Source organism: Poecilia mexicana, unplaced genomic scaffold (genome assembly GCF_051168715.1).
Source record: "Poecilia mexicana isolate PSO_F unplaced genomic scaffold, ASM5116871v1 scaffold_4, whole genome shotgun sequence".
NCBI lineage: Eukaryota > Metazoa > Chordata > Actinopteri > Cyprinodontiformes > Poeciliidae > Poecilia > Poecilia mexicana.
The window spans coordinates 19342312-19409289 of NW_028263373.1; the positions used below are offsets into that span (position 1 = coordinate 19342312).

The 66978-nt window shown below is 38.9% G+C and overlaps 2 protein-coding genes across 2 annotated transcripts; one reads left to right on the forward strand and one right to left on the reverse strand.

Moving 5' to 3' along the window:
• The first annotated feature begins 24009 nt into the window (after positions 1-24009).
• Positions 24010-49803, forward strand: LOC106914435 (insulin-like growth factor-binding protein 3). Its single transcript, XM_014981222.2, has 4 exons — positions 24010-24457; positions 27326-27573; positions 29514-29633; positions 46056-49803. Exons 1-4 carry the CDS (start codon positions 24097-24099, stop codon positions 46176-46178), a joined length of 852 nt encoding a protein of 283 aa, XP_014836708.1. The 5' UTR covers positions 24010-24096; the 3' UTR covers positions 46179-49803.
• Positions 49804-51495: 1692 nt separating this feature from the next.
• LOC106914434 (insulin-like growth factor-binding protein 1) lies at positions 51496-54964 on the reverse strand. The gene is made up of 4 exons (XM_014981221.2): positions 54440-54964; positions 54125-54276; positions 53744-53872; positions 51496-52621 (listed from the first exon to the last, which is right to left on the reverse strand). Exons 1-4 carry the CDS (start codon positions 54816-54818, stop codon positions 52514-52516), a joined length of 768 nt encoding a protein of 255 aa, XP_014836707.1. The 5' UTR covers positions 54819-54964; the 3' UTR covers positions 51496-52513.
• Between the last annotated feature and the right edge of the window lie 12014 nt (positions 54965-66978).

Here is a 66978-nt window from a genome sequence, read left to right on the forward strand (position 1 = left end):
AACGCTGTACTTACAGTTTGTGTGTTGTCTGATACTAAAGCGACTGTCAGCTCAGAGTAATTTCTGATTGAGGTCCTCACATTGTGAAAGTTGCGTTTGATCCTCCACTTGTGGGAAAATAGGGGATTTCTGATGACTGGAGTTAAGATTAGAGAGCCAAAAGAAGCTGAGTCATTTTTACCCAGATGACAAGTTCTTTCTCATAAACAAGAAACTCCTATTGCATGTAGACCACAAAGGTTTTTTATCATTTTAACCTCTCTCCTTCCTTACATTGTTTTGTGTTCCTTTGTGTAACTAAAAGTCACTGTTGAAAGCTGTACTGAAAATGTCTAGCATGTTTCATTGGAAAGTAGAATTGTCGTTAAGCAAAATTCCTCCAAGTTGTCCAATTTGGACTCCACAAGATAACAGAAGATGAGATTCTATTGGCTGTTCTTGTTGAAGACGTTTCTATGGCTTTCCACTGATTAGATTGAAAGTAGAAGAACAACAGTCTGAACCTACACTGACCAGAAGGCAAGAAAATGGTGTAATCTGGAGTTGAGTAAACTAAGAAACTACATTTGCTTGAACTCCCAGAGGTTTTGACAAAGCTTGAAATTTGGTGAGTTTTCTCATATGGAATGAAGGATCAAAAGTTATCATAATCCTGATACTACAAGCATGTTAAAGATGTATTCACATGCTGCAAAACTTCACCAAAACTGTGCATTTCTTTTTGAGGTCCCACCACAGCATTTCAAACAAGTCTGAGTTTTGACTTGGTGATTATAATATACTTTTCTTCTTTTTCAACCATTCTGCTTTAGATGTGTTGCTTTTCCAGAATGTAGTCTAATCCTCAAAGTGAAAGCAATTGCCCAACAGAAATGAACAAATATGTAACCTTTTTGTGGTAAGCTATGTTAAGAACAATATTGGAAATGTCTAAAAAGTCTATCATGTGAAAAAAAAAATTAAAGGATGGAAGTGTCTGTGCTCAAATGATCCAATCAAATGAATGTCTAGTTAACCCTTTAACTGAGCTGCTTGGGGGGGGGGGAAGATCCTTACGTCTGCATTGGCACAAGCGATTGGTTGAGAGAAGATGACTGACAGGGCCGGCTGCCGGATGAGATAGGCTGCTGAAACCTCCTGATCTGTCTCCACCAGTCCTTGCCAATCAGGTGACATGGCTTTGTAAAATCAATGCGATCAATCTGTCCCCACAATCAGCAGGAGCAGCTCTAACAAAAAAAACTGTAATTTATCAATTCACCTCTTTTTATTTTTCCTTCAGGAACAAACATAATTTTGTCTGCTTTGGGTGGTTTCTTGTTTAAAGTAAATATATTGTACTATGTACATAAAACCAGAAATTTCTGTACACAGTATAATACAACACATAACAGCTTTTTCTTGCTGTCAGAACAGTTTTTGGTTTGTTTTAAAGTGTAATCCCATTTATTTATTTCTTGCTGAATGCCAAATTAATAGAATGGTTTTTTCCCCCATCTTTTTTTTAAAATTATAAGTTTGCCTATATGTTAGTTGTATTTGGTGATAAGAAAACTACAGGGGGCCCTGATTTAAGCTTGTTTGCTTACTGAGGGGGCCAACAGGAGTCTCTCCATGCAGGTATGCATCCATGAATTCATGTAGGGTCAAGGTCAGTTTTCATACTCATGTCTCCTAGTTTTTCTATGATTATGGATTGACGTAAAAATTGGAGTATTTTCTACAACTGCATAGTTTGCATCAACGCTGACATGGACATTTACTTTTTCTGTTTTAACACAAAAATTCAATCCTTCTTGCAAAAAGGAGGACAGAAACAAAAAAAACGACATCCTACTCATTTTTGGTTCCAGAATCAAGACATTTTGAGACAAAAACCCCCTTTTTTGGTTAATTATTTGGCTATAAAAAGTTCCCTAAATTTGATGGATGGGTAAGTGGATGAATACATATTCAGATCTGAAAATTACATAAATTACATTATTTATAAGTAGTATTACAAGGTGTAAAATTGGATCTTTAGTAACTACCTCCTATTTTTAATTTTCTTTTTTTTTTGCAGTCTTTAATGCTGCCATCAGCAGGTACAAAAACTTAACTGTACATTCAGAAAGCAATGGGGATGCCAAAGGACAAGTCCCATAAAACATTCAAAAACTTTTAGAACTTTAAAATAAATCAAGAGAGAGACCTGTGAAGGAAAGTTTTTTTTTTCCTTTTTCTTGCTTAGCTATCTTTCAGTTCTTCAAAGGACCACAAATGAAGTGTGAACCAGTTTAATTTGTCAGCCCCAGCGTACAACTTGCATGATAAAACAGTTACAACACGGCTACGGAGCAAAGAGCAGTTCGCTTAGTTTAGCTTTGTCTTGTTGTTTATGGAAAAATAAATGGTGATGTGATGAAAAAAACTAAAACCACACAAAACACGCAAACCCTCTGCAACATCATCAGTCATTCGGTGGTGAGCACCAAGTAGACCAAGAAGCTTCAGAGACACCACAAAAAAAAACGTTTATTGTCTTTGGCAGGACAACATGAAACAACAGCTCTCCCAACTACTTAAGGGCTGCAATTCTTGTTTTGAGGGAAATATTTCCATACACAAAACAACTGCGGGGGAATGTAAGCATGCTTCACACATGTGTAGTAGTAAACAAACAGGCAAGTAGTGTGTGCTGTGTGTTTGAAATATAGCCAGCAGCATAATGAAAGTTGTGTGGAGACTGGACAGAGAGACCAGTGAACATCTGTTATTCAAAAGCTGTAAAACAGATAAGCAGAGTGAATTGAAGTGTTTCCTGAGGTAATTTTATTGTCTGCAAAACACAATCTTGGGATTTTAGGTGTTTCATGTGTAAAAACATTGATTACTATGACTATCAAGCAATTAGGAGGGTGAGCATCCAAAGAAATTGGAGAAGTGCAAGCTTATTGTTGTCATGGTTTGTGGGTTTTGTTGTGTTTTGGATTTAATTTTTGTTCCTTGTTTTTTTTTTTTAACATAATGGGTGTTCCAGCTATAGTCAGTTGGTTTCCATCTATTATTTCTTGGAAGGTCACATTTAGTTTGTAGAGTTCATTTCACAATTCCGTCTTTTCTAGAATGTTTCTTGATTATCTGCTGTATTAACTTTTTTTTTTTTTGCATTATTTTTTAAATAATGCAATAATGTGCATATTGAGTTGCAGGAATTGATCTCTGCAACCTGTTACATGTGAAGGGCTATTTTCATGTTAAAATGTATGCCTAAGTAGATTATTGTGAAAGCTACAGATATATTTAAATGGGCATTAACATTAGATCAGTTTTGTTTTTTCATACATTTCAATATTCAGGGTCAAATAATCTTCATTTTGAATTAAAATAAAGAAACATCACTTTTTAGTATCTGGTTTAATAAACGTTTCCAAGTTATAGTTATATTTTGACAGTTGTGTTCTGCGTTTTTAACAAAAACAAATGTTTCTTAATCTTTTGGAGGGTTTTTTATGTTTCTTAACACTTTGAAGAAGTGGCCCTTTTAAAGACATCAGCAGTTGTACATCAGGTTAAAGCAAAAAAATAAAAAATAAAAAATCTGTACGTATATCATTTACTCGTCTTCATGACTTGTAGTTCTCTCTGACAAGCAGGAAACCAACCCATGGTCTGGTCCAGATTCTCACTGATGGAGACACTTAATTGTTTTAATGGTGCTTGGAGTCGATCACAGATTCTTGGCTTCTGTTTCTCCACCCTCTTTCTGAGAACTGACCACAAGATCTCAATGGGTTTAAGGTCTGTGGATTTTCTTGACCAAAATGTTCTATGTTCTCAACTTTGACTCACTTCATTGTCACTTTTGCCTTATGACAGTGCTTCATCACGCTACAATATACAGAGGTCACCAAACCGCCTATGATTTGTTTGAAGCAGTTGACTGTAGTGAATGCTTCAAATTCTTCATTCATTGCCAGAGTTTTTGAACATGAAAACGTTGAAGTCTACTTGCTTGGATAAAAAGCAGCTCACACAATAATTTTATCACAATATCACAATACGCAGAAGCCATGGTCTCCCTCTTTCTTGGTGGTTTTCTATGACAAAATTTGCTACTATGCTGTATGTCTCAAAACTTCTTCATGCACTCATACCAAGTTGCTACCAGAAGTGATATTTTGTAGTTTATGAGTTTTCTTTCTTTTTTTTTTCTAGTAATTGAGTTTTACTAGCTTAGTAAATTTATTGAATTCTCTAAAAGTTAAAGTATTTTCTTTCGAAATATAAATGCTTACATTTAGAAGAGAAGTTATCTGTTTTTTTAATTTTTATTTTTATTTTTGTCTGTGTTGCTGTTTGAGAAAGCCAGTGTACAAATTTACTCATCAATTATTGTTTTGCAAAAATTGGGGCTGAAAATATTTTGATTATTATTCCCTTTGTCCCAACTTGATAATTTGAATGTAAATTAATATTGGTGATCAGACGATAGTTACATGTAAAGTCAGTCTTATCCACCGATATTTTCTACCTCAGCAAAGGTCTAAAAAATACCACCCACTGTCGTTTTCTGCTCGCCTGTGAGGGAGGTTTGACTGACAGACCAGCCCGCCTGGTCATGTCTGCACATTTGCAGTTAACAATAACATCGCCTCTCTATTGACTTTCTTCCTATATTTAGCAACATTTCAGACAAAAAAAATGGTGTCGGCCAAAATCAGAATAGGTAATCAACAATCGGCCAGAAGACTGCAATAGGTGCACCCCTAGTACTGTATGTTGTCATGATGGGAAGCTGCATTGTTAGGGTTCCTACATACTCTGGCTTACTGTGTGTATTTTGTGAGCCACCCAGACTCTGCACGTACCAACAGCGGATGATCATTCCATAGTCAAGCGTACCGATTTTCTACATTTCTCATGACAAATTCCTTCATTTCTGACAATTCCACTCACCATGCCTCACCCCTACGAAAGGTCTGAGCTATTGAACTTCCACCTATTCTTGTTCTCTGAAAGTCCTTATATTCCCTCATTAACTGCTTTTTGCCAAACATGCTAACTTCAGCTGTGAAAACTAAAGAATTAGCAATGTTCTGTTTGTCCAACTGCACTCTCAGTTCTATTCTAAGGCAATTTGACCTGCAGTTCAGACAGAGAATTGATTGCAGGCCAGTGGAACAAAGCACATTATTGGACCTGTAGGCAAAAATGTGAAATATTCTTCATATGATCTTTCATGCTGATTAGCAGTGAAGCACAGTTTTTTTTAAGCCCCCTACTTCAACCCCACTGAATGCATGCAGACGATTCCCACCGCTCTGATTTGATGCTGGACTTGCAGCTCTGCCTCTCACTGAAGCAACATGTACTTTTGTGGCAAAGAACGGCACTTTTAACTTAATGAGGCCATGTACCGCCTGATTCATTTACTCCAAAATACATGTTGTGTGGACAAGAGCAGTATGTCATTAGAAATCACTTGACGGAGACCCAAAACAGAAACAGAGGAGGGAAAGAGATGGCAAACAAAGGCAAAAGAATCGGGAACAAGGGGAGTTAGGAGGAGGACCATGAATGGGTGTGAGGAAAAGTGTGAACTCCTGCTCCTTTGTGACCTGTTAAAATGACTCGATGAGCATTAAGGGTCATTCAGGACGGAGAAGGGAGGCAAATCCTCTCTTTCTCTGCTCCGCAGGGAACAGCTCATGCTTGACTAAATCTTTGGATCCCCATCAAACCAATCTATATCCGCTTTCTTCTTCCCTTGTATCTGATTCTGAAAGTGTGTCAATGCCAATCACTGTGTTTGTTTCAGATATCACTGACCTCTGTGTTTGGAAGGGAACCCTCGAGGCATTTTCTCATGCACTAACTGTTCAGCATCACAGCCAAACCACACAACAGAGGCTCTCTGGTAAGGACTGCGACTCTGTCAAATCCGTTTTGCGATGCATGCTGCTCCAGAGGTCTAATTATGCTTGGTTTGAAAGTACAGACACCCCCATGTCAAAGACAGACTCTATAAATTACACACAGTCATTAGTGGGTGAAATATGCCTTAAACTCTATTCTTTTGAGTGCTTGGCAATACTACATAAAGCCTTCACAAATAAAAGCAATAAACTATTTATTGTTTCGGGGTTAGAATTGGTTACATCTCTCCACACAGTCAGGAATGGCATTTACGTAAACGAATTGGCTGTAAACGCTTTTTATTTGAAACCCAGGATATAATTAGAAACTTGTGGCTGGAATACGTATGGATGTGCATGTGTGTGTATGACTTGGTGGTTGCGTGTGTTTTTCTTTTTCCCACATTAACATTCTCCTTTTCATTATGTCAAGTAGCTCTCAAATATTTTGTGTCAGAAACAAAGTTTGTATGAGGAATTTCACAGTCAGCTGTTGCAAAAATACATTAGACTATATGGCCAGAAAATATTAAACTGACAAGCGTGGTTGGACTGAAGACAAACTCAATATTGGGAAAATAAACATACCTTGTGTTGCAGTTTTCATGGAAAGATTTACTTTTGGTCTTTAAAAAAGCTTTAACGTTTCTTGAAGCAGTTTATATATTTCAAGGTCATGTTAATTTCCATTTTACTTACAATTATGGCAGCAAAATCTGAGCCAGTGCATTTGACTTTCAGAAGACAATGTTCTGTTGTACAGTGATTTTTTTCACTGTACAAACCCAAAGCTGTCAGAATGAAGTCTACATATAACGACCATGGAGTTAATTAGAATGGACAGGACTGTATCTGACTCCCCCCGGCATTTAGTGGGGGATGCTGCAGGAATATGGGGCTCTGGGGTAAACTTCCACAGTCGACCGGGTCCCTGTATCACCAAAGCGAGAGTTGTGTCCAAATTGTGGGCATAAACTCGACGTTTTGCCAAGTGCAGGTTGGGCTACACAAGAAGTGTTTCATGTTTTTCGCATTCATGAACAGGATCTTTTGTCAAATTTACTGGGTTTCATTTTTCCTTTTGTGATTGCAATAATTCTACTCAAGACTGGAATTAAAGTCATGTTCTCTAAGTCTCATGCCATGGTTAAACCTTGGTTAAACTCTGCAGGTCACAGAAAGTCTTTGTCTCAAGCTTAGAAATTAACTAGGTGTTGGAGATGGATACATTGAAATCTTACCTACAGTAATGAGAGTACTGCACTATTTTGCTATGTTGAAAATAGTAAATAAGCAAATCTGTAAATTAACCTCTCCATCTGTCTTTAATCTTGTGTTGATGACTGTTGTATTTTAACTGATATCTAGTTTTTTATTAACTAGATTTTATGCATAGAAGTCTCCTCTAGAGTTATTAAACTTCTCTAAAAGATCCCACCACTCATTTGCTGTTTTTCCTCCTATGACAAAACCCACCAGTACTGCACATGTAGGTCAAAAAAACAAGCCTTAAGCATGACAAAAGATGGGGTAAGGAATATGAGTATCTAGTGGAGCTCAGAGTAGAGTTACTCTTTCTCTCTAACAAAGAGAATAACTTCAGTTTGTTCACATAGTCAATCAGAATAACTCCTGGATGTGTCCGTTGGGAATATTTCAGGCATAACTTCATGTAAGATAACTGAAAAAAACAGTTTGGATGTGGGACATTTATTTATGGTAAAATAAGGATTTTACATTCAAATTTAAACTTTACAACCTGACTAAAAGTAGGTTATTTATGTTGTATTACCCTAAAACTGAGAGTCAACTTGCTTTTCATACTGGCTATATTCCTAGACCAATTCCCGCTCCTATCTTTCATGCTACAGTCTTTATTATGGGTCTAAATGCAGCCAACATATTTGTCTCATTACCGCTTGGAGTTGGTCCCAGTCTATTGGCTTCTGTTTTTCTTTCGTGCCTTTTGAAAACTGACCACAGGATCTTAAAGCAGTTAAGGTCTTGGAGGTTTTTCTTACCACAAGTTCAGCATGTCAGTGTTCTGACCTTTGAGTTTATTCATTGTCTCTGTTGCCTTGTGAGACAATTCTCCATTTTGCAGGAATACCCTTAGACCATCACAAAATTGTTCCTAAATTACTTGAAGAATTTCCTGTTGTGTAAGCTGTGATCCCACTCTTTGTTCATTGCTAATGTTCTTGGACAGCATTGGGAGGAAGACTACTCGCCTGGGAAAAAGCAAATCAACACATGGATTATAGAAAGACTCTTTAATGTTGCCACTCGGCACCACAACAGAGTCTCTTCTCCAATTGTCCTACACAATCAGAAGGTGAATGCCACAGACTTTGGAACCTCACCTCTTCTGTATACTGTATGCTACTTTCTGCAGAACCACAGTCGGTCTTTGGTTTTCTTGGAGAGACTTGGCTTTTTTGCTTTTCTTCTTGTCCACAAATCTTAATTTCTTTGTGCATACTGATGGAAACAAAACTAATGCTTCCAGGTGGCAGGGTGTTCATTTTGCTCACTTCTTCTCTCCATCAACTGGGAGATCCAGTTATTCACACCCCTAGCAGATTTAGACCTAAAGTTATACTGTTTGAATGAAACCAATAGGTTTTTCTAGTTTTTATATGAATGGCACAAATATAACTGACCTTCTATTTTTTCATGTTCTAGGAACCACCACTAAACCTGCAATCTGAGAGTGACTCTAAGTCTGAGAGCTTAGATCAAACTTCATTACAAAATCCATAACAGACTTGTAAACTATGGATTGGATCATGACATGAAGACCTAAGCAACAGTTTCAGTTTCAGAACCACATATATAATACTCATCCACAAGGGTCTGGATGACATCATCCATTCATTCATCCATTATCTAACATATTTATCCTTGTGAGGTTGCAGGGGGGACTGGTGCCTGTCTCCAGCGGTCAACAGACAAAAGACAGGTCCACTCTGGTCAGGTCGCAAGTCCATCACACGGCAACACAGACAGACAACCTTGTACACAAGCACACTTACACCTAAGGAGAATTTAGAGAGACCACATAAACAGAGTAAACTTACTAGAGAAACTGCTTTTAGACATGCCGGTCTAAAAGATCAGATCATCTTGCTTCTTTCAGCAAAAAGTCTCAATAACAATTTAACACAAACTCAGCAAGCTGTTGAATTTATGTTTTATCAAGTTATTGTCATTTGTCAGTAAGAATAAATATGGTCTATAATGACAGTAGTGTTTAGACAGCCCTGTCAGAAGCTCTGCAGTCTTTTAATACCACATATGTGGCATGAAAGCTCCAGAAGGCTGCTGACAGCGATACTATTTTCACTCCTAGCATCGTTGTTGTTGCTCGCCCCCCATGGAAATCAGATGATATGATGCACACATCAAGTCTGTTCTGACTCCCAGCACAAGGAGCATAGTGAGCAGCATGTGACCATGCATGGGTTGCACAAGATTTAACCATGGTTTGATGGGGAGCATACTCAATGTCTCCCAAAGAAGACAGATTTAGAAGGCAACAGTGGGATTACATTTTCATTCTTTTCTGTTTCTCCACTGCTGACATAGCAGTATAGTCTATTTACTTAACCAGCCTTTTACTGCCACTCTGCCTCCCCACCTCAGTCCCACTCCACACAACTGCCTCACCATGCATGTATGCTAAGCGATAAGCTGAGGGCAGTCATTAATTTCTGCCCCCAGCACACTCAGTCTTTCCATTCACTTAAGCAATCTGAGAGCTCAACATCTTTACAAAGTCACTGAAGTGAGGAGCACAGTTTTGTGTCTGACAGTTTGTTACCATAGAAATCACACAAACAAACACAAAAACGTTCTGTAAACTTGTGTTCGCTGTGATGTATGGCAATGAAAAAGCTTCTTCAGAACAGAAGAAGCCAAATGATATAGAAAGCAACAGTAGTTGTCAGCATTACTAAGATCTGTCTTTGTCTTTACATTTGGGGAAAGTCTGTTGGATGATTTACATCTGGAAAGATGAGAAACTATATGAAATGTTTCCCACTTGTCAAGTCAATAATCTTTCCCAACATAGACTAAAGGAATTCAGACACTTTGAAAATGCCCATATATCCTTTCCCTGTTTGAGAGGCAGCAATTGTGGCTTCTTTGATGTTATTGATAATTTACTTAATCCACAACTACTTTTTATTCAGATGATTCAACTTCTTGATGAAAGTAAACAAGCATTAATTTCATTTGATAGGTACCAATAGGTTTTCACCAAACTTTTTCCACATTTTTTTTTTTTTTACATAAATATGTTCACCAGGATAATTCTGAAAACTGTTTTAGAACTTTATTGTGACATTAAAACGTACTCCTTCTCAGCAGGATTTTGAAAGCTGCACATACATAATTATGCCACGTAGATCCCTGTAAAGCTTCTCTTGGCTTAGATCATTTTCTTTTACTGCTTACATCAAATAATAAGCTTAAGCCTTCAGCTATGCAAGGTCTTGCTAATGGTATGTTTACTTAAAGAGTTTTTTTTCTCCCCCTTTCAAAGCTCAGCTCAGTGCACTGTTTTTTGCTTTAATCTCAGTTGAGTGTTATGTATTAAAAGTCACTTAAATCTAAAGCTTAGATCTTTGTTATTATGTCTAGAGTTATGGCTAAGATTTTACCACTAATGCATTTTGTGACTACCTGGCAAGTATCATGTCCAACATTTTCTCTCATTTAAGCTTTGTTTTTATTGACTGTTCAGTAATATACTTGCAGGAAATGTTTGGTCTTTCAGCTAATAATCTGTGTTAACTAGTGCTTCATTGTGTTTGTGGGCGCTTGAGACAATGTGGTATAATGATACTTTATTATGAGCCATTTTGCTGAAACAATTGCTTGCTTTAGTGTTAAAACAACAGGGACAGAGCATTGCAAACAGTGAACCACTAAATATGCCTAAATATTTGAGAGTGTGAAATAAATCACGCACAAATTAGACATGTAACATTATTACAAAATACAGAAAATATGTTTCTAAAACTTAAACATTTATGTTTGAAAGGAGGAAGCTATTGTTTGGAACGTACAAGTTATCATGTGGAGCATAAATGTTGCTTTCTGGTGGAAACACTTATTTTACAAGACACACATATAAAAGTGCATCTAAAGTCAGTGTTGCGTGATGTGGCCGCGACTCTGAACTGAACAAATTAAGAGTGTTGTTTGTTTGTGGGAAGTAACATGACATTTGTAAATGTTACTGTGAATGATGTCTATGGGTGTAGTTATTGTGAAATCCTGACTTCTAAACAGGAACGCTGTTACCTCGGGTCTGACCTTAAACCCAGCTCCCAGTTCTGAGGCAACTTGAACAGAGCATTATAGTATATTGTTCCTTAACTTACAGGTTATTTTTTTTATTTAGAGGTGAGTAAAGGTAAGACAAAAAAGTACCCTGTATGCTAAGGAACGCATTATTTATGTTCCAGAAATATATAGAAATCACCTGATTTCACACACACACAAAAAAATCACCTCTGAGTTCTAGAATATGTTCAGTGTAAATATCTTAAATAAACCTGAACATTTCTGAAAGTAACCTCTATAAAAACGTACTCATGTAAATGTAACTGAATAAATGTAACTAGTCACCACCCACCTCAGGTCTGAGGAAAACTTCAACTATCTCTGTGTGTTTGCCTGCTGTTCTTTCTTTAGTCCAATCACAAAAGATCTACAGAGAATTCTATTCAGCTTGTCAGTAACCTGTTTGAATCATCCCATGAGTAAGTTGTACGTGCTTCCATGCAGGTCTTTACCTCCATGCAACTGGTCACGGTTTCACTCCAAGAGTTAAAGTTAAGATCAAAATCCTCTTAGTGACGACTTTGTATTTCCAGTGTCACATGGTGTGATCCCATTTCTGCTGCAGGAAAGCCTTTTTTCACAAAGTGAGAAAGTGTATTTTAGGTTATAAGCAGTGGGACTAAAGACAACTGAGTGGGTCTAGCTGGGTAACTGTGTCAGGCAGGAAAGGGAAACTGATCCTCTTAGAAGGCTAGAATTGGCCTACTCTCAGAAAAGACCCGTTTGACTTGGTCAGTCTGGAAATACCAGGAGTCTCCTTCTTTCATTTTCTTCTCATCTTAAGTCTGGTTTGCTGCACATATAGAATATTTCAGCGCCTTACCTGTAGTTTAAGTTATTGTAACTCCTTGTAGTCTGAAGAAGGGTTCCCTTGTTCTATTGAAAACGATTAAAAAATGTTGGAGTCAATTTCCTTGTTTAATAGGCAGCTTAATATTCAATCTACCTGGTGGCAAAGTGGTTAGTGCTGTTGTCTTGCAGCAAGAAGATCCTGGGTTTGAAAACCAGATTGGGGTTTATCTGCATGGAGTTTGCATATTGTTCCAGTCAATATGCTGGTCCTCTCCAGGAACACCATCATCCTCCCAGGTCCATATAAGGGACTGCTAATCTCTCCAGGGTGGACCTGGCTTCTCACCCAGTGACCACTGGAGCTTAAACATTCATGAGTCCAACAGTTTACTTAACCAAATGTGCCTCACTGGCCCCGCTGCTCAGATCGTCACGCCTTCCTGACATTATCATCAGCTACTCTGTAATCCCCTTTTACTCAATTACACCACAAGTCCAATACAACATTTGCTGGCAAACCTGAGAAGGGATGTACAAGTAAGACCTGATGCAGTCACACCAGTTTGTCTGAGGGAATGGATCAGGATTCTGGCATATTATGAGAGGCTTGTGCAAAGATACCCCAAATGTTTGAGGTATCAGACATTTTAAAAGATAACAATCCAGAAACATATAAGAACTTCTGATTTTCAAAAAAGTATAATGAAATTATTATATTTGTTTTGCATTGGTGAAAAAAAAAAGGAAATCCTGAAACACCATTACAGGGAAATGTTTAGAAGATGTTGTGCCTTATGTAACAGTGTATAAGAACATCTGGTTTTAACTGTATGTCTGAACCCTAATGTCTGTCTTTGCTCCCACATGCAGTTACCTTTATTAGCATACCCTAACCCTACAAACTTGTTGGTGTGTATTCAGTCCCATATTCACCTCTGTAGTTGTGCACATTCCTCAGCTCGTCTTTCTTCTCTTGTCTCCAGATGTTTCTCTAACCACGTCATGCAGACAGTGTTGGAGTGCAACGAGACCATTCCATTAACTTATTGAAAACAGATACAAGAGGAACAGTTTATTCCCGAGCAGCAACACCCCTATTACAACAATCAATAAAAATTGCCTTGTTTTAAAAACATGTGTGGCATTTATTACATTTCAATAAACTCTCCAAGCATTGTCCCTGGAAAAAGAGGGGTATTGTTTTACAGCAGTAAAACCTGCGTCATAAAACTCAAAAAGTTAATGTCTGTTAAAATAAAATCTGTTCCTTGCTTTAAGGACTAGACAAAATATAAAGAAGACATAACTATGTAGCATTGAGGTCAACATATAAATGCATTGTTGCAAATACAAGAAACTCATGCTGACTTAGACTCCATCGCACAACCTACGGTCTCTAACTTTCTGTAAAACCATTCAACTGTTGCTCCTAACCTCAGAACAGCCAAATTAATAGGGTCTGAGGATGGTGGTTAACAAAGGCAGATGTCTGCCACCCAAGTTGGCATCCTACTATGAAAATATCCCTTCTTTTTTGCTCTCCTGAAATTAAAAGAGGGTTAAACACACTAAGTGGTGATGTTAGATGTCGAGTCTGATTATGATCAAAATTACAAGTCCCATGTATTTGGTGCTTTAATCCTCACTTCTTTTTTTTTTTTTTTTTTTTTAGGTTTATCAAACTTTCTGTATCCTGTAGAGTATTTTGTTACTTAAGGGCCCAAAAGACAAGCTAGACACCACTATCTCCCTGTAAAAAGTCTTTATTATGCGATCTTATTTCCTCCTTGATGTATGAGGCCTGTCTTTGCTGTCAGCATGCCGACTGAGTTAAAGAGCACCATCTGATTTTCCTCTGTGGGATGCTGGCAATGCATATTATTTATGTTTTTTTGCTTGCAAGCCACAGTCAACATCATTCAGCAAAATTATGTGTTAATCGTTTTGCTGATGGGAAAGCAAAGAAAAAATTTGGGACCGAAGGCAGTTGAGCTGCACAGTGTAAGCCAGCATCCTTAAAATATTTGGGCTGCCCCATGTGGTTGTTTATGAGTTTGGAAGAGATTCCCATTTGATAAGAAAGATTTCCTGAAGGAATAATCGATCTCAGTCCAGATATCCCCATTGGAATTTGCTGAATGCTATCAAAAATGTTGGGAACTAATTTGCCTGTGATGAAGAGTCTATTGCAAAAAAAAGGGTTTGGTTGGATTTTTGTGGCTTGTAATGTTTTTCTCTGAGAATAAGATGATTTAACAAAGTCAAACATTTTTGGGATGTCGATTTCATTTCTGGTTTGTTGCAGTTTTCATCGTTTTTTCAGTATTAATCAATTCAGTTAGTAAGGTGAAAATTACATCAGTTTTGGCAAAATTGAAGCACATTTTTGCACTCACTCATTTCTATAATGAAATTGGGGAGTTGTTTGAAAGTTCCTGTTTATAGTACGATGAATTATGTTATACAATTTTAGATTGCTTTTTGTCTTGACCAGAGCTGATGACATGGTGGAGCAGGGGACAGACAAATTGTGGTTTTGTCTGCAAAAATGTGGCTTTTTTCCTTCTTGAATAAGTTCCAGAGCCTTTCATGAAATAAAAAAGGATGAAATCTTGAATCCAGGCTACTAAAATAAACTCACTGTCATAGAAGAACTGGGCTGTGTCTAGTTCAGTATGGTTAGGCACTATGTCACTGTCATTAGAACACTGTGGTTAAAACCTAGTACAAACCCATTGAACTTACATGAGAGTACTAGATCATTCTCCTACAAAAATACCCTTTTTTAAGTTTTCGGACAGACTCCATGATGTCATTAGTTGAGGGTGCCCAAGTCCAGGATAGACTACAACTTTTAAATTTCTCTCTCTTCCAACACACCTGAATCAAATGGCTGAATTCCTTCATTGGGATGCTACTCATTTTTGAAGAGGCTTGGTAAGAAGCCATTAATTTGATTCAGGTGTGTTGGAAAAGGGACATATCTAAGGTCTTAAGTACTGTATCTGGGCAGCCCGGCTTAAAGGATAGTAATGTCCACAGGGTCTTAGTTATGCCATGTCAAGTTTATTTGAATAGCCCTATAACCAATTATGAAACAAGCAACAAACATTACATAATCCAGTGCCATCATCAACATAATTAAAAATAATTATCAACTATGCATCAAATATATGAATCAGTGTTCCAGTTATTATTAATGCAATGCAGCTCTAAACAAGAAGATTTCTAACCTTGATTTAAAGGAACTCAATGTTTCAGCTGTTTTGTAATATTGTGGAGGTTTGCTTCATATTTGTGGTGCATAAACACTGCTGTTTCTCCATGTTTGGTTCTGACTCTGGGGATGCAGAGTAGACTTAGACCTGAGAGGTCTGGAAAGTTCATACGACAGCAAATCTTTAGTGTATTTTGGTGCAAAGCTAGTGAGTGATTTATAAGATAAAAGAAGTATTTTACAGTCTATTCTCAGCGTTACAGTGAGCTAGGCATCCAGATTTTGGGCCTTCTTACTAGTTTCTAGTTATAACAACTGAACCTGCATGATGACTCTTGATCGTAAAAAGATGCATTCAGTTTTATTTCTGTTCAGCTGGAGACGGATTTGACATATCCACACATTGATTTGCTCTAAGCATCTGTTCAGTGCATGTATGGGTTTGGAATCACCTGGTGACGTTGTAATGTAGAGCTATGTATCATCTGCGTAGTGGGTGCCCCATGGTTAAATCTTGGCATACTTATGCTCACCCCCATGAAAAGTTACCTACTGACACAAAAAAGTCCCTGTCCTTTAGGTAAGATTTGAACCAGTCATGTACTGGACCAGAGAGTCCAATCCAGCTCTCCAGTTTCTTTAATAATATGTCATGGTCAACAGTGTCAAATGCTGCACTGTGGTCCAACAGAACCAGCACTGTGGTTCTTTCATAGTCTGTATTTATGTGGATGTCATTGAACACTTTGACAAGAGTAGTCTCAGTACTGTGGTGAGCTCGGAAACCGGACAGAAAGATGTCTAAGTACTTGGTCATTGTCAAGAAGCCTTTGAAGTGTTGAAAGACGGCATTTGGACTCCACAGATTGACATGTAATTCTGCAGTAGTGACTTGTCCAGACTGTTCAGCAGTTTGAGAACTTGACAGTTCCAGTCATTCATTGGTACAATGATTCTGCCAGCTTTTATAGGGCCTGCCCTCATTAGCTACGGCAGCCTGTGAGGTACATACAAAAAAAAAAAAAAACATTACAAAGTGCAAATATTAAATAAAACAAAATGTAAACCACCAACAGTGCTAATCAAAACAGACAAACAGCGATAAACAATCTGCAACATGCTTTATTTAGAAAATTCACTTTGAATTATTTACTTTAAATACTCTACAAATTTTAATAATTCAGACAATTTGTTTTAAATAGTTCACTATTCCTTTACAAAAACCTTGAATTTTATGTGTAACAAAGTTGGCAAATTCATTGCAGGCCCTAGAATTTAATTTTGATGTTACAACCTCAGAAACGTTTCTCAATCTGTCAACTGTGGCAAACATGACACAAGGGCTGTTGGTCTTTTGTCAATGAAAGAATGTTTCCCTTGCATGTTTGTTGCTAAAGGATATCTTCGATCTTGCCTCATACCTTGCTTCATACCTCTTGTTGATGTTTGAAGTTAAGGTTTCCCTCATAAATTCCTTTTGAAGTGCACCACACTCGTTTTTCAGTTGAATTGTAGTTTCATAGATGCCCGGGTTTGTTTTGGCTGCAGTTCACTGTTTTGTTCTCAGTGCCGGGGTTGAAGAGGGGACATCTCAGCTGCTTGTCAAGGTGCTGTCCGTCAGTCTCTTTATCAGTTTGAATCATTGTATAATTACAAAATCCCAATGTTTACATCTACCTCTAGTAGATGTTTTTTCATTTCCATTGCTTCAGTTCTCGGGAGAATCTTGTCAAAGTACTCTGTGGTTCAGCTTAAGAAAGTACAAATCTCAGTCCTTAATTTGGAATTATCTAGTTATGAGGGTAGAATGTGTATGAGTAAACACACTTCATTATGTCAAGAAATGAAAGATGGGAAACTAGGAGAAGCTGCTTTTCCTTCAATAGCCAGCACCACTCACAAAAGACAAATGGTATCAACATTTCCCTAAAGCAGTGGTCCCCAACCCCCGGTCCGTGGACCAGTACCGGTCCATGGAGCAATTGGTACTGGGCCGCGCAAGAAATAATTAAATATTTCCGTTTTATGTATTATTTGAGGCTGGAGGATCTTTTATTTTGAAAATCCTTTAACCGGATTCTCTCGGTTACTTGCGCACCAACACTGAGCCCACAAGCAGCAAAATGAGTAAGAAACAGATCAGGTGTCTTTGGACTTTGCAAAGGGGAAAAGGCCCAGAGAAGAGACAGGAGAATGGATTTATCCCGGACCGGTAGGTGAGTCCCACATTACAAGCCCGCTCTGTGTAACATGCGGCGACCGGCTGCTAATGAGGCAATGAAGCCTCAAACTGCTTCGCCACGTAGAGACCAAGCAGGCTGTGCATATAAGCAACACTTAGGGTGTCATCACTCCCTGATGTTACGGTCTCGTTGCAGAGAAACAAGCTCAGGGCTCCCGTTAGTCATTATCGTGAGTTAAAATTTTCACGAAAGTAAAATGTTCGTTTTTGTGGCTCATCTGTATCTTATTTTGAAAGGATATGTAAACGTTACCATAGCGACCAGAGTCAGCGAGCGTTTGGGCAGTGGTCGAGAGGAGATGAGTAGAGATTGTGACAACAGGTTCGATCGGTTCGTGTCTCACGGCAGGAACAACAAACCACACGAACCGATTCCACTCACGAACATCACGATTCCATCGTGATTCCAGAAGAAAATCCACAAAACTCCCGGGAATTTAAAATAACCAAACATGGATGACGATGTAGAAGCAATAGTGATAGTTTGTGGAGTCATTTTAATAGATAAAAGACGTAACAAAAAGAAAAGGTGGTGGATAAAAGACAGCGGGAGCAGCCGCTCTATTTGCTGCACTATGATTTGGAGGTGACTGTTTTTTCATAGTTAACATTTCTAACTGAATAAACATAAACGTATATAATAATGACCTTTACATATAATAATAAACATTTCCACATATCATCTCCGATATCCACCGGACTCACAGTTGCGCGATTTGTCAGCTGTTTGGGATTCCCCTCTGTTCTTACGTCACCGCGCTTTCTGATTGGCTACCTGTCACATTCAGCAGGTTGTATTCTCGTTCCCAGTCAGGGTAAACCCCACAGGCTGCGATAAAAAAGCCCAAGAAAACCCAAATTAGGTATATTCAGGATTCAGCGGGAACACCAACATGCAGAAGCCTTATCTGGAAGTTCACCCAGTCACAGGTTGAAATTGAGACTCACATGTTGTCAATCAGGTGTTTCCTCTCTGCTGGAAAACAAACAAAGCAAAAGTTAGAAAGATGCACTACATGAACATCATATAAATGCACCATTTGCTTATGTTTGTTTCACCTTTGTTGACTTGCATATGGAGACTGGTGTGATCATTTCTGACTGAAAAGTCAGTAGTTCTTAAACCTTTGTTTGTTGACTACAGGTGTGATCCTCTCTGCAACCAGACAAAATATACAAACAAAAACATAAATAAAAAAAACAAGACCTGTTGTTTCAGGGAATTTTCTATCTCCATCTTTCCTTTTGGGAGAAACATTTTTCTCTTTACAATTCTTTTACTTTTTGATGAGTAATTCAAGATAGATGACACAAGAAGAACAACTCAATGCAGAAAGTCAAACAGAAAAAATCCCCAAAAATTCAAAAACAAAGGGTTGATAAATTAAAGTGAACAGCCCTTATTTGGTGTGTATATCACCATCAATTGTTTAGATTTGAGCTTTATATCTTGTTATAATTCCATGTTCATGAGGAGTCATTTCCTCATAAAACATGTTTGCGACAACCTCAGATCTCCATGGCAACCATTCTGTAGTGCTTCAATGCTTCCTCATGCAACGCGCCACCCATTTATACAAAGCTCCGTCTTGGAGCAGCAATCATTTTCTTCTTTTTTCAAATGTATGTCCCCAAACAGAGAGAACCCTTGTAACATGTTAAACAATCTTACGTCCAACTTTCAATACACAAATTGACTTTAAAAGTTACAAATATAACTGTTTTAGGCAATTTATGAAATAGATACTCACCATTTATCTGAGTCTCATGAAGGCCAATAAGTTGTCTTCAACCATTTATGTAAGTTACAATTCCTGCAAGCTAGCAGAAACAAAGCTGTAAATGTGTACACTTTTCATACAGGCAAACAAATACATACACCTGAGACAATTTATGCTATATTAGTTTTTCTCAGTCACTTTTGGTGAGTCATTGTTGGCATTTACAAAACAGTAAGCCCATTTCTCAAAACAATTTGTAGAAACAGCAAAAATAGCATTTGTTTGCTTGAAAAATCCTTAGTTCAGCTCTCAAAATTCTGTCAGTTAACATATCAGTGACTCAAAATAATAAGTTATAGTTTCTCTATCTGCAGATAAGACAGTCAAATTGATTAGTCATGGGAAGAGACTACAAAATTCACATTTACGCTTTTGCTGTAATTTATTGATGGACCATGCCATGGTGATTCAGAAAGAAAAAGACAGAAATGAAGAGAACAAAGAAAAAGTAGAAAAGGAACCAAAGGACAATCTCCTCATGGAAAACTGTACAGTGCTGTAGAAATTACATAATTACATTACATTTTAATTTCCATCGTCATGCTGACAAAGGTTCCTCAGTGGGGTTAAGGAATGAACAGTAGGGTGGGAGGACATCCATCAGCATCATGTTGTGGGTTGCAGCCATATCCTGATGTTGGACTGTGTCCTCAGCCTCTTCTGACTCTTCTTCTGCTTTCCTCCCAACTATTTCCTACTCAACCATAGATTTCTTCTCTCTGGCTGTTCATTCTGTCCAGATACTTGTTCATCAGTTCTCAGAAATGTAACATTGTGTTGTGTTCTGGCTATATAGACCATATTGTTGCCAACTGATGGTGCACAGATGCACCTTCAATCTGTCTTCAGAAAACTGGTTGATCGTTGGTTGAGCTAATGGTTCATACATTGACTTGTTAGAGAAACTCAGGACTCACTTGGGAGCAATTTACCAATTCAGGACAGATTTAGAAAAGAATCGAATATAAATTAATTAAAATATGATTGACATTATGACAACTTTAAGACTTATGTTAAGACTTACACAATGAACATATGCTGTTTTGGAAGTTGAGAATTCAACACAGACACGATTAACATATTTTGATCAACAGGATTAAAGCAAATTACAACAGGGGAATAGCAGAGAAGTGTACATAATCAGTTACATGATGTACAAAAGCAAAACTTGCAAAAGGAATGAGAAACTAATTTTTTGATGTGCAGTTGTGACAGTAATTTGAAGATTGAACAGGTAGTTTTAAGAATTTCAATTCTGTTCTGAGAAATACAACCAAACTGAGAAAAACTGTCAAATATTAATATTTAAAGTTCCTTGTCTTAAAACCGTTCAACTGTCATGGACCCAGTGACTTTAGTGCAAGTATTTTGGGGGTGAGAGTCAACAGGTCAAAGGAAAATATTAAATATTAGCTCTGATGCCAAGCTTTATACTTCCAAGTATTACCAAAGTATTGAAACAAAAGCTAACGTGTTCTTCACAGATTTAACTTGCATGCATGAACATTTCACACTCAGTTATTCAAATTAATTACTGAATCAAACTTGAAAAAGTTGCTTCTGCCATTAACAATAACTTTAAGCACATGCAGTCTAAAGTAGACCAGAAATATAATCTATGCAGTCGTTCCTACAGAAACATTAATGAAAGTGTTGCGTCTGGGAAAATTAAATGTTCCATATAGTAAAAATATCTAGCTGCAGTGCATGTACATAAACAGCATGGCTCAGAAATTACACATTTCTTTATCAGTTGGTTAAAGTTAGCTAACTTCAGTTAAAACCGTGAAATGAACTCACCTGTGATGCAGAGATATGCTTCCTTCTCCTTCTCCTTCTGAACGCGCAAAAATAGCAGAAACTTGATTTCAAAGACAGTAGCCACATCCTGGCAAGGACCAGGCCTACTGGGCTCTCAGCACCCTGAGCTAGCACCTGCTAGTTAGCAGCCTTAGCTAGCGCACTGTGACTTTACTGTGTTGAGTTCAGGACACCACAGTATCCTGAGCCACCCTCAACTACAGGAACAGAGTTAAAAGAATCTTGCTGCTGATGCTGAAGGATCAAGCAGCAATACAAACTAGATAATTATTTGTTTACATGACAAATAACAGTCTCCATTTACTGTAAACCCTGCTATTTATCACAATAAGAAAATGAAAAACTCTCTAGACTATTCTCTACTAGTAGCACAATATTTAAAACCAAGTGTGGGATTTGTGAAACTTCAATGAAGGGCGACTTCACAAATTTTATGATTTTGGATAACACTAGAATTGTTCTTTATTGAATTTTTACAAATCAGATAAAAGTAATTTCTACGGTAATGAAATGTTTTTGGATATGACGGTCAAAAACTGTTGGTCTTTTACCAATTTTTACTGCAAATTTACTCACTTTTTTTTACAGTGTAGGGTTCAGACGACATCTAATATTTATGTTTGTGAGGGTAGGGAAGTTTTTTCTAGACATGCCTCCCTGACAACTGCTTGCCATGTAGAAAGAGTTTAATTGGTCTTTGGCATGAGTACTATGGATATTTGGTCAGGTCAGTTATTGATCTCACTGTTATATTATAAATCTAGATAAATAGTTATTTATTTTGTCACCATTTCTTGTCCTACTTAAATCACATACACGTACACAAGTAAGGCTCCCACATTCTCTGGCATACTGTGCATTTTGTGATAACTGGTTGAACATGGTTGAGATTTCATAGTCAAGTTTGCATAGATTTCTCCTGACAAATTCTTTCATTTTCCACAATCAAATAGATAAAAGCAAGTTTGATGAGCTTTTTATGCTCCATTTTTTTTTATCTAGTTCAACCATTACACCCTTTTAATGCAGCACAGAGTGGCAGTCAAGCTAGAAGGTCCGTGTTTGTGTTTGTGGAAGGATACCCAAAGTGAAACCAAATCAAACTGTTTTTAGTTCATTATATCAAATACACAGTAAAGAAATGCAAACTTCTCAAGTTGAAAAGGTTAAAAATGTCTAAAAAAAAAAAAAAAGGTTCTCATTCTATATTCTGGTATTTAAAAAATACAAATGTGAGCTAAAAACAGAATTGGTTCAGCTTCATTTAACGTCAGTCATGGAGAAGAAATGAAAAGTTGTTTATTTTCCCTGTGTATATCAATGTCTGTCTGTTTGTCGTACAATGGCCATGATGCTGTTATTTAATGGTAGAGGAGCAGATTTCATATCAAAGGAAATGTCAGAGGAACATCTTCAGGGCGTGAAGACAAGGATGTGAAGGTTCAACTTTGAGAAAGAATGTTAAGTAAGAAAAGGAAAATGTATTCCTGTGGTTTTCCTGCTGCTTATTAATTGTCATAAAGCTGTGAGAGGGCAAAACATTGGTATCATCCTTTCCTCACCATCCAAACATTATTTACTCAATGCTCAAACAGCATGTGTAACATTTTCTTCTGAGTTAGTTAAACCTCCCAGGCTGTTCAAGTAATGTAGACTCTCGCTGAAGTACAGACAATAAACAAGTCAAACGTGAGATTCTAAATACTCAAGAAACTAAAATATCCAGAAACAGAAAAAAAAATCATACTAAGAAAACTAAGCATTGCGTTTTCTCACTTTTCTTGGGGTGTTTCCTTACTCTCTGCTTGCTTTTTTGTAGTCTTAACACTTTTTCTGCTTCTGTGGTAGAAATCATACAATGGTCAGTACTGATTGCTTTATTTTCTCAGCATGTACCCCCCTCTCATGTTTGTTATTGCAGCACAGGGGGATATATCAGACTGGAAGGGGCATGCAGTGCTTAGCCTGCACAATCTACGCATTTTTCTGTTCAAAAATTTGGAATCATGTTGGGTCAGTTATGTTGTAGAAGGTGAAAGGGTGGAGGTCTGGACGCTTTGAGCTGCACGGTATGTGGTGGCAGTCAGGGTGAGGGAAAGTGCCAGATCACCAGGTCTGCTCAGGATATATGAACTGAGCAGACTGAATCAGACTGGTTATGGCTGGTGTTCCGACTGATGTTATGATTTGAACTCTGAGGCTTTCATTGACCAAGAGTAAAACAACATTTCTTTCGTTGTAGACATGACTGGTGCCTTGTAAACTGATCATTTGCAAAACTATTTCACTTTTTCCGTTATGTCATATAACAGCCACAGAGTTCAACCAGACTGAGATTTTAATCTGGTAGACCAGCAGCACAGGATTCACCATTGTGAAGTGGAAGGAAAAGTGTGCATGGTTTCTCAAATAGATCTACAAATAAAAAAAAAATATTTCATGCAAATTTAAAAATCTGCATGCTTGTTTACCCTCCCGGAGTAGAAACACGTTTCACTGTAATTACAGTTGCAAGTCCTTTGGATCAAGTCTCTTAACACACACAGCAACAGATAAAATTATTATTATTATTATTATTATTATTATTATTATTATTATTAATTAATTTATTAATTTATTTACTTATTTATTTATTTTTTCCCCAAAATAGCTTAAAACTGTGAACATCAAATTGCAAGAATGTGACATTGTTTAGTTTCCCTGGACTGTATGGAAATGCTGTACATTCGCGCCTGAGAAAATGTAATGTTTGCGCAGCGCTCTCCAGAGTCTGAATGTAGCGGCTCTTCATGTAGGGGCTCTCCGCTTACATTATTCATACGGAGGAGGGTGTGACTTGCTGGCTCTTTTTCCGCCTGTATAAAGCGAGAAGTTTGCGCAAAAGAAAACACAGATGGAGAAGGCCAGTCGGCTCGCTGTGTCACAGAGAGTCACCTTAAGCCCGTGTGACAACTCCCATTCTGTCCCTTTGTGACAAGCTTAATCACTATAATGCCCGGTCTCTGCGCGCTTTGTCTCGCCGTCGCGCTGGCTGCGCTCGCCCGGTTCACCGGCTCTGTGGGGCCGGTGGTCCGATGTGAGCCGTGCGACGCCAGCGCGCTGCAGCAGTGCAAACCGCTGCCGAAGGACTGCGCGGAGAGCGTGAGGGAGCCTGGCTGCGGCTGCTGCATGACGTGCGCCCTCGGCGAAGGACAGGCTTGTGGAGTGTACACTGCGCGCTGCGGCTTCGGCTTGACCTGCAAGCATCAGCCCGGGGAGAACCGTCCTTTGCAAGCTCTGTTGGAGGGACGAGGGGTATGCACCAGCGCAACAAAAAAACTCATCAGCTATCTTAAGCCGGCGCAAAATCAAGGTAGAATGTGGTGCTTTCCATTTGCGCATTTCATGGTTACTTTATTCCCAGTGTGTCTGTTTGGGTAATTCTGACTGGTGCCCTCTCCATGAGGCGCTGCTGTGACCGGGGCTGGGGAGCTCCCTCTTTATGCAAACAGATTAAGTGCGTATAAGGTTGAGACTGATCTTGTTATAGGGTAAATGGCACAAGTAAACATGCGCAAAGGTGCTACGTTTGGCAACTATTGGCTGCATCAAGAAAACATTTTGAAAAAACCGAGAGGGTCCCAGTTTAGACAATGAGAAGAAGTTTGTGTCGCTCTCCATGTGCGCATTTGTCGCAAATTATGAAATTTAAAATAATAAACAAAACACCTTGGTTTGCGAGATTTTTCTTATTATAAAGCAACCAGTGCTTGTTTAAAGATGCTATCTTATTGTAATCCATTCATTTATTGCCCTAAAAATTGACACTGATAAGACAGGTATGCCTTTACCCTGCAGGATTTCACAAAATATTAAGTATGTAAAAAGTGGACTGAATAATAATAATAATAATAATAATAATAATAATAATAATAATAATAATAATAATGATGATGATGATGATGATGATGATGATAAAAGCTAACTCTACTTAATGTGTATTTGAGTCGATGTTATCACTGGATGCATCAAAATGACGATGGTCCACTGCAATCAACTTTACATAAGTACAGGGGCCTGAAGCTTTCGACTCCTTTTCCAATTGGGCAGGAAGCATCCTCAAGATTAAATGAACCTACTGCAAGTAACTCTAATCATTTGCTTAATGCCTTACATGGTGTCATTGGAGGCAGGTGTGCATAGACTGTTTTTCTGGGAGGATATATTTAATATAAAATGGTGCCATAATTTAGAAAACTGACCATGGCATATTGTTCTATAGATGATAGACTATCTATAATGAGTTAAACTGACTTCATGGAAATGTCTGACTTGTAGCATTTACGTTGCATCCACACATATGCATGCATGAAGATGACCTGGCTATTTCACCCCACCACCTAGTGTAGTATAACCCAACATTTAGGACTTTTCCTCTTCAATGCCCTAACTTATCTTCAACTCTTGAATTCTTGTGCACTGCTTGCACAAGAATGCAGCAGCTTCCCTTAGTCCAGGATGGGGGCCAGTGTAGTTCAGGTGTCTAGCAGTGAGTAGAGTGACATGGGGGTTGGTTGGCCTATATAAACAAGAAACACACACTCAAAAATCACAGCCCATTATCAATGAACTGCTTGCAAGCCTGCACAACACTGGGGGTGGGATCCTGTGCATGATGATTAGTGTGGATGCTGCTCATACTGGTGAAATGGCACACATGGCACCTTCATGTGAAAACGCACACTTGTGTGTTTAGGCACCTGGGTGCCCCTGTGTGTGCTTTCTGCTTGTGTATTTGGTTTGAACACGCAAACACTTGTAGAACTATGTTGTACTTGACTTTTTCTCTCTATTTTTTTTAACCATTCTCAGCCTCAGTTTCAAAGAATTTCGAAATTCTTACATGAAAGGATCTCATGCATAATGATGGTATTACAGTGCCTCCAAAGATGGAGATGGAGTTTTTTTTAAAAAAAGATGTAGGTGGTCTTAAGCGCCCCTGTTGGTCAGATTATGCCATTGCAGCTTAGTGGTTTCCACCCCCATTGGTTCCCATTTCCAGAGCAGCTTCTCCTCCCAGACATTAACAAGCTTCCCTGACCACAGTTTGTGCTGTTTACTCCTGTGCCAGTATACAAACAAATTGCGTAATGTGTTTATCCAAAATGCATAAAGCTATAAAAGGTGATTTATTTTGATCATAAAAAAATATTCTGACTGGAGTCCTAAAATTTGTCCACATTATTGGCCATTGAAAAAGATTTTTATTTATTTATTTTTTTTCAGGGAAGTTGTTGTTGACATGTCATTTAGTTATTCCTAGTTCTTTTGACTGGAGCACCACTGCCTCGCAAATTGATCAGGTAGCCACAGAAAAAATGGAAGGGTGGATTGCCAGCCTGGCTGCCCACACGAGCTACACGCCCACATGCTTGTCCACCACCCTCACCACAGCTCGCGCACACTAAATCTGCTTTGAGTTAGAAACAGTCTTCAGGGTTCTGGTGTGCTTTTCCATTGCCCACTTTACTGTGTGATGATGTGGTTGATCGGGGGGGCAGATCGTGGGTAGATTGGTGCACCCCACTTTTGGGAGGAGTACTTGAAGCCCCGTTTTTTATTTTACTCATCTTTAACATTTTAAAATGAAACCATCCCAGCCCAGTTACTTTTGATGTTCTCCCTCACTTTTCATTTGACATTTTTCTAATCTTCTCACACATGCTTTTTAATGTTTTCTTTCAATTGTTTTGCTGTCTATGCCCAGGAATTCTCAGATTTCTTTCTCCAGTTCCTCCTTTATCTCTTGCTCTTCATTGTATGCAAATTTGTGAATACCCTTTGTAATTCTGACAGCCCAAAAGGGCAAAGATCTAACTTTATTTTGTTTGATTCTAACAAGCCTTTATTACACAGCCAACAGTTCTCAGTTGGATTGGGAAGCTTAGCAGTAATATTTCTGTATTTGTGTAATTTACAGGATACAATCATAAAAGTTTGGTTTTGGTTTGGAGGTAAATGCAAAAAATGTTTTGGGGAAAATAAATTATTATAATTTGCTGTCTGATTTTCATTTTGAAACCACATGAGATGGAGCAAAATCTGGTCCAAATATGGCAAGTTTTTAAACAAGCTTGAGCTTTGTAATAAATCACATAACTCTTTCCATACATCTGTATACTGTGCCAAAAGAGTGAACTGGCACCAATTTCACAGCTCTAATTGAAATTCGTCTTTGCAGAAAATGCAGGAAATCAGGTGGACGATGGCGCCAATGTGACCGTGACCGTGACGGTCGTGCCTGCTGAGGCAACTGTGAACTGCGGGCACAGCCCAGGGTCAATGAACACTAGGCCTCCTCTGCACAACACACTTATCCAGAAGGCTGAAAATAGGAAGACGCAGAGCTACAAGGTGGAACCTGTGTCAGGAGGAGTCAGTAAGGACATGCACAACTTCTCCCTGGAGAACAAGAGGGAGACTGAGTATGTAAGTCACACCCAGAGGCAATGAGACTTTCTGTGGTAAAATCTGTGTTTGGGATGATAGAAACATAGACAGAAGTAATTAAAAATTAGCTCTGTGGTAAATGTGGGTTCGGCACAGCTCATTAGACAACACATCACATTGTAATGCACACCTACAAAACGTTACCTCACCTTTTACGTGTGCTTCACATGCCTTTTCAGATGAATACCTACTTTCAAGACGAATGCAGATTAACACAAAGAAAAGCAAATCATGGTCCAATTTGGACTTCATTCTGTTGACCAGAGATGGCTATTTAGATTATTTGATTTCCAAAAAGATGCCATGTCTTTTTTTTTTAGCATTTTCAAAAACATTGTTAGTTTTCATTTCGCAGTGTTTTTGTAGAAAGGCCCATCGAGTTCTTACTAAATATTGCAAATATTTGATGTTCTCAGATGTTTTCCAGCCAATTTGAATGAGTTCTTTTGTCTACAAGAATATACAGCAAAAAAACAAAAACAAAATCAGTGTCCAGATGTGTAGAGTCAGTAGAGTCAAAGAGTCAGCAAATCTTTTTAGGCTACTAACAAGATTGAGTCAGGGTACTGTATTCAAGTGAAGTGATGATCATCTTATGCTTCCTGATGACTTCCAGGGTTTTTAGTAACACGACATAGAAAAGACCTAGTAATCACTACTTTACAACTTGTTAATTTAATAGAAACAATTTTAGCATCGATCTGAAAGGTCAACCAACAATATCTTCTAGTGTTTCTGCGTACGCTATATTTGTCCATAACATATGGACAAGAGTTTTTTATGGTTTTCCTCTGGGTTTAAATTGGGACACAGACAAAGATGCCGAGTACATGGATGTAATTTTTTTTGATGATCTGACAGCTACTTTACTGCTGTTCAAGTTGCCCTGCACCTCTAATGCCGTGCATTCCTCTTGGTTTGCCATAGTGCTTTGGTTTTTGTAACTAAGGCATTGCCATAACTTCATAGACTTTAATAACATATTAAAGCTAATATGTTATTGTACGTGTGGACATCTTTCCATTTGTTGGTGTTTTGGTCATCTTTTGTACATCCTGACTGTGTCTCAGTTTTTGTCTGTTTACTTATCAGAAAAATGATCACAGTCTCAGGGATCTAGATGAGGCGGTCTTCGTAAGCCTCTTTCATGTCCATGGAGCATGGAAATTTACTGCCCATGGACTAGAGAGCTGCAAACTGTCTTCAGGCACTCCCGGTGTTGTATTCAATAGAGCAAAGGTTCTTTGTTGAAAACCCCTATCACTATGCATGTATTTATTTACAGCTAGGTCTTTTCCATAGTTACACAAATAGAAAAGCTAAAAGACATCTGGGGACAAAAATGTGTTGCAGATTAATTTTACAGAAGAACTGATGTTTTATGAATGAACAAAGTAAAAGAGGGTCACTGTGATACCTTGGCCATTTGTAATAGGAGAAAATTTGTGCCACTGTCAACACGTAGGTGGTATGCATGGAGAACTTGATGCATGTGCTGTAAAAAACAAAAACATACAAACAATGCCAAACACTGTGGTGCTCTGCAATTTGTGGATGAAAGTCCACAGACTAACTTTATGTTCTTTACTGATGTTTAGGTACAATTACTTTTGATTACAAATATTTTGAAGCTGTAGGTACCACTTTTTTTCAAAGCTAGTATCTCATTTTGGGGCATGACCTCTTTAACCCGGACCCACCAGAAAGTTCATTTCTGCAAGGCAATGAGTACCTACACAGACTTCCCAGTTCAAACTAAGAAATTAGGATGTTTTATGCATGAAAGAACAGGACCAGGTCAATTTTCATTGTTTACTGCTCAACACAAACTCTCAAATTTGTGAAAGTATTCCCAATATTCTCTGTGCCTCCAACCTCTTTGCAATCTCTTTATGATGGCGTGTTTGCTGCGTTGTTAGGGGCCGTGCCGACGGGAGATAGACAGCATCATGAACAGCCTGAAGATCAACAACGTGCTCAACCCTAGAGGCTTCCGCCTTCCTAACTGTGACAAAAAGGGCTTCTACAAGAAAAAACAGGTGAGTGGCTCTCCCTGCTGTTTCATCTATGCTTTTTCTGTTACACACCAAACTCTCGCGCACGCACACACACACACACTCTGACACACACCTGCGGACATGCAAATAAACCCACCACATGCCTGAACACTTCCAAAGAATCTTCAAAGACTCATCCCAACCACCCACACATGCACAATCCCCCCTTTTTTGCTGCTCAGGTTGCCTTGACAGCCACATCAACACTATATTATCAGAATGGCTAATAACCATGTATTACTCCGGTAAATGCACTGCAGCCGTCTGACTCATGCCTCACAGGAAATGAAGTCGGTCAGGTGTGTTTGTGGGTGTGTGTTGTGGGAGCGTGTGGGGGGTAGGGATGTAAGAATGTGGTCTGGGTGTGTGTGTGTGGCGCGGTGGATGTGGCAGCAGGGGAGTGTATGTATGGCGCTTGTTTGATGGCGGTAGTTTTTGGTGGGGGTGCCGTTGGTGAAGTAAAGAAAACAAACAGGCCGTCACTGGTTTAGATTTTCTTGTCTGTGGAGCAGCAAACCGAGGCCACCCATGGCCAGCTCATTTAAAAGACGAGAGAAGAAAAAAAAAAATCAAACGAAGAGAAAGAAGCAAGAATGTGAAATTTTGTTGGAGGACAATTGACTGAAACTCCTTGAGGAAATGTGGTGCATGAAGGCAGGTGGGGCAAATAAATACCAACATCTAATTTTACGAGGTTGCATTCCACAGAGCCCATTCCAACAAACACATGAGTCACCAAAAACATGCATTATTACTCAGAGTCCAACTCAAGATGTGACAAAGTTCTAAATAACACCCCTGATCCTAACCCCTGTCCTCGCGGCTCCAAACCACTGGTTTTAGTCAGGCAATCAAATCTCTGTTTGATTATCTAGTATTATCTAATATTCCTCAAAAGATTTTATTGGAGATCTTTGGAGGAAGATATCCAGTGAAACATTTAATGACTAGCCAAAGCAAATAGACATTTTGGTTAACCACAAGGTTTTCTTCCTGTCCAAAACCAGTGTTTTGGATATCTGAGATTATTGGAAAGACAAGTGGTTGGCTCCTTTCCCAGTCATGTTTCAGCTTTGAGTTCTAGAACTTCACAGGGAAATGTTCCTCCTAATAAAAACAACCGTTGATCATACTTGGGGCAGATTTAGGTCTAAAGTAATTTTAACATTCTGGAGCCAATTTGAATCTGTGATGGCAAAGAAACCCTTCTGACTCCTCACCAAAAACAAATTGTCAACATACGAGTGGAAGTGTCCAACATAGTTAGTCAGAATTATAAGGTCTGATTAGTTTACTGCTAACAGGATTTTTTTATTGATTGCTGAGAAAGGTAGGAATAAAATCATGCATTTCCTGATGAAAAACCATCAGCATATGCTTCCTAAGGATATGCCAACAGTGGAGTTTCCATGTAGATATTTTAACACTTTTTTAAACCAATATTATTAACTCTCTTTGACTGTATGATACTATAATGATATAGGATCTAGAAATTGCTTGTTTCTCTAATTCTACAGATTTATAATGTTCATTATGTTGATGTCAGATAACTTTTCAATAAGCTTTGTCCTTTGTGACACTTTGCTGATTAATTTGCTTTCTTTTGGCTCACAAAAATAGATTTGTTAAGATCTAGAAAAGATTTTCCCCACTAAAAAAAATTTAATGTTTATTTTTTTCTAGTTTGGACAAATGGCAGCCTTCACATCTGATTGTGTATAGAAAGATTGAAAATCGAGATCCATTTTGACAAATCAGGAAAAATTTGAATGTCTTACAGAAAGCCATTACCATGTATTTTCTAATTCCACCAGTAAAAGTGTTGATTCTGGTGTAAGTGTGTGTTAGGCTGAGGACAGTAGTGTGCCTGGTCTCGTCGTCCTTTTCTCAGAGGAGCAGGCGTGTGTTGTGTTGAATCCATCCGAGGGGATGTGCCTTCACGGTGTGTTGCAGAGATTTATGACCGGAAACTTAGTGAAGAGGAGACCGTGTGAACGTCTAGGGTGACAATGCTGTGAAAAGAAGGGAGCATGAGAGTTGGGGGTGGGGATGAGTGTGAGATTGAACACATGATTTACAGTACTATTTCTCCCTCTGTAACCTACAATCTTTTAAAAGAATTAAGTCCCAGTAAGGCTGCTGAAAGGTGTCTGGTTTCATCTTTCATTTCTTCTGAGAACTGGATGGTGATCAGACTACTTCCAGGAAAAATGAATCACCAAGAGCCAAAAAGCATAACCCCCAGTCGACTTAGGCTCCCATTTGTTTTTACTGCTTCTAATTATATTCAGGGATCAGGCAGACATTTTTATGTTAATAAGCCCGTCTCACTATTGTCTGTTGGCCTTTCATTTCTGTAGTATAGGAAGACACGATACCATTGGAAAATAATCCTCCATTTTAATGGATTCTCACTGTACTCATAATTTCATTGCCAGACAAGCCAGTCTTCCACAAATTGTTTAAACAGGTTGGAAACATCCTCTGCAAGGGCACTACAGCTTTCACATAGTATTTTTTTTCCAACTCAAGTATTGTAGAAGTGATCCAATGAGGACATTACTTGATCTCATAGTACGCTGTTTAGACACTGGACTCACCTTGACACGCTGGATCTTGAAAATTAAAGGAAAACTAGTGGCATCACATCCTATTTGATTAATTCACCAAATAAGGACCTGACCACTTGGGGGAATGCAAATGATTCACAGGTAATTCCCAAATTGCCAGACAATGTTTTAATAACATAAAAAAATATAACAAGCAGTTTGGAAAGATTACTAACTTAGTCATAATGGAAAATGCCTCACTGTTAGTCCCAGTATGAAAAGCATATTAAAAGCCACACACACACGTTTCGAAGGTATGACAGAAGTCGATGTTCCACAAAAATACACTCAATTTCCTCCCATTTAAATCCAATTGAAACATCTTTTTCCAGTGTGCTAGCTGGCATGGGAAGATAGTAGTCAGTTTGACAATATCAGTTATTTACAGTCCTAGTAGAGATGTGTAATTTGCCATGTTTTTTATGGAATAAATATGATATGACACAGAAGTCTACTCTTGGGAAAATAAAGAACTCATGCCATGGAATTAAGCCAAATAGGTATTGACCTTCATAACTGAGAAAATGTCTAAAAAAATGTCTATTCACTTAGACTTGTGGCACTAGTAATTGGGGCATGCCATAGCAATGCATAGGGAGAGCAGTGACTGACCTGCGAAGCAGGTCAGTCACTGCCTCCATGCATTGCATGGCAGGCACCTATTAATCTACACCCAATAGAACGCCTGGATATTATTATTATTATAACAACTTCTTCCATTACCGTTAATGCGGCTCGTACCGCTGCGTGCCCACCCACAAAAGTGGTATCAAAACGTGTGTCTCGATCCCGGCATTGGAGCTATTATTTTTATTGGGGATCGGAGTTACGACGGCGACGTAAAAAGCGAAAAACGAGCGAAATTTCCAACTGCCGAAACCTTAGAGTGTAACTGAAACCAACTGCCGCTTTTTAGAGTGAGAAAAAGAGTGGAATTTTGACCCCAAAATAATTTTGAAATTGCTCTCATGGGTGCAAAAATTGCTCTATTGGTATGAAAGTTGGTCATGACATTGATACGTATGCCTGCTCCGGTAAAATGTTTTCAAAATTTCCCTAGGGCTTACGGTTTTCGGTCCAGGTGCTTCAGAGCAAAGTTTTGGGACAGGGTAACTGACGTTCCTCCCCAGTGTTTTACATATATTTCTGAAAAATCTCTGAGCTCAACGCACACCATTTTTCTCTCATCACTGCAATTACTGTGATTGAGCTACAGATATGAATCGCGGTACTAAATGAGACGAAAAATAGCCCTCTCATATGCTTCAAACGGTTTTTGGATCGGGCTTACGGATCCCGAACGGGAAGCAGTTGTTCGGACTGCTTTTTTCATTAAAACTGACTGGGTGTCTCATAAAGATAGATAAAGTCTCTGACACACACGCAGGGCAGTTTCATCACCATAGCAACAGAATGCAGAGATAGGGAGAACTGCTGGTTGGACTACAAAGACTCTGTAGTTCTAAATATGGCGGAACACTTTAATACAGAGGGCAGAGCAGAAGGTCAGAACTACAACATGGCGGAACACTCAATTATTACAGAGGAGGCCTCAGCTGGCAGTTCGAACTACTTCCTGTTTTGGGCATTATACAGGTAGATTAACCAAACCACTGTTACACATTGGATTAGTGTGGTTATGAAAATTAAGTTTACTGAAAGTTTCAAAATAAAACTCTGAAAATTGCACTGACAAAAGTGCATCGCCGTAGGCGATGCAAAAATGAAAATCTTTTTTTTAATGTTTTTTTTTCTCAGGATAGTGAACTGCCTTGCGCAGCAAGGCAGTTCATTAACATTAGCATTTCATGGTTGTCTCAAAGATAGAAATCCTTCCCCAGCTTTCTGTCTCACACACAGCAGTTGGCTGAGGGCCAATCGCTATAGCAACAGAATCCAGAGAAAGGAACTGCCATAACTGTAGTTCTATCTATGGCAAAGACTCAGTTAAAACAGAGGCCTGAGCAGCATGTCAGAACTACAACATGGCGGAACACTCAATTATTACAGAGGAGGAGTTGGCTGGTATTCTGAACTACTTGTGCTTTGAGCATCATATAACTGATTTAACCTGATCACTATTACACATGAAATTAGTGTGACCATTTCAAATGAAGCTTATTGAAAATTTTCAAAATAAAAGCCTTGACAATTTTTACATCATGTAATTGCTCTTTTTTGTGTTAGAAAACCGTTTTAACCAAACCACTGTTACACATGGGATTAGTGTTGCCATTTCAAATGAAGCTTACTGAAAGTTTCAAAATAAAAGCCTGCATACTCCCCTCACGTCAGTGCACCGACGCAGGCGGTGCAAAAATATTCTTCTTCTTTTATGTTTGCAGCAAGGCAGTTCATTAACATCAGCACAAACATTAGCATTTCACTGCCACCCACTAGTGCACTTCCTTGCACGCATTAGCATTTTAACTAAAATAAGCTTTTAGCCAATTTATTTACTTATTAGCCATGTTTAGAATACTGATTGGACTGAGTCAATGGGTGACAACATGGTGGTGATACCCCACATTCTGCTGATACCATTCATGCTATTATTAGCATTTTGGCTAATTTTACCGTATGCAACATACTGAATGGTACAAGTACAGCTTAGTCCACATGCTTCTGACTCTCCACAGGTTATTGACTACATTGAAGCTTTCTTTAGCATTAATGCTAATTTTTTGCATCAGAACGCTTGATTAAAAACCGACGGGCACACTTTGGCATGCCCCTTAAAATTTCTGCGGAATTTTCTAGTTTTGTTTAAAACACACATCTCTCCCAATACTTGCTGTAAACAGAGCTAGAAATAACAAAGAAGTGGCTTTATTACAGCCCTTGGTTGACTCAGTAAAGCTGGATTGCCATTGCTCTTATTGTACATTTCAATCTGGAAATTTCTTCTAATTCACATAAAATGAGAAAATCTTCCAAAAAAAACAGAGTCAAAACCATGATTGTTAGATGAAGAAGCAACCCCACTCATGAAGTCTCAATCTTTGCTTATTAATTATGTAAAGATCAGACATGAGAAAGTCGCAGACATGTAAGCGAGGTTTTCTGTTAGCTGGTAATATGAGTGGCCTGTAAGAAAAGAAGTCAAGCAGCGCAGACCGTCTCTCAGCTACAACACATAGAAACCTATTTTAGCTGCAGTTATATGAATTGGCTCCATATTCCAGCTCAGGGCCTACATGAACCAACACTGACCCGCTCATTACACCCCTCAAAGCCTCACTCTCTCTTTCTCTTATTCATCATTCCACACACACCCATCATTACCCCCCTTTGTGCCTTGCCTACAGTCATGCACCAGCCTTTTGTTCTTCCTGCTGGCTCCATCATTCCGTCCATCCTGCCCTTCCGCCCACCTGGCTTTTCCTTCCTTGTTTGGCCAAGAATCACCCTGCCGAGGGTTGTGAATGGGACGGCAGCGTCTGCGTGTACTCTGCTAGAGTTAAGTGTGTGTGTCTGAGAGGAAGAGGAGGAGAAGGAGGAGGCGGTGGGTTAAGGATGTGAGCCAGGTGCCAGTGTACTCTTCTGCTTCTTCCTTCACTGGGTGCTGGCAGTGCCAGGCCCATAAGGGTTGACTTATTGAGCGTGACTCAGAAGGATCTGTTTAAACGTACTCACTGACCACAATGGCTTTATAATAACTGACCAACTTTCAGAGACCCAGACATCTATTTTCACTCTGTCTCTCTGCTTGGTTCTGTTCCCTTCCCAAATTTCAAATCCAGATCTTCTTCAGACTCCTCCTAAACAAAGTCTGTTTTCCTCCAGTCAATGTTGCATAATGTACAAAGCAGATTTGAGGGGGGGTTTTTTTGCAGCCTGCGCGGTATACATTTGTGAAGATGCCAGTATTATTCTCTACAATATGAATCTAAACTTAGTTATCTTAATGAACATCAAATCCCCCAAAAAATATTCTCAGTATCACAAAATATAATAATACCCAATGGGAGGAAGCGCTTAAGCCAGATCACAGTCATTACGTTACACTTTATGAGAACATAATGTGGCATCAATGTAGCACAGCTGTCATTTATACCAGCTGCTTGTGACGTGTAACACTCACTGTGGTTCCCCCTCCTAAACAATAACTGTCACTGCTGAAAGATCAAGTACTGCCACTCTTAAAATACTGCGTGAGTGAAAGGCACACAACAAATACACTGAAGCTTGGTTGATACTGTATGTTCCTGCAGGCTCAGCTCAGTTAATACATCTACCAATTTGTACCCCAATTCATACCCACATGTTGCCTCTTGGTCTCTTTCTACTTCCATTTTGACCCTGTAAACAGATCATTTTGTAGTTATTTGATGCTTCTCTGTTTATTTCTTAGCATTCTTTAGTAACAATGGAGAAAGAAAATCATGAAAATTCTCACATATTGTGTAAAAGATCATAGTATATTATTTTGTGCTTTTCTTTCAATTGATTGCACTGCTTGCATTGTTCAAATCAGTCGTCTCCGATTAAGCATGACAGAAAATGACCTCCAGTCAAGCCTAAATCAATTTGCTAAATGTTTTAATAATCACAGAAAATGTTTCTTACTTTATTTAACTAAAGTAAAAGTTTTACTTTTAAACAATTTGGGAAAGCATATATAATAATAACATATTAATAAAAAAAAAGCAGAAGACTTAGTGAAGATCCTCCTGTTGGAGGGATGGTTAGAAAGTGTGTTAAGGTGAAGACTCCAGCAACAATTGAAGTGCAAAGAAACAACTTTATTTGTTGACTAACGTGTTTCGGCTTGTGGCGTTCATCAGGGTCATTCAAGGCAGGCCACAAGCACGCCCATGCATGCACCTAAGAAAAAGAGTTTATAGTATGAAGATTTGTAAATGGTAGTTTGTGTTTAGGAAAGGGAACCAGTTGCATGGTTCTTACCTGTCTTACTTCCACATACTCATTCAGTAATACAGATATGAGTGCAGTTTTTTTTCTCTTTTCGAATCATAAAATCATTCAATTGTTCTACAAAGCGACATAATGTACATTGTTTACCAGGCAACCCTGTTTTTTCTTCCTGCATGTGCTGAGTAGCGCTGCTTTTGCTAAGCAATTTGCAATGTGTCATTATCTGTAGCTAAGTTAGGATAGCCAGAATACAAAGAAGCACAAAAGGGTTATGGGGAAGGTATAGAATTGGAAAAAAAGCTAAACTTAGTCAGGAGGTTAAAAAAGGAAGAACGGAGTAGAAAATCAGTTAAATAATTGGCAAGGATATGACTACAGACAATATTTAAATCCAGCACAGCTGATTATTGGAACCAGAATCAGATGAGTGTAATAAGTTGAATGACTAACAGCTGCATAGGGACATGAACTGGGGAGCTTATTGAAAAGTGAACATTGGAAAACATAACAATTACTCAGATCAAAACCAAACTGAAAGTCCAAGGATAATGACAGTAGATTTAATCATAGCATTCAATTTGCAAATTCAATTTAATTATGTTGTTTGTTAAATCAAAAACTAATTACTTGAGTTTTTAAATAATTTTACCCATGAAATAACAAGAATGAAAAAAATTTGCAAGGGAACATTGAAATAAATATAAAACTTTTACGGCAATATTGTTTTCACTCCTTCCTGCAAGTAGCCACAAAGAGTCGTTATGTCCCCCCAAGACAAAACCCTGTTTGGAAACGCTTTGGGTATTTACGTCAGTAAATGAGAAGCATCCTATGCATACTTACTGTCTTCATTCAGCTTGAGAAAAATCTATCAACACCATCAAACTCTAAGCACATATGATTATTCTGATCTGGTTACTCATTTAATGCCTCAGAGGTGATTTTTTTTTTTTTCGTCACATCCTCCTTATCACATTTGTTTTGCACCATACAAACTCTAGCAAGTAATATGTAGTCTCTGTTTTAACATTTATGTACATTATGTCTTTGCTTTAAAAAAAAAAAAAGAATCCTGGACTTTATGTCTTTCAGATTTTTTTTATTTTTTTATTTTTTCATTTTATAAAAAGCAATATCCCACAGCTACTGCCAATGCATTTCCAAACACATGCACAGATGCACCTTCTTTTACACAAATACACACGCCCCTATGCCTACAAACACACACCTTGCAGTTTATGAGCTTGTGTTTATCCTGTGGTCGAACCAGGCTCTTTTTAATGTCCGTGAAGCCCAGCGGCGCTGCCATTAGTTATAAAGACCGGCGTCACAAGAGCACGCTTTCATACGCACAACACATACATACACGTCTCATAAAGGCAGCATTATGAATGAGCAGCATGTATGTTTTTTTTTCTAGTGACAGCCGTGTTGGACCACGCAGCACCAGGAGCGTGAGGAGTACAGAGCACAAGGGTTTAACCTACCCTCAGTTTGGACTCTGTGGTGGAGTGTGTGGAGATCATAGGATAAATGGGTGTTCGTCCCCCCAAAAAACGCATTGACTATCAGTTTTCATTTAAAATGATTGGAAAAAAGCTACGTTTCTATTGCATTGTAAGTCTCCACAATGTGTGCCTTGGTTGATCAACAAAACTTAAAATTGCTTGAAACGATGCGAACAAAAGGTATTAACACGCTTTTGTGCGTTTTAAAGTCTCTGTGACTCACTTTCTTCTTAATGCAAGGTCAAACAGCTGATTTTACTACAGTGAGGTTTCTGATTTAAATGTTTGAGGCATAGTTATATAACTGCAGTGATAAAAGACTGTAGATACCTCTCAAATGTTTTAAAAAGTAAAACTGAGAGCTTCATTTGTTTCCTAAATTGGCACAAGTTAGGAATGAAACTTTATCAAAGTGGTCCAAGGAAGAAGGTCCTGGGTTCTAATATAAGTTGAATGGAGTTTAAATTTTCTTACATACACAGGTTTTTCCTCAAAGTATTCTGGTTTTCTCTTTGCACCCTGAAAACATACATTAGTGTGCTCATTTCTTGTAGTTGACAAGAAATAATTAGCAACAAAGCAGAAAATTGATAGTAATGCCCTCAAGCTTTACTTTGGAGTGTGAGGAACCTGTGAAGCCATTTCAAAGAATTTTCTTTTGTATTTCATATTCAGTTCATATTTTAATTAAACATACTTTGCTGGTGTAGTTTACCTGTAAAAGCTGTTGTTTTAAAATGTGTGCAGATATTTGTCAAACTATTTAAGTGGTCTTTTGTTCCGGTATGGCAGGGACTCAGGTGGTACAGCAGGTGGCACCCCACAAGTTTCTAGTTTAATCCCCGGTCCTGGAGTCAATCAAGGGGTCAGGATGGACATCTGGCATAATCTATGTAGGTCATGTGCATGCAGCTCTGGAGCAGAGGGGACTGCTGGGCTGTGCCCTTTGGAGGGAGGTACCAAAAGGACAATATCAACAACTTAAGAAGACTTTTGACTAACATTTTTTTACAGCTGCAGTTTTAGTTATACAAATGGTTAGTAAAGCATAATATTAGATTTTTTTTAAACATGGCTGTCCTTAAAATAGTCACACCTTAAACTTATAGCATTTTGAAGTTAGGGGAAAGAAGCCATAAAAAACAAGTGACAATAACATTTTGACTCTTACATGGTTTGATCACCCGTCGTGTCACCTGGTGGAAGCAGTTCCAGTTGGCTAGTATGACAGAATGCATTTTCGGTTTAAGATTACACTGTGTTGGTTAAACTGGCTGGTATTGGACTGGTTCAATCCAGAGGTTCTCAGCGATGTTTTTTCCACTTGTTGCTTGGTCAGAAAATTGTAGTCAAAAAGTTTTCAGTCTCAGTTTTCTCATGATACCAGTCTGATAAGGCTTAGAAGTTAAAGATATGAAGCAAGTAGCTATAGTTTGGGTGCTTTTGCTGGTTTTCACAAGCTAGACCATGACACATCAGGAGTCATGGGTTATCACAGTAAAATCAAATAACATGTACACTTACATTGAATATAGTTTTAAAAGACTATTTAATTTTATTTTGATTTATTTAGAAATCTAATATTCATTGTGGATTAGTATTATTATTCAGATCAGGATTTTGATCATATTATTTCAATTTTTCTTTTTATTTTATGAATTTATGTCATGGTGGATGTGTTTCAACTTGAAATATTTAGTTTTTGGTCATAACCGACCTTTATTTTCATTTTGTGACTTTAACGATTCCTTGATTTTAAATGGTTCTGTTTTCGTTTGCGGTTAATTAGCACTTACTTTGGATAATGAGGAATAACATAGTTGGTCTCATAATTAGCATAGATGCATAACTTTGAATCCAGGTGCATACCGCCACATTGATATGATTTTGAAGACATTTACTTTAAAGTTAAATCAGTTGGAAGAACATATTTTATTTTTCCAAAATATAAAAATACAGCTCAGAAATGTAACAATTACACAGTACATTAGTATTAATTTGTTGTGTGTGAGTGTGTAATAAAGCAGTAAATAAAGAATTGCTTGAGATGACTGCTAATACCTCACCAATTAAAGAGAGACTGAGCAGAAATTCAAAGGTAGCCAAGCAACAGGGGAATGCACATGTGCACATTTTGCTCTTCCACTCCCTTCCACCTTTCTCTTGGCTTTTCAACCCTTTTGTGCACACACACACATGCACGCATACACAACACAACACAACACAGACACACACATACTCTCCCTCCATGCTCATGAAGGAGTCTATCATCATTTACCAGAGCACAGGAACACAATGTTAAGCTTGTCTCTCCAGTCTCGTCTGCTGGGTCAAGGCTAAAATAGAAGCTGTCCACAGAATTAGACGATGGCACAGTGAGAGGGAGGAGTGCAGAGCAAGAAAAGGCAGAAAAAGTGAGAATGAGACAGTTAAAGAGGAGGGCAATTGTTAGGAAGAGAAAAGTTCTCTATAAAAAAAAAAAATCTGCTGAAGATGCTGGTGTGTAAGAAGGCAGCATTTTGGGAGGCGTACTTGCTCCCCAGACTCCTGCAGTAGTTCTTGGTGAGGTATTTTAATAGGCCTGTGTCTCTATAAAGCTGCCTTTGATCATGCACTTAGGCTGCACGTGAACGCCGGAAACAGACACCTGGTCACACTCTAAAGCTCGTCTGTCTGCCTGCCTTAAAGTACGAGGCGACTTTGTGCCAATTCATGACTCAAATTTAGGGGCGTTTTCATACGGATCAAACAAACATGCGTGTAGAAAAGTTTCTTGTTGATGGAATCTTGTCATTTCTTCACATGTGGCGCCATTACTCATAACTCATTACTCAAAACAACTAGACTACTCATCCTTAATAGCTGTTTAATTTCCACATACTTTAAAGGCCACTCATCATGTAAAAGGCAATTTGCGATACAAAGCTTCTAATTTGTCCCTAAAATCTAAATGCCAATATAATCTCTAACATGAAAATGATACCATTAATCTACAACAGTCAGTAGATGGTTAGATGGATCCACTGCTTTTCCAAATGAACTCATATTTTCATTTTCTTTTTATACATCTGGCTTGTTTCTGTTGCTTCACCTTCATATTGAAGCCAGAAGTTCAGTTGACCATACAGGTGCTGGTCATAAAATTAGAATATTGTGATAAAGTTCATTATTTTCCATAATGTCATGATAAAAATTAAATTGTCATATATTTTAGATTCATTGCACACCAACTGAAATATTTCAGGTCTTTTATTGTTTTAATTTTGATGATTTTGGCAAACAGCTCTTGAAAACCCAAAATCCCTGTCTCAAAAAATTAGAATATTATGAAAAGGTTCTCTGAACGAGCAATAAAAATAATCATCTGAATCAACAAAGTAACTCTAAACACCTGAAAAAGATTCCTGAGGCCTTTAAAAACTCCCAGCCTGGTTCATTACTCAAAACCGCAATCATGGGTCAGATTGCTGACCTGACTGCTGTCCAGAAGGCCATCACTGACATCCTCAAGCAAGAGGGTGAGAAACAGAAAGAAATTTCTGAACGAATCGGCTGTTTGCAGAGTGTTATATCAAGGCACCTCAGTGGGAAGTCAGTAGGAAGGAAAAAGTGTGGCAGAAAACGCTGCACAACGAGAAGAGGAGACCGGACCCTGAGGAAGATTGTGGAGAAGGGCCGATTCCAGACCAAATTAAATTTTCATCTCCATAAAACTTTTCAGCAGATGGAAGCATGAAGTGCTCCAAAATCTTCTGATAGCTGCTGCATTGATCCTGCCCTTGATAAAACCCAGTGGACCAACACCAGCAGCTGACATGGCACCCAGACCATCACTGACTGTGGGTACTTGACACTGGACTTCTGGCATTTTGGCATTTCCTTCTCCCCAGTCTTCCTCCAGAGTCTGGCACTTTGATTTCCGAATGACATGCAAAGTTTGCTTTCATCCGAAAAAAGTACTTTGGACCACTGAACAACAGTGGTCCAAAGTGCTGCTTCTCTGTAGCCCAGGTCAGGCGCTTCTGCCGCTGTTTCTGGTTCAAAAGTGGCTTGACCTTTGACCTGGAGAATGCAGCACCTGTAGCCCATTTCCTGCACACGCCTGTGCACAGTGGCTCTGGATGTTTCTACTCCAGACTCAGTCCACTGCTTCCCCCAAGGTCTGGAATCGGCCCTTCTCCACAATCTTCCTCAGGGTCCGGTCACCTCTTCTCGTTGTGCAGCGTTTTCTGCCACACTTTTTCCTTCCTACTGACTTCCCACTGAGGTGCCTTGATATAACACTCTGCAAACAGCCGATTCGTTCAGAAATTTCTTTCTGTTTCTCACCCTCTTGCTTGAGGATGTCAGTGATGGCCTTCTGGACAGCAGTCAGGTCAGCAGTCTGACCCATGACTGCGGTTTTGAGTAATGAACCAGGCTGGGAGTTTTTAAAGGCCTCAGGAATCTTTTTCAGGTGTTTAGAGTTACTTTGTTGATTCAGATGATTATTTTTATTGCTCGTTCAGAGAACCTTTTCATAATATTCTAATTTTTTGAGACAGGGATTTTGGGTTTTCATGAGCTGTTTGCCAAAATCATCAAAATTAAAACAATAAAAGACCTGAAATATTTCAGTTGGTGTGCAATGAATCTAAAATATATGACAATTTAATTTTTATCATGACATTATGGAAAATAATGAACTTTATCACAATATTCTAATTTTATGACCAGCACCTGTATGTGCTATCAATACTTATTAAGATGCATTTAATTTTTTTTTCATATAACACTGTGACGTTAGAGAGTTTCCACTCAGTTTTGATTGTTTTATGATCCATTTTATGTTTATGAAAGACATTGGAATAAGACACAGCTGTGTAAGCTTGTTTAGGAAGACTGACACCTATTTTCATTTTAAATCCATCCATCTATCCATCCATCTATCCACCTATACAATCATCCATAAAAAGAGTTTTGAATTTTGCAGGTTTGCTACTTCAAGCAATGTATGAGTATCCATTTTGAATTCACACTGGTGTTTATTTGCTAAATAAAAAATAGCAAAACCTACATGGAGAGCTGCAGAATCATGCATCATATTTTGATATAAAAGTGTAGGATATTTTGGAAGGACATTACTCTGTGGCTGATTCTGCTGGGGATTCATTTTTCTACCAAAACTGTCCTGAATGACACATACACCCAGTCTCAGCTGAATAGTACTGCCTTTTGTCGAATACTGTACTAGTTCCTGATAAAACTCCGTACTGGCTGGTCTCCTTCCCGTACAGTAGGAGATTGCAGGAGGAATAAAGTGAGTCAAGGTTTACCCTGACTTGACTGATCGAGTCACTTCAAGTGCAACGCAAATGGAGCTCATAAAGTTGCCACCCTACAAAGCTTGGCCCCCTGTGGGACATCTGATATTACTGCATACATGTGTGTGAGCAGGTGGGAGGTATGTCTGCGCGCAGTCCACAGAAATCATGTTTGTGTGCAGCCTACATGTTTGCTGGTGCATGTTTATGTGAGCCCACGTGCACACGCAGGGAATAATCGGCTCCAGATGAGATTTGAGTATCTGCCAGCTTCCCAGAATAGCAGCGCTGCCTTCCCTGCAGCCCTCCGACTGGCCTTGACAAATATTTTAGCAACTTCATGTTTACCTTCACACTCGAGGGTTCTCACCCCCTCAGTCCCAGTCCCTCTCGATCAGAACTAATCTGCTCTCCACCGAGTAAACTCCTCAGCAGAGCCTACGTCGGACAAACTCTGCAGTACGCTGGCCTCATATAGATGCCTGAGTGAAGCTCCCCCGCTCTCTGCTCCAAAAAATTCATTCCCGTATCTATCAGCAAGCACGCAGCTGCATCGCCTGTGCTGTTTATCTCTAAAAGTTCCCGCACATAAAAATTCACAGACAGTCACAGGCAGCAAGGCATTCCACTCATCGTGATCGATGGGATGTTTGCCTTTTTGGAGCTCTGGCGAGGCGTGACAGCTGAAAAGTGTCATAAAAAAGAACGGAGTCTGAATTAATATGAAACATTTCTGCACATATCTAACAATTTCTCACTGTGTCTGAGAGAGAGGAAAGTATATTTTTCCCATTTTCACAGTGCCTTACGAAAGTGTACATACCACTTGACGTTTTTCACATTTTGCCAACTACCACCACAAACTTTAATGTGTTTTTATGAGATGGAACACAAAGCAGTGAGTTATCGAGAATGCGGGGAAACAATGAATGCGACTGATTTTGTACAAAATATGAATCTGAAAGGTGTTGAGTGCATTTAAGATTGTCTCTGAAATCCAGTGCAACCAACTGCAAACAGTCCATCTGTGCAATTTAATCCCAGTGTAAATGCAGCTGCTCTGTGAGGGCCTTAAAAGCTTTGCTAGAGAAAATCCAACGCTTCAAATTTCTAAGAGTGCTGTACAATAAAGTACAACATAAAGTTAAAGAAGTTTGGCCAAATCTAAGCATTACAAACATTAGAACTGGTGCATCATTACTCAGAGGGGTTGTGAAGAGACAAGTAGTACCTCTGGAGGAGCTGCACAGCTCCACAGCTTGGTGTTATTACAGTTATTAGCTGTACTCTCCAGATCCTGGCTTTAATGAGTGAGTGGCAAGATGAAAACCATAAGAAGACACATTTAAAGCTTGCCACAAGCTATCTAAGGGACACAGCAAACATGTGGAAGAAGGTGTTCTGGTCATATGAGACCAATATTGAACTTTTTGACCTACATGCAAACACTATGTGTGGCAGAAGTCTAAGTCTGAATATCCCACTGAATAACCCATTATTCCAATGGAGAAACACGCTGGTGGCACCATCCTACAGCAGATGTTTTTTTTTTTCTTCGGCAGGAGCAGGCGAACATTAATGGGGAACTGGGTGGAGTTGAATACAGACCAATTTAGGAAGAAAATCCTGTTGAGATATGGGCAAATTTTCAACCAGAGCTCCAACTGAATTATGAGTTCAAAGCATATCCATGTGTTAAAATGGCCCAGTCAAAGTCTAGATCAAGGATCCCCCCTGAGGCCTGGATTTGAGGAACCCTGGTCTAGATCATGGAAAACTGAAATTAGTGGCAATATTTTTCAAACGTCATTTGTTCAAGGACCCTTTCCATCCATTTTTCTTAGGAGTTTTGCAAAGAAAAATGGGCAAAACTTTAAGCTTAAAATTCTAATAAAATGTGCTGAAGCTCCTGGTAATGTGACAAAACGTAAAACAGAAGTTCAGCTTCTGTGAGTGCTTTTGCAAGGTACAGTAACTTGTCACTAAGAGGTAAAAATAGCTGTCTTCTCATCTGGTTTTGTGAGAACAACCAAGCACTTTGATAACATTTCTAATTTTCCCATGTTTGTTTTTCTTTTTTTTTTTCTTTTCTTTTCTTTTTTTCAGTGTCGTCCATCCAAAGGCAGGAACCGGGGCTTCTGTTGGTGCGTGGACAAATACGGGCAGCCTCTCCCAGGCTACGATGACAAGCAGGGCAAGACAAAGTGCTATCACCTGGAGAGTAAATGAGGGGAGGACAGATGAGACAACCCATGGATGGAGAGAAAGAGGGGACGGAGAGAGAGAGAGAGGAAAACAGCACAAAAAAGTCGAAAAAAGAAATGGAACGAAAGAAATAAGGGAAAGGGAACGAGGACCTGTTTTTGCTCTTGCATGTAGATTGATGTAAACATTTGAAGGAACTTTGGACCTTTTGTTTTAGGTCCCATTTCAGGGGTGGGGGGAGTACAAGGATTAGGGAGAGGGTAGGGGGTGGAGCACGGTCTCCTGTCCTTTACAGCTATCTGTCCTATACTTAGGGAACCTCCATCCTTTCTTTAAAATATGTATAAAAAAACAGTTAAGCTGAGACAGAATGGGAGGAAAGAATAAATCCTATCATCTGCACTATTTTTAAAGGGGGAGAGGAAGGAGGGACTTTCCCACTCACTTTAAAGAGGACTTGTTTATGACTGTGACCCCGCGCCCCCCTCTAAGAAAGTCACACCAACGCCGATCTATCATGTGTGTGTTTGTTGTAAGTGTGTAACCGCGAGGTTTGTTTGTCTTTTAATCCGTGAGCGCCTGCATAACTTACGTTTTCACAGCTGCCTGTCTGTGCAAGATGGTGTGTGAGAGCATGCTTTCCCAAAACAGCTTCCCTTCCTTCAACCCTGCTCCATCAAACAATGCAGAAAAAGACAACACCTTCTGGCTCAGGGTCCATTTAGTAGTGCAAGGTGTATGGAATGGCAGAGGTTTTTTTTTAATTTTTTTTATTTAGCACGTTGACCTCCTTTCTTTGCTGCCTTTTTGCTGTTTGTCACTGATGTGCAGGGTAGATGGATTGAAGGCAAACCGTGCAGTTAAAGTGCCTTAAAATCTTTAACACCTCCTTTGTCCTTCTTAATTGCAAGAGACAAGTTATGTTTCAAATGTTAAGACTTGAGAAGTCTTGAGAAGACTTGAGAGCATCCAATGCACAATACATTTCTAGATTTTGATAATCGTTTTAGAGCAAATAGGTAAATCAGCATAACTTCTTGCAGAGATCCAAGGCACCTCGTCCTCTGTTTAACCAGATTTTGAAGAAAGGATATTAAAAATACCACCCCAGCCTGACTGATGGATGTTTGCTGAATTGAAAAGCCGTCCAAGCTAACCTCATAGGTTCTCATGAGTGCATTTAAAAAGCTAGTTTGCTCACTTGAAATTTTCTGGAACATCTGATTTGAGTTGGTTTTCTAGTAGAAACAGTGCAATCTACTTAAAATCTGCTTGCATGTTTACAAACACGACGTTAATTTTACCCCCATGTTCTCCCATGTTCTGTGTTCATCCTTCTCTCACATCGTTCTTGCAGCTCTGAGGTTCTCTAGTCCTTAATCACATGCCATTGTCCTCAGCTTGCCCTCTTTCTGTGTATGTGCCTGATCCTGATCCCTTACCCCTCCTCTTCCTGTCTTAGTGGTGCAACATGGTGTTTGCTTGTTTCAGTTTTTGTTTTTTTTCTTTACGGGTCAAGTCAGGTGTGACCGTTTTGCTCTGCCACAGGTGCCAGCTGCCCCCTATGCTTCAAGCACAAGCACTTATAGCACTTTAGCTGCCCCGCTGCTACGCAGCTCTAGACAATTGGACCTATCTGCGTCTGCGTACCTTTCCATGGCGGTAATGCCAAATTTAACAGCGTGTTATAAGAAAACAATAATATTCCATTGAGACAAAGAAATGAAAGTAAATTTATACAATTCAGCTCCATTTCTGTGCAAAAGCTTTACAGCATATCTTTTTTTCCCTTTAACTTTCAGGTTGTCAGACTTTCCTGTAATCTTTTAAAGTGTGTTTGATCAGCAGTTCTAGTGACTTTCTCAGGGCTTTAAAAAAAATTTATTTGAAATTCAACTCTACTATCCAGTCATTTTACCTCACCATGACAGTATACGGTGCATCTTATTTTGGGAAATAGCACAAGGTTAATACTAGTACTAACTAGTGCGCACTAGTTAGTACTAACTTGTAGTAACCTGTACCGGTTAGTTATAACATGTACTGTTTTAACACCAGAGGACCATAGAAGTTAATAAAGGACCCTTTTGCATTTGATTATTGAAAGGTCAGTAAAGTTACATGAATGCTTCCCAGCCCACATGTGTGATTTTATGAATAACACATAAAGCATGCTGAAAAAAATTGCTAAAAGTCTATTTTGGTCATCAATTCATAAAATTTGCAAGAACGATTTTTTTCTGCTCTTTTTATAGCTCAGAATTAAACTGAGTTTTGGTTCAGTGAAATGGATACACTTCTGTTTGAGAAGTGTCTCTGTGGACAAAGTCCAAAGAAAATCTGTCTAAATGCCGCTCTCTGTCTTTTACAGTCAACATAACCCAATCATAACTCTTTAACTTGCAATATGACCAAATAAGCCTACAGAAAAACCTTCAGATACATTTAGAAAGGCTTGAGAAATTAATCTAAACCACTTTAGCAGCATTGCAAGAAAGTCTTTCTGCTTGAAAGCCAACTATGAAGTAAAGAAGGGTTGTTTAAAACTTTTGGACTGTAGTGGAAACCAGGTCTACTGGCAACAAACATAACAAACAACCCCATTGGAGTTTTTCCATTCAGTGTATCTATTTTTTTTCCTTTGTTTTTATTGTTGACGCTTTTGTTTCTTTGAGAAAATGCTCGTGTGATCGCATGCCAACAAATCTCCACAAGGTGGACACAGCACCAAAAATGCATTCACATACATGGCAGGGGGTCTTACAGAGGCAGTGCGGTCCTCTCCGTGGGGCTTCCTGCCCCATGCTCTCCCATATCCTGTGCACAGACTTGAAATGTGGAGAGACGGCCGAAGAGAGCCTGCCCAGTAGCTCAGTAGCACCACATCAACGTAACACACTCAGATGGCGGCAACTTACAACCAGCCTATTGGTGCTAAATCCCATCTATTCAAAGACTTGATTTAAGGGGAGGAACAAACAGAAAACATGTAAGCTATTCCCTCCCTAATATTTGTACGTGTGTCTTTTTATATATTATTATTTTTATTGTTATTTTTAGTAATATTTCCTGGCCAGCTACATGTCTGACTGGACATCATGTACAGTACGTAAAAATAAAAATTATTTATCTATGAAAGAATTATAAGCTGATCCAAAATTGGTTTTCTTATGAAGAATTCAGTGACTCACCGATTGCACAGCACAGTCTATATGATTCAGTGTATTTTTGGGGACTATAATCACTAATGAATGTTTTCTTCTTAAAGAACCATTTCCTTCTGTTGCTAACCTCCACTCCCTCTCAGTGTGGCATTCAGGCCATCCATGTTCACCAGCCCTTAAGGACAGTGAACCTCTCACAACATCACTTCCCTCCATGCACACCCAGCCATCCCGCCTCCGCCAGTCAGCGCAGAACCAGGGTCACATTTCTGTTCTGTCACATTTTATTCAGTTTTCAAACCAGCTTCTTAAAGCTGAAGCTCTCTCTGTTCACGGGTATTGTAATGTTTTATTCAAGCTTCTCGTGGTACAAGCTAAAAATCACAAAGCTATTTTTTTTTTCCAAGAGAGGAAATGATTTTGAATCAAAATATACTTTGTATTTAATGTCATTTTTTAAATAAAAAATGAACACATTTTAAGAAGTTTGACTATGATGTTTTGCTTTGTCTCTTTTGTGACTTGCACCGATGATTGTCTAAGCACCACCCACATGCAATAATATCCCAGGTGAAAATGTGTAAAAACCCCTAAAGTAAATCAGAAGTATATAGTAGTACCATAATCTCACACCAAAATCATTTAGAAATTGGGATACATTTATTTGACCCCCCCCCCCCCCAAAAAAAAAAAAAAAAAGTTAGATGCCAATAGTAAGTCAACAGGTTGTTTGGAAGTTAGTATGCTAATATCTTTGGAAATATGACATATTCAAATTCAGAGATGTTTTAAGATGATTGAAATTTACTTTTGTATGACTAGCCACTGGCTGAAAAGCTAAAAGCAAAGCATTTTTTTTTTACTGCAAGTAAGGTACTGTTTGCACATAAGCCATTACTGGAACAACAATTCTGAAAAATGTGAACTATTCCTTTAATTAATGCAGGGAATCAGGACAAAAATTTGCTCCGGGGAAGCAATCAAGCTCCCTTCTGGGGTGGAATGTGTCAATACAGATGAAGCAAAGGTTGAATTTGTAAAGAACAAAAATAAATCTGGTGGTGCCAGGCAGGCTGGCAGTGGGCATGAGAGGTTGAGGCAAATTCCTGTGCCCAACCAAGGCAAACAGAGCGGGTCAAAAGGCAGTGCTGAGCCGGCTAAAGTTAGACGAGCACCTCCACTTTAGATCTCTGTGATAACAAAACAGACTACAGACAGAGTAACGTGATCTTGGAAAGCAGTAAGCCATGAATGTTAGAGCTTTTGTGATTATTTCCACAATTATAGTACCTTGGAAAAATATTCATCCAATTTGAAGTCTCACATTTTAAATTTTAATGTAATTTTTAAAATTGTTTTCACAAATGATTATCAGAAAAATTCACAGCTACATTTATTCTGGGGTATGTCTCTATCAACTTTCATATCCAGAGACTGCTATGCAAAGCCTGAAATTCAAAAATTACAGGCCCATTTCTAAGATTTATTTTTTTAGATTTCAGTCATTCATCCAAATGTTCACACAATGATGAAAGTAAGCTACTACAATGCAGCCACAGCTGCCATGCACCAGTCCCTATGACCACCACCCACAGGCAATGCAGACAAGTGTCTTGCCCATGGACACAACTGAGACTGAAGCAAGGGATCAAATCGACAACCCACCGATTACTCCTACCACTGTCACCACTATTGCCCCAAGGAGAAAAATAGAAGATCTTTGTTGAGTTACAGCCTCACCGGCTTTCTTAAGTACTTCTCTAGCATCTAGTGATATTCTGCCAGGAGATTTGAGGGCATCAACACCAATGGCTCTACTGGATCTAACATCTCCCTTGCAAACCATTGATCATAGTATTTTGGTTAACAAACTTCATAAGTGGGTCTATCAGATATGGCTCTTAACTGGTTTCACTATTATCTTTTTGATAAGTATCTTTTTGATAAGATAATTCAGTGATACTGCAAAACAAATCATGTCAGATTCTAGTACTGTCTTGTGTGAGGTACCGCAGTATTCAGTACCAAAATCTATCCTCTTTCTATTTTATGTTTTAACCAAAGACCTATTCATTGGGAAGTTTGCTGACAGGTTCCATAATTTCTGCACTGTTGGAATGTAATAAAATATAATAAAACTTGTGGTTAAAATGTGGAAAAGATGACAGGAGTGCAACTGAGATTAATGTTTTTATTAAATATATCACCTTTTTTCTTTTATTACATGTCAGTAACAAAAGTGTACATAGAGTTAGTCACTTTGGAATAGATCCACATAAAATACAATTCTCTCTCCAACAGCAGCATGTATACAGAGCCGAGTCAAGCGGCTCACTCTTTGTGGTCATGTGGTCAAAGAGGACAGAAACATCAACAAAAAATAAAATGACAGCAGACACGTAAATATTGGAGGTAGGTTAATGTAGAGATACCCGTTTGAGAGGAGGCTCGGGAGAATTGCCACCCATCACGCTATCTGCAGACCCATGGGATCATGGGAAATGATTTCTGAGAGTGTAGAGGATTCCCAACTGAGAGCTTTTGCATTAACTTACAGAAACTGATGTAAAATTTCATTAAATAAAAAAAAACAATATAAAAATAATAATAAAAAAAGACATGAAGTGAAAAGGAATAAGAAGATCATTTAGAAAAACTTCTAAATGAGATTTGGTCACTCAGTGCTTTTGTTCTTGCTTGGTTTTTTTCTCAAACCAAACCTCCAGACAGCTCCTTAAGGGTAGAGCGAGCTCAACTCAGCTGTGGAGCTGTGGGGGCCAAGATACATATATACACTTTATACACTCATAAAAATAATAAAGTAATAACAATAAGGCAAAAAAGATATAAATACTCATGAATAATTACAAATAACAAATAAAAAGCAATAAAATAAATAAGGCTATAGAGCATAATGTAAATGCATTAACATTAAAATCTCCTTTACAGAAAAAACAAAAATAGATTTTCTTTGTGTCTTTGGGATGGGAGTTTGTAGAGGAAGGGGGGGTTGGGGTTCAGGGTGGTTGGGACCTATAGCCCCGTAATGACAGTGTACCTGAATTAAACACCACCATGGACAAGGTCAATAAATAACAGCTACCCAAAAAAAAGGAAAAATAGTGGCTTGCTTCTTCGTTTCTTTTTTTTTTCTTCTTTTTTTCTCTCTTTCACTGTGAGATCGGACCAATCTCTTTAAGGACACTCGGCATCTGCAGGCAGGTCGCTGGAACTTAAAAGCTTGCCATTCCAGGTGTTCACGCACCAACATCGCCCCTTTTGTCCGTCCAGAGATGATTCACACTGTCGGGGAAACAGAAACAGAAAGCCTTCTTATTTCAACTGCTTTCATTTTCACAGATCACGAGGCATCAGCTTTAAAATGAAACTTGGTGCAAATCAAGTTACACATGGTTTCAAAGAACACTCAAATGCCTTTCAGTACTATTACTATGGTTAAATTCCTGTACAGAGTGTAAACAAAAGTGTTAGCTCTGAGAGTTTTCTCTGGCTGTGTCAGATTTCCTGTCTCCAACCTATCGCTGCACACTGCTAGTCAGCTGGCTCGATAAGGCTACTGTAGTTTTCCCTTGCCTACCAAAAAGACACTTTTGAAAAAAACATGAACAGTCATGGTGTGGAAACTGAAAGAATACCACCCAACATTTTTTATTAATGTAGCGTTGCTGTTTTAAAGCTACAGCTGGGAAGCAATGAGTGGGATGTATAAACAGCTTCCAACTGCAGCCGCTACCTAAGCAGATAGCCTGACTAATTACCCAACTAATAGCTTGTAAACTTGCTGAGCAGAACACATGTGGACTATATGGAATTAAATAATTTTGTTTGGGTTTGCATATCAAAAACAGAATAACACACGCCAACATTAACATAAGAGTTTTAAAGAATATATGAGAGTGATTTTGTTGCATTACCAATCCCGGCATGCTTTCCATATGTGTCTCATATAGGTAAGAAATTAGATAAGTAATGGGCCCCAGATGGGATGGTCTACAGCTTACATAATGGCTCCGTGTTAATCACCTCTACAGGCTGGATGCAGAATAACTGTGTGAAGAGGAATCCCATATGGGTCCAAGATGTACTGCACAATTTAAATTGATTTTATTAAGGCCAATTTGAGACCTAGTAAGACCTGCTGCTTTGGTTTAGTCAACCAAAGCAGATCTCCTATGAGAAGCCTGAGAAAAATCTGCTTGAAGCTCACATACACAAGTTTGCTGAGAAAGCTTGCAACAAATAAAATATCATGTTTCATATTTATGTATTAATTGATTTGAAAATACAAAAAACAACAACAACAAAAAAAAACAAGTCTTATTATAACTTGTGTAATCATGCTGTGCAAATCTTAGCCTCACCAATGCCTAAAATCTGTGATCATCATCCTCAAAAGACACCAACCTGCTTGGGTTTGTAAAGGCCACGCTTGTCACAGTTGGGGAGGTAGAATTTGGTGAACTTCTCTCCTTGTTTCTCTTGGGATTTGGTAATCTTGTCCAAAGCAGTCACCAATTCCAGATGGCAAGGACCCTAAACAGAAGAAGCAGCGGCGAAAGGATTAATCAAAACATCATTATCACTTTTTCGCAAGCAGCAAAAACACGGGGGTTCCGATATCAAACTACAAATAAAACTTAAGGAAACATGAGTCTCGTTGCATCCCTCTAATTTCAAACAGCGCACCAGCTCCCCCTGGTGGTCACCGGTCATCTTTAAAAAACCTCCAAAAAACTTTCATCCTCTCAAAAATCTACATTTTCACGCTAGCAACGTTTGTCTCACCTGCTCCACCAGTTTCCTGCGAATGGCGATGAGTTTGGCTTTCATGCTCTCCTGAGCCTCAGTCACAGCCCGCGGGTCAAAGGGGAGACCGGGGAGGTAGCTGGAGCCGGTGATGGCTGAGTTGTCCACCTCAGCGTCTGGCTCTCCCTGGTCTGGTGGAGGAAACAAGCAAATGAATGAATGAATGAATGAATGAATGCATGAATGAATGAGAAAAGAGTCTGACTGGCTGGACTTAAATCACATATTTGAGAAACTCGTCTGATTCCAGCGGTGCGGCTGTGGGATGTGTGACCGTGGACGTGGGAGGCCTACCTTCAGTCTGGGGCTCCGGGGTGGGCGCCGGCGCAGCGCTCTCCGTGCATACAGCCTGTCCGCGGGTGAGGGAATGCAGTGGCCGGGGGTCGCCGGGTCTCGGAGTGCATCTCAATCCGGAGCCACACGGCGCCGTGTAGATCCCGCACAGCTCCCCCGCCTTCAGGGCGCAGGCGAGGCAGCATCCGCAGCCGGGCTCCCGCAGCACCTCGGCACAGCCGGGCGCCACCGCCGGACACTGGCTCAGCCGTTCCGGGGTACACGGGGCGCATCGGATCGGTTCTGACCCCACCACCGGGGACCCCAGCGTCACCGTAACGAGCAGCGAGCACACAGCCACTGCCAAAGCTACGTGCCTCAATCCACGCATAGCCAACATGTTCTGAGTATCAAATTGGAATATGTAATAAAGAGCAGTTCAGAGAAAATTTGCAGATGAAAAGGCGCCGGACTGAATTCCCACGATTGCTACTCTGTGCCTTTCGTGTGATTTTTGGAAGATGTCTATCTGTGCGTTGCGCGCAGCCGTATTTATAGCCGGTCGCTCTGTGAGTGTTTGACGCATCGGCGTTATGAATGATTTCTGAAAAGAAGGTGTAATGATACGATGAGCTCTGATTGGCCCGTCCGTGTCCGGTCATGCCGCTCATTTGAATACAACGATCACGTCAATATTTATTTTGGAACAGGCGGTGCTTGGCACGTATTGCTGACGACACCAGTGTTTGATGTTGCAATCAAGGACCCCCTTTTGCTCCCCACCCCCTATTCTCACGCGGGTGCTACCCCAAACCGCCGCATTTTAAGAACAACATACAGGCATTAAAGTCAGTTTCAGCTTATTTCCATAACTTGAAAGGGGAATGTGTTGTCACTCTGGAGCTGAGCTGGTGATTACTTTAGTGCCTGATTTCTGCTCTCACACAAACGAGCCTCTATTTATGACATTATTGTCTATTCATGCGTGCGATTCTTCATTAATTGTACTCAAAATAACGCCTTACACAACTTTGGGAAAAACTAATAGCCTAATGAGCGCAAATTACGCACGCCCACGCTGCGCGCAAAGAGCGTGGGTGCGCTGAGAACGAACTGGCCGCTCCAGTTTGACATGAGAAAGCATCCCGAGCACTGCGGCGGGATAATAAAGCCAAGTTTCAGAAATAGCAGCGCGAATAAGGGTCGCCGTTTTTGCCAAGGGACGGAGCGACTCGGGACTTCGGTATGCGCGTACAAAAGTCGGGCTTTGGAGTTCTTCCAGGAGATGTCCTGCTGTAATTACCCTTTTCCTGGGGTTAATAATAGACCGGAGCTCTGAATCGGGGCAGTCTGACATGACCACAGACACGTCCCTCGCATCGGCTTCCTCTGGTGTGTGTGTGGGGGTGGGGGGCTGTAAGGTCCCACGCTGGACAAATCTGCACGTTTTCACGGCTTGCTGCAAAGACGGCTTATGCACTGTCACTCCTGCCCAGAATGTGACAACGTTCCCCCCATTTACAATCACCCTTCCATGGCATGAAACCTTCCACTGCTTCACGCCCTCACCTGGGCCTCATGACACATTTCAATTAACAGCCATCTCCTGTCTCACTTTCTGATGCAATGCAACGGAATCCTCCTCTACATGCAACTGCTTAATGGGGTTGCATCATCTGACTACTGGTGTTAACCGTCACTCTCACTGATGCCCAGATTCCTACCTCGCTGAGTCTCCGACTAAACAAGCCTTGAATATAATCTGGTGTTGCTAAGAACATTTTCTACCACCCATCCCATGACACATCCAGGGATGGGTGGTTGAGAAGAAAAGGTGCAATTTTATTTATCTGAATCATATTCTTTTATCAAGGTGACATGCGACAAAACTGCTGAATTTTAAGCTAAATGTCGAGTCAACTCATCGCTTTAATGACCAAAAGGTTTAAATATTAAAGGCAGTTCTGAGGTAAATGTGGGATCTAACCTGAATGTACTTATTAAGTTCTCCCGTGATGCATAGTGCAAATTATAAAGCAGATATTGATTATACTCAAAACAATCACCACTCATAAATGTTATCTGTATATTTTTTATTATATATTTTAGTGAAGTAAGGAAGTTTCTAAAGGTAGTTGTAAAAAATACAAGTCTACAAGAATATGTCTACTGTCTACTGTAGAAAAACACAAAATTCAGGTATCATTGATGACTGTCTTTTTAGAGATTTATATCATGTCATAATGTTATTCCCTCATCAAAACCATACCTGAAGAGTTTCTTTAATGTTTTTTCATGCATGTTTGACAAATTCTTGAATTCCATTGGCAGCCATTCAGGGTGCCCAAATGTTAGCTCTCACAAAGCTTCGCGTTTTCCACAAACCTCTTCCTTGGAACTGCGGTCTCCAGCAGAGCCACGACCTCACAGAGCTCCCCTCCCCTGCGCCTTACCCACTAAGCTCCTTCAGACTAGTGGCAGCAGCAGTTAGCAAACACCTGGTGGAGCTGCACCTCTGCTGAGCTTATCGTACAAACTATTTCTCAGTCCAACATGCCTAAGAAGAGTTGTAAATGGCATAGTGGAGGAGCATTGTTGTGATAACGTGAAAGAGTAGGAGCTTCTTAAAGAGACAGAGGCTATTTTAAAGGCTCAAATTATGAAGTTAAATAACTTGTTATGTCATGTTAGATATATACAGCATTTTTTAAGGATTGGAGCTGGCATACTTATTTGGCACATAGTGAACTAAAGTAGTTCACTATGTGCCTGGAAACTATGTAATTACATCCCTTTAAAAATGGCCTATTAAATTAATTATAAACAGTGTCTGCACTATTTGGAAGTCTGAGTGACAAAAATAGTCATAAATTTGGACACACACAAGAAACACTTTAACCATTTATAATTTAAAAATGTCTATTTTTTGTGCAGTCAAATTTCCACGTAATCTTTTAAATTAGTCTATTACAGCAGTTCCCCAACAGTTTTTTAGGGGCATAGCAACCTCTTTACAGATATTTATCAGGCTAATGGTATTTTGTGAAGTGCGTATTTAGAAAATAAAGAGGGGGAAATGAAATAAAAATAAATAAAAACAAGGGATTAACATGTTTATCTGATCAAATTAATATCTTTCAGAAACAAGCAACATGCGCCTAAGACCCAAGAGAAGACCCGGGAGATGAATTTTCCTTCAGTCGGTCATCTCCTTTATACAATCCAATAGTTGCATGTTCAAAAGCTGCCCTTGGATGAGGGATTTCATTTATGCTTGGGTTTATTGTATGTCTTTATGCTGCTACATGACGGCCCAGCTAATGGTGCTTATGTGAGGGTCATTGCTCATTGACTGCACATGTGTGGTGTAAAGTTAATTGAATGTTTATGTGTGGTTTTGAAACTAATTGAAAGTAATGTCTTGGAAGTAAAGCAGAAGATGACTAATAAATTTGAACTTGTTATTCAGGTTTCCTGTTACATTTCAGCAAATCAACAAAAGTTTGATACTGATCAATCTGTGTTTAGTTTTTGTTTTCTTTTAGAAGCAACACATCCTGTGTTATTTCATCACAGAGAAAAATAATTCTGACATTATCTGTAAGTTGTTACTTTATAGTTTCTGTAACTTATCTTACCGATTAAATATTTTCTTTACATTTTTTTATTTGATGTTAAGTATAATAATTTGTTGCATACAAAAAATATACACTTTGACCAAGTAAGTTTAGAAAAAAATCTGAAAAAAAAGCCCTTTAGTAAGTCAAGAAAAGCTTTGATCAAAGTCTCTGTACTGCATTACAAGAAACGGTTGCTGTTTGAAAGGAAGATTCAATTTGCAAATACAGGCCACACCTAAATAGTGAAGACAAAATGGAAAAGGTGGAAAGGTTGACGATATTTGGCTGCAGTCCAAGACAGGTTTTCAGCTAAGTAGAACAAGTCTGAACCCCCTTTGGCAAGGTAAAAAAAAAAAAAGAAAAAGAAAAAGAAAAGAAAAGAAAAGAATATTTGGAGGTGAAAAGGGAGTAAAAAGGTGTGAGGATCCCATGAAGCTGTTGAATGAGATGCTTTTAAACAGAGGCTGAAGTGGGAGGAGTTCAGGTATGATCTTTATCCCAAAACTGTATTATTTTACAACCAAATAAAGATGGCCGAAGTCAACAAGAGATCCATTATCACTTTTGGAGAGATCAAAGCTGAAAACTTGGGCTCTTTTGAAATGTCCTTACATCTTCAACATTTCTAGAAAAGTGGAAGACTCATTTTAAAAACAAACAAAAAAACAAAAAACAAAACCAAGAAGTTCATAAAATGTACTGAAGCAGTGCATGATGACAAGGCTGCTCTCGTTGTTGCAACGCATTAAAGGACTTCCTGTTGGCTGAGAGTGAGCAAAAACAAACCACACTTGGACATCCTGTAGAACAAATTGTATAAGCTGTACATGAAAACACGTCACATGTTTAAATGAAGAATAGCTTTTTTTTTTTTTTTTTTTTTTTTGGAGTTGTCACATCTCACTAAGCCAGAGCAGATTCAAAGCTGCACAGATTTATTTTAAACTTTTTGTTGCTAGTCTAAATTTGAGGAAAATGTGCGAAGAAAAGACACAGAAGATGATAGAGAAAGTTTCTGTAAAGTAATTTTAAACCATGCAAGTATAACACACAGTAAATGATCATGTTAGTTGACATAAAAGAAGGTGAACTTTTGCAACTTTATAGACAAAAAAAAAATACATCTATTACAGTTTTTAAATTTTTCTCATATTATATATATATATATATATATATATATATATATATATATATATATATATATATATATATATATATATATATATATATATATATATATATATATATATAATTTTATTTTATTTATTTATTTATTTATTTTTTGACAAGCAGGAAATGACCTTTGATTATCAGTGACTCTTTTGTGACTTTGAGTGAGATAGCATGTTTGGTTTCATATCAATGAATCAAAAATATGTGAGAATGCTTTAAATGCATAAAGGCAGTTTGCATAAGATGAAAGAAAGAATGACTTATCAGTTCAACTGTGTTGATTCAAATAAAGGTTGTACTAAACTGCATTTATTACAAGCAGTCTTTCTCAAATACCGTTTCTGATTTGCTAATTTATGATAAATTGAGATTACTTTTCAAATGAAATATATATAATTTTTTTGTTTCACTCCTGTAACAATACCCTCACCTGCTTTAAAGTTAGAGTAAAACGTCAAGCAATCTGCCAGTTGCAAAAAACATCTTTAAAAATAGGATGTATTTTTCCTCTGGCAGTGTTGTTAATTATACATAGAAAAAAAATAGGTGGAAACTACATCCATGATGATAAGACAAATTAATATTTGTCTTGCATGCCCTTTAAGAATGAAAAACAGTAGCAAGCCTTGATTTGTACGTGTATGGTGTGCAGCATTTGAATTTACCTGAAAATGTAATGATGTATGCAGAATGTACTTCTGCAGCAGTCACACTACATAGTAATTAATACGCTTCTTAGTAATTTTTAGGTTTAGATTTTTAAAATGAATGTGTCAGCTATTAAAAATAGATATATTATTGATTAAAATGGTGGTTCATAAAATCTATGTCATGTAAAAAAGAAAAGAAAAAAGTTTGCTTTTGAAGCCACAAAGTAACACAACCGTATGTGTGTGGAAGGTCACATGCTTTGTTTTTTTCGCCTTGCTTTACTAGAGCTGGTTCTCTTGTTTAAATGTTTCATAATTTTGATCTGAAGTTAAAGGTTTTCCTCAACATGTTTCCCGATCCAAGCACACCTTGTGTCCCCAGCTGAACTGTGATGTAAAGATGTTGTGGTGGAGTGGTGGCTCGAGGTCAGATGATCATCTGCAGTCCTGCAGCTCTTCCAACCTAAATCCCTTAAAAATAACTTTTAAAGTCATCTGCTGCCGCATAAAGTCAGCTTTGTGGTACGGCAGTGCCTGGCATGGCTGGAAAAACACGGCATGGGATCGTGTTTAATTAGCAGGTTGATGCAAAGAGGGAGAGACATGCAGCATTAAAACATGTGAAGTATTCACATTGAAGGGCCACATGTCAGATTCTAGAGGCGGAGTGGTCAAATAAAGCCGAGTCATCCGAGGTCACGGACAGACCCACTTTCTCAAAAACATGTCCACACAGCGGGCTTCATCGCTACAAGCCGCCGCCGCTGGGTTTGTGTTTTGGAAAAGCGTTGAAGGAGAGGGCCGCTCTCTCTCTCTCACCTCTTTCAGGTGTCACATGATAAGGAGATCAAACGGCGCTTGGCATTGAACGTCCCAGGAGTGGAATGTTTGTCTTTGACGTGAGCAGCAGGGAAAAACAGTCGGTGTTGTTTCAGGGGGTTCTCACACACACAGTCAAATACAAATGGAGGTCTCCAGGATCCACGTGTGATGATTCAAAGCTTCCCCTCGTCTTCAGGGTGTGAAGAGCCGGTAGCCGCGACAGGTGATCGGAGGAAAACAGAGTTGTTTTGAACATCACCTCATAACAGAATCTGCATCCGTGTGAAGCCATGCTTGTTGCGTGAGCAGCACTGTAACTCTGCAGGCAGTTTTCATTCCTTAAATTTCTGTCTGATTGTTGAAATTCTTCCTGCAGTTACAAGGATGGACAGTTTTCCGCTAAAGGAATCTGTCACTTTTGAACATGAGAGTAGCCACTGTCATGTTCAAAACATATTTAACATATTTATGTCATCATTTTAGAAGTTTTCAAGGTTCTGATAAAACAGTGCTTTGGGGAAATATTATAATTTATTGGGCGCTTTTATGGTAGACCAACACAAAGTAGCACATATGTGTGAAACAGAAGAAAATTATATGTGGCTTTCCAACTTTATTTTATAAATACTTTGTACAATTCAAAAGCTTTAGATACAGTTTCAGTTCCAAACCACTGGTTTATTTTTCAATCAGCGTGGCACATCTAGACACTGAAATCTATATCTATTCATCTTTTGAGCATATCTCAAGGTCAGTTGGACTGGAAGTACTCAAGTCTGGACTTTGACTAGGTCGTTCAACTGTGACAAGCATCTCTGTGCCTGCTGAAGAAAAGCATCCCTACAATATGATTCTGTCCCCACCTTATTTCACCATTGTTTCCACAAATGACCTTCTTCTACACAAAATGTACACTTGACTTATGGAAAGTGAACTTATTGTTGCTTCTTTCTTGATGTTCTTCCATAAAAATCAGAATTGTAGCAAGTATGAATAGTAATTATTCTGACAATAGATTCTCCAACCTGAGCTGTAGATCTGTGCAGCTCCTCCGAAGCAACCATTCTCAGCTCGACTCTTTTTCTAGTTAATGTTCTCCATGTCCAGCCTTCAGATAAGTTTAGATAATATTACAGTTGTGCCATGCTTCCTTTTTTCAGACATGAGCTGAACGCTGCTCTGTGAATATTAACTTATAATTTAATCTGCTTTAAACTTCTCTTTATGGTTCTGTTTGCTTGCTAATGTTGAAATTTACTCAGTAAATGTCACTTTCACTCTACTCTCTTATTCTTATTCTTCTATATTCTGGCTATATTGCTCCAAAAAAGTCCTGTTAAACTTCAGTGATGCAGCCCATTATTTTAATGTTTCATAGTTTTCTTGAATTGAACTGAATTAAGTGATCAAATAAAAAGAAAAAAGAAAACTGACTGGTTGCGTGAGTTTGCTAAGAAAAAAAAGGAAGTAGAAATAATGACAATGGATAATTTGTGTATATACTTGTAGAGCAGGTCATATGAGGTAAGAAATCTCCTTTGCAAAGTGAGTGAGTGACAGTTTTCACTGTTTTGTAACAGTTTCATTTTAAGCCATCAAGATTTTTTTTGATGTAGTCACTTTATTCTTTATGCTGTGTTATGCATTGTTTTCAGTGAGTTCATTGGTGTTATGCAGCTCAGCTCGACTGTACACAGTGGTCCCACGTGGCCTTGTCTCCAGTTCAGAAAAGTGGCACAGAGCAGATTTGTTTTTGCACGACATGTATTATTTGGATCTCAACTCAGCGAACAACCCGTCAATGGGACCGGTTGGGTTGTTTCCACTATCTGACCCTTTCTCGCTCTCTCTCTCTTTATTGTTGCAAATCTGGTTTTTGGGATTGGACCACTCTGTTCTGGGACACGTCTGTGGCGGGGCCTGTTTAATCGGCGTCCTCTCCCATGGTTGAGAATCAGCAGTCAGGAATGTGATCTGAGTGGGCACAATGACGCTTATCCTCCCCAACAAAGTTTTTTTCTTCTTCTTCTCCTCCTCACAAGATTTCCTTAATCGGATAATTCCTGTCTTATTGAACAAGGAGTGTAGATCATGGGCCGAGCTCTGGGAGAAAAACACTGGAGGAGAACTGAGGTCATTTATGACGGAGGAGTCTTGGACTGCTCTCACAGCTTTACAGTTCTGAATGGAGGGAGAGGTTTATTCATTAGGACCCCAAAAATCTTGGCGTGCTGCAGGATGGTCCACGTGTGTGAGTGTTTTTCGGTGTGTTTCCAAATGAGAGTGTATGTTTGCAAGTTTGTGATTGTACATTTGTGTGTGGGAAACCCAGGAAATCCAGTCTCCCATGCGCCAGCATCCATTGTGTTTGGTTTCCTCCTCTCTCTGTCCTTCTGAGTGACTGAGTGTGTGTTTAGCTGCAGAGCTTTCCTCTCTCGCTGCGGCTCTAATGAGACAGAGGAGGAAGTCCAAGCAGGAGGATTGCACTTGGCAGTGTTAACTCGAAACACTCTCATGAATGGGTCAGAGGATCTGTGTTGGTAGGATTATTATGTTCTAGAAGAAAAGAAAAATTTAAAAAATGGTGCTTTCATCCAAACTGTTTCTTCAGACACGCTTCTCCCTCCCCCCCCTCCCTCCATCCGTTTGCAGATCCTTTCTTCATTCACAACAGAACAATCTGTCCAGAACACGCACATCAAAGAATCCAGCACAGTAAATAAAGACTGGGAGATCATATGCAGAGAGGGAGAGCCGTGGAATAAACCCAGACGCCACCCTTTGTGATGTTGACTGGATTGACTCTCTGTGGTTCCACTTCGCCTCACTTTCAACTTTATTGTTTTCCGGGAGGTACGGATAAATATGCACAGCATGCTGCCGTAGGTTTCACAAAGTAAAATTTTAAATATGTCTCAAACACAACACTGTGCAAACATCTTGACTTGTTACCTTTTATTGGATTTCTACAGGCTTCTGCACTGTTTAGCAAAAATAAGTACATTTTGTGTAGGTTGCCCTTTTCACATTAAAAATATCTCAAAGTGCTTCACAATGTAGTATAAAATAAAATGAAACAGAGGTGTGCACAAGATGTTATGAACAAAATGAAAAAAAAAACAACAACAACTGAAGAGGTAAGAAAAGTGGATGTAATGTTAGACGGCTAAAAATACCGAAATAAAAATAAACTAGAGTAACAACTTAATGCCGTGACCATTATGGGAAAGCCGGTTTGAAAGGATCATTTTTAAACTGCTTTTTAAAAGACACCACAAAGTAATCTGCTATCACCGAGTTTCCCAAAAACCACGAGAAACTTGCAAACGAAGTAACATTTCTGTTACAGCTGCAGAGATACAGAAACAACTTTATGCCAGGGAAAATCCCCGATGGATGCCTATAGGCTTCAAGGCAAGTGTGCATATTCCTGAGTCATCCGGTCGGAGTCAGAGACGTTGACTCTGACTCTGACCTCATATGTATGCACACTCTCAATGTATGCACACTCTCATATATGCACTTACCTCATATATGCAAATGAGGTAAGTGCTTCTTACCTCATATATGCAGAACTACAAGTCATTCATGTTGTCACTAGTTTTCATTTTAACTGCCAGATATTTTCAGGCTCTTTCAAGATGTTTCAAGTTTTTCTTTAGGCTTTAATTGTTTTCAAAATTTTAACCATCAGTTAATTAAAAAATAATAGAGGAAAACTTATTGTCCTGATAGAGAAGAGAGCACATCCTGATCCCAAAAGCTTAGAAAAAGAAGCCCAGAAATAAATGTGGTGACATCATGTAATAAAACACAAACATAGTGGACACATCTTTTGGAAACACATACTTTCTTTTCATGCTTACAGTCCTTGATGAAGTTATTTGTACGATTGTGAGTCTGAAGATTAAAATGTTGGTTCCCAACTCTGTTTTTCCACAGGATTTGTCAGCTTTCCACTGGTCATTGTGATCCATTGTCTTTCCAGGTTACTGTGACATTTGCTGCATGTTTTAAGGTGTTTTCCGCCACCGCTTCATATTCCATTACAGTGATCTGAGGAGACCAAACAAGCGGTAGCAGCACAGTTTAGGTTCGAGAAGGTCACTACAGCTCTTACACAACATTGAGTTCACTGACCTGCTGTGTATCTGCACAGTCTGTCGTGTGGAAAACATTCACATTTGAGAACAACACACTTGCGGTGGGGAAATTCTTGATGAGAAACAGTCAGGATGGAGGATGTTGTTTTCCCCTCTTTTAATCACAAATGAGCAGGTTGGCCTTGGGCTGGACAGAAACAACTTTGTGAGAAAAAAAAACAAAAAAACTTTGTTGAAAGAACTTTTCAAATTTGCATAGTGAAGAGCTGGCCTATAATATGTTTAAAGCTAATGTTCTCTTATGTGATAAACCATATAGAATTTCTTCACTTTCAGCCATTTTTTATACAGCATGCCTCAGCAATTTATTTTCTGGGATTGAACTTACTGTCACAAAACTCGATTTTATATCACAGCTGAGGAAACAATAGATACAGAAATGTTGTATATTACAATACTCCCTTTAAGAACTTGGAAGAAATGTCTCATAACTTAACTAGTGATCAGAATGTTAAAGTTTTATTTTTCTGGGACAAATACAAATAGTTTACCAGAACTATCGAGAGTATAACAGAATATCTTGTTGTTGTTGTTATTTTGTTTAGTTAAATAACTACAAAGGAGATTGATGGTAGAATAGGGAGAAAAGTTTTGAAAATCTTGCTATTCATAAACTTTGTCTCTCTTTTAAAAGTGTCAGGTTTAATATAGATTCTAAGTTACTATGATGAGTGACAGGATGAAATAAAACTGTTTGCAAATTCAATAAAAATGGAAAAACCTCTGCATATAAGCTGTGCCACAAAAGTTGCCACTATACATACATACATACATACATATATATATATATATATATATATATATATATATATATATATATATATATATATATATATATATATATATATATATATATATATATATATATATATATATATATACTACAGTCTGATTTACTTTAGTAATGACTTACAAAACAGATCATAAAGCAATATTACAGTTATTTACCGTTTTAAAGATTCAAAGAACAGGGCCATATTCACAATTTTCATGACAAAAATATTTTTGTGCTTGTGCTGCAAATGCAACACGTATTAATGCTGAGGAACGTCTCTGACGTAAATCACTTGAAAATACATTCCAACTGATCTGGACAAACAAAAATACAAGAAAATGGAACATTTACATTTCACCAGATGCTTTTGGGGGGAAGGGTTATGTTTGTCCTCCCACGCTGTAGTTTCCAGCAGAGTTTACAGTAAGGGATGACACACAGGGGCATTGAGCAAGCATTCAGAAGAGGGTCGTTAATCCTGCACAGCGCACTGGCCTACTGCTATCCTCTCTCTCTGCAGCGTGATGCAGGTGGCTGTTCCGCTGCACCACAGCTGCAGAAGAGGTCCGAAAAGGCTCATTTCCTCCTCTTATCTCAGAGTGTGCGAATGTTTACGCTGGCACGTCTGACTCAGACATGCTTGATTGTATCTAACAGTCCAGCAAGTGGTAAACACTCGCATGTGTGCGCACATGCACACACACATTTTTTTATTTTTTTATTTTTTTCAGATATCAGCAAATGGACTTTTGACATCCTCTGTGGTGATTGCACACAATCACCGTGAATCACAAAGCTAAAAGACAAAAGAGCGAGGAGGAAGGGTTCACTGGTTTATCATTTGCCAGCTGGAAAACACAACCTTGATGTTTACATGTTGGGGCATAAACTTGTTTTGTTGCCATGACAACTGTCATTCAGGATGCTGAGCATGCCACACCAGAGGCCAAGTACGCACACACTCTTTTTACGCTGCTGATGAATGTTTGGAGGTTGGTTCTTCCTGCAGCAGGACTTGAAACATCCTTTCACTCTCAGAAATGGACATGAGGATAAGACCCCACTGTTGTTTTGTTTTTCTCTGTCCCCTATCAAGGAAAACAAGGCATGAGAACGGGGAAAAACAGAAACCCCCCTGAACATGATCCATTGAGGCCCTGGACTCTTTCAGAAGATAGGAATGTGAAAAATTCTCCCTCAGGACAATCTTAAAAATAATTACTGCATATTTCAGCCTTCAAAATACGTCACAGACATACGTTAGTTTCAAAACATAAAAACACAACACAAGCCTACAGGTAAGCCTATTATCTCCAGAGTGAAACGTAAAAAATGGCTACTAACTCGGCGTTATTTT

Excerpts from the sequence above, each read along its gene's own strand:
- LOC106914434 (XM_014981221.2), bottom strand. The coding sequence starts at position 54,818 with ATGTTGGCTATGCGTGGATTGAGGCACGTAGCTTTGGCAGTGGCTGTG. Across the intron at positions 54,277-54,439 it reads CCCGGAGCCCCAGACTGAAG|ACCAGGGAGAGCCAGACGCT; the intron begins GTAGGCCTCCCA and ends TTCCTCCACCAG. Across the intron at positions 52,622-53,743 it reads GCCTTTACAAACCCAAGCAG|TGTGAATCATCTCTGGACGG; the intron begins GTTGGTGTCTTT and ends TTTCCCCGACAG.
- LOC106914435 (XM_014981222.2), top strand. The coding sequence starts at position 24,097 with ATGCCCGGTCTCTGCGCGCTTTGTCTCGCCGTCGCGCTGGCTGCGCTC. Across the intron at positions 24,458-27,325 it reads TAAGCCGGCGCAAAATCAAG|AAAATGCAGGAAATCAGGTG; the intron begins GTAGAATGTGGT and ends TCGTCTTTGCAG. Across the intron at positions 27,574-29,513 it reads ACAAGAGGGAGACTGAGTAT|GGGCCGTGCCGACGGGAGAT; the intron begins GTAAGTCACACC and ends CTGCGTTGTTAG.